The following is a 72,089-nucleotide window of genomic DNA, read 5'->3' as shown; positions in this document are numbered from 1 at the left end:
GACTTTAAAATTGGCAATCTAGTATACAGGGAATCCCACAGGGTGCAGTTTTTCAATAAAACTTGCAAACCATACTCGAATTTCTAAGACATATCAAAAAAAGATCGAAAAACATCAAATTCTAACGATGTCGCTAAGCATCACGTGACTTTCATTGATATTCGCAAAACGCTACAGGAACTACACCCTGTGGTATTCCCTGTATACAAGATTGCCAATTTTAAAGTCTTAGGTATACAGAAAATCCACCTGCAGGAACTCGACCTACAGTGAATCCCATTCTTTTGGTCGACATAGACCCCATCAGCTATAGTAGGTGGCTGTGGAAAGGTAGACATGCAGCGCAACGACAACGAACAACAAAAGACAAAGTGTGGACTGAGTACACTCATTTTTCTTAACATATACGCTAAGTTTCTTTGACAATGCTCCAAGTGAAAATCAGGGGTTCCTAGGCCTGATATCACAATTAAACAGCTTCTTCTCAGAATCAGGAGGGAAAAAACGAGATGTCGTGACAAGAACAGACAGCAGCAGCAGCAACAACAACATTGCTAAATCGTCGCTTTAACAAAATTTCATGTTTAGTATCGCAGACAAAGCACGGCTACTGATCCGACCAAAGCCACACTTCATGCACGATGGGCACATTGTTATGGCCAGCTTGTTAACGTGAGCATTGTGTATGTTTTACATAGAATTGAATGTGTTTGTCGTGTCTGTCATCTATCCTAGTCGTTTGATTTAGAATAAAGCAAACTTATTACAATGACGATTTTCTTCGGTTTTTGATGAAGGATTGGCATCAAGACTTTTCCTATTTTCCAACTCTGCCACCATACACTGGCCGTTCAGGTCTGCATGTCGACCACATGGTGTGTGATCAGATTTTTCGGACATGTTCACAATGCTTACATGACCACCAAATGGAAAATCAGTTGGTATTTGTTATGTTTTTGTGTAAGCACAATCTTCATACAAGTAAACAGAAACAGTTTTGTTGCAAACAGAGCCTTCATAAGAAAAAATGCTTCTAAGTCAAAATACATACCCCCTTTTTCGTATTGCGTAAAATATACCCATAAATTCTGGACATCATATTTTTATTTTTTTTCACAACAATGAAACCAAACTTTGGCATATATGTTTTAGCAATATATTCACAATAAAACCTATGAGTTTGAAGGCTGCATCTTGTTTTGTTTATTTTTGAGAATTTTTTGGCAAACCCATGCAAATGGCCAGTTTCTGGGGAGAGACTGGGGAGATAATGGCCAGTATAGAAAGAGTTAATAAGTAAACTAATGTCAGAAGTAGGTATTTACCTTGTTTGCCTTCGCGTTCTTGATAGCCCGCTGCAGCATTTGTATCACTTCCCTTGACATTCAAAACGCCAATGTATTTCTGAAAGGAAAATAAAGATATTGACCGAAACATCACACAAGTGGTATATCATGCTAGGTTTTGTTTACAGTGCCTGTTCTACGACCACATCTGATTGTAATTTAAATAAAGAAAAACTGTATCCATTTATTACTTCTCTATTTGTGTGTGTTTGTGTGTGTGCAGGGGCGGATCACATCATTTTTAAGGGGGAGTTTCCAAATTTCTTTTAGGGACAATTTGACGACGCGAAGCGTTTAGATGAAGACTCGAAGCGTTCAACCTCCTTGGGGGGGGGGGGGGGGGAGGGTCCGACAAATGTTGATAATAACAAGGAAAATGGATCAATCTGAGCCAAGAAGCATCCCCTAATACACCTTCCAAAAAAGTAAATATATTAAGAAGAAAAATTTGAATCACAAGGACAATTGATCGATCTGGCGCAACCTGAGCAAACTAATTAGCCAACTTCTTTCCAAAATCGTCACTTAGAATACAAAGGCCGGCTCCTAAGTGGTCCGGAAACCCCGGAACCCCCCTCCGGATCCGCCCAGTGTGTGTGTGTGTGTGTGTGTGTGTGTGTGTGTGTGTGTGTGTGTGTGTGTGTGTGTGTGTGTGTGTGTGTGACCGATGACCTTCTCTAAATTCTAATCGTTGCGTTTGCATGGTAATACAGTTTTAATACTGGATATGCCCATGAAAAAATATCATTTCTTGTTCATGTCATTGTGTGTGTGTGGCCAGGACCGTGACTTCTGCTTGCCTCGACGTCTTCAGAAAAGACACAAAATGTCAGCAGGCGTATGTTCTTGGAGCACTCAGTATGCCGTCATCTGCAAACAAATAAATACAAATTATTCAATTGTGTAAATAAAGAACAATTATTTTAGTTCTTGGAGGACTCAGTATGCCGTCATCTGCAAACAAATAAATACAAATTATTCAATTGTGTAAATAAAGAACAATTATTTTAATATTACAACAGCTAACTGTAGTCTTATAACTGTAGTCTTCACCAGAGACATCCACTACACTATCTTTGAATAAAACTGCCGTAAAAAATTGAAATACTATAAAACTTACCCCCACTCAGATCTATTTGGGATTATTCAAGTTTCAACCATGAAACGATGCCGGTTTGGACAGATCTGCTAGTTTGCCGCTGAAACTGAAATCAAAGGCGATCTTCAGAACTATTTCTAATCTTGTATTTGTGATTAATATAAAATACTGATCTTCCCAATAGAAGCTGATGTGTATACACATGACCAGGACAAGGTATTTTGTTACAGGGCATTTACGCAGACGTCGCAGTTCAAAATATCGTTTTAGATCTGATTTTGTACAGCAGCCTGTGTGATTCAGAATCGTCTGCCCTTTTTCGGTTTAACATTTTATGGACGATTCCTATGAGACTGCTCAATCATAACTGATGACAAATTCAGAAACAGATGATGGTTTCAAGTAGGCTACAGTAATGATTCGTTAAAAATGTCAAGCCACTCGTCGATCATTCACACTCAAAGAACCCAAGCCAAATCTGCTCTGGTTCCGAGCAGCTTTTTCCAACTGAGACCCTAATTGTTACGCATCTGCCGCGAAAAGATAGACCACAAACAAGCGGCACTGTACCATGCTTTCGTTTATGTTGCTAAACAGATTAAATGTGCATTGTAAATGTGCTTACAGCAAAGAAATGCATCCTTACTTACCACAAAAATACTGGTACCACATTCATCGCACTTGTGTCTTCTTACCAAAACCTATCGATATGTTTGTTTACGATATATTGGTAATTACTAACCGTTAACTATTTTTCAAAAATCTGAAATGACTTTTAAGAATCAAAGAAAGATTCGCTAAAACGGTTGACTTCAGAAAATAAGCAATATTTTTCTGAACCATGAAATAAAAATCGAAAACTCCGTTTGATCTTTTATTTTGGTAGATTGATGACAACAGCCGGAACTGAAAGTACCAGAACCAAAAATTAAGGGCATTAATCAGGTAAACTAAGAAGATTGTCGTTCCTGGCGCGCACTTCACATGTCCGTCAAACAGTGTCCGAGTGAGAGCAAAATTTTTTTCTCGCAGTTCGACAGTATATGAGGCCCTTCTTCATATCAAAGTGTAAAGGTTGCTGAACGATGTTTTTCCTTTTTGCTTGTTTAGTTACACTTTAACCCACCAGGCTGCCGCGGCCGGGATTCGAACTCACGACCTTCCGATTAAGAGGCTGACGTCTTACCACCCCGCCACAGCGCCCGTCTTCCAGAACACTGTCACATGTCATTCCTTAGAAAACTGATTATTTGGGGCCTTTTCGCTGTGTAGGCCAAACTAAAAGTCAAACTGACAAACCTGGAAAAGACGTCAGCCGACAGGACACAGCCGATGATGTTGCCGAGGTGAGGGACGTTGTTGACGTAGGGGAGGGCACTGGTGATCAAAATGTTGCGCTTGTCTTTCTTCGGTAAACTGCAAAAGAAACAGATATACTCAGCATTCCTAACTTGTACAATTTCTTATTTTCTTGGTCTTATTCATCTGAATGAAACAACTCAGTTCTGATGGATTGTCACAAAGCCATGCGCCCGATATGGCCGAATTTTTTGATACGATGGAATAACGGTAACGTCGCTTTGCTTCAGCATTTTCTTTTCTTCCAGCACACTATCTGCTAGTAGGCTTGACAATTTCCCTGGATTCAGGTAACAGGTGTATCAGAATGAATGCACACACCCTTCCCCAGCCCCCCCCTCTTTCTCTCACACACACACACGTACACATACACATAAAAGAACACACACACATCAATAAGGGTAGGAGCCCATGATTTCCTCCAATACTGAAATCAGAATTTAGGCCCAGGTCCAGATCATGTACAAAAAATAAAAATAAAGTGACGTAGAAATCTTGTTTTATGCAGAAGAAATCCCACCCATGCAGAAACACAGAATCACACACACACATCAACAAATACTCTCTCCCTCCTCCCTTTCTCTTAACCCAATCCTTACAACTGCTCACTCCTGTACAAGACACAGGCACACGAACTCCAAAATTCCTCCTTTCAATATCTCAGGGGTGGGACTCTCTTGTGATGAAAAAAGAGGAAATCCCTTTTTTCTAGGGGGGTTCGGGGGCATGCTCCCCCGAATTTTTGTTAAATGGTACATTAAAATCTGTGCAATCTGGTGCATTCTGAGACTAAAATTCAACTCGTTTGGATCGGGTAAAAAAGACATTCTCCACACTCCCCCCCACAAAAAACCACACCACCCAACCAAACAAAAAACACACATTCACACAACCATGGTAACATTGTAATGGTGCATACTTACGCAATGAACCATGTATCCATAACCCAATGCTGGCAATAGTATGATCCAAGTGACGCCCAAATGCATTGAAGCTCAAAATTACTATTAGTTATCAGGAGTTTTCAGTCAGCACAATTTAACTCTCAAGCCTCCAGTGTTCTGTTCCATCTTCACTTCTCTCCATATCATTCAGTCAACAAGTTATAGATACTGGGATGAAATGGGACGCGGAAAAACAGATTACTCCAGCGGAATTCGTAAGTTGTGTCCGCGGAAATCCGCGGATTTGCGGAAAAGTCCCACCCCTGAATATCTGTCTGTTGACACTTACATGGGGTGTGGCCTGGGTAAGGGAGCAGGGAAGCTCTGCTTGTTGGTGTTCCACGCTTTCACAGCCGCCTCCACTTCTTCTGCTGGTACTCTCTCCATAGGCGCCTGAAAAAAACCCCAATAAATCAAGTAAAAATATTATAAACAATCATTTCAGAAACTTATTCAGTGGTATATGTGGACTGGCCATGCATACATTGAAGTTAATGTACACCAAATATGAAGTAATTCGGTCAACAAATATAGAAGTTATTCACATTTTTGAGGACTGCATTTTTGTGTGGGTCACCCTGTACTTCTATTTTAAGATGTGAACAAAAAAGGCTTAATAGAGAAGAAGTTTACCTTCTAATAGGGAGAGTCTACCGACCCTGCATCACTGAAGTCAACAATGTAACTTAAACTTTAGGCGTCCGCCCCGTGATCGGGAGGTCGTGGGTTCGAACCCCAGCCGGGTCATACCTAAGACTTTAAAATTGGCAATCTAGTGGCTGCTCCGCCTGGCGTCTGGCATTATGGGGTTAGTGCTAGGACTGGTTGGTCCGGTGTCAGAATAATGTGACTGGGTGAGACATGAAGCCTGTGCTGCGACTTCTGTTTTGTGTGTGGCGCACGTTATATGTCAAAGCAGCACCGCCCTGATATGGCCCTTCGTGGTCGGCTGGGCGTTAAGCAAACAAACAAACAAACAAACAAACTTAAACTTTGAAACCTCTGCTGTACATACAATGCTGGAGTCACTGCACTGCAATATCTGCTGTACATACAATGCTGGAGTCACTGCACTGCAATATCTGCTCTGGTGTCTGTTTTCCGCCCGAATCGACACAATTAAACTGCGATCTTTCTACTTGCAAAACAACAAGTTACAAATTCTCCAAGACATTTCATTTCTCTTTGACAAAGTTTTCATTTTCAAATTCAGTGCACAACCTTATAGACAAACATGCACGTGCGTGCACGCGCATGTGTGTGTGCGTGCGTGTGTGTGTGTGTGTGTGGGAGGGATAAGAGATACAGACAGCTAGACAGAGAACGCCAGAGAAAGAAAGAAAGAACGCGCGAGAAATAATATGACGTCATTAGTCATCATGGAAATTGAATACACTGTAGGTCACATGCCGTCATTCCATACTTTCATACATTCCTGACGAAGGCAGTTTATCTGCCGAAATATTGATAATAAGAAATATAAAAGAAAGATAAAAAGAAAAACCTAACCTGGTTACTGGTGTGTCTTATTTTTATTTAGACAAACATGTAATCTACCTCTGGGTTTTCAGACGTGGAAGACTTAGGGGTGTTTGCGGCCTTTGCCCCCTGACCTTTACCCTCTTTCGCTGGGTGGGCGTCCTTGCCACCGGTTGCACCGACGCTTACTGATGGCACCGGCTGGCTGAGCAGAGAATCCTTTGGAAAAAAAAATAACAACAAGAAGAGCAAACGCTCGATCGAGTCACTTTCGCAGTTCTGAATATTATATGAGGCATCAGATGGACAGGAAGAAATTGCTATTCACAACACAATGAGTCACGTTCACATAAAATTTGAGCCCGGTCACTTTTATAGTTTCCGAGAAAAGCCCAACGTTAAGTTGTGTGTTGCCGAACAGAAAAGGCTAGTTATCTCCCTTGTTTTTCTGATAACGTTCGTAAAAGGCTACAGATGTAAATACTTTGATGTAAAGAATAATCCTACAAAGTTTCAATCACATCCGATGAACTTTGTCAAAGATATAAAATGTCTAATTTTTCCTTTGACGCTGACCTGTGACCTTGAAAAAGGTCAAAGGTCAACGAAACCATCGTTAAAGTGTAGAGGTCATTGGAGGTCACGACTAAACAAAATATGAGCCCGATCGCTTTGATAGTTTCCGAGAAAAGTCCAACGTTAAGGTGGTGTCTACGGCCGGCCGGCCGGACGGCCGGCCGGCCGGACAGACTAACACTGACCGATTACATAGAGTCACTTTTTCTCAAGTGACTCAAAAATAACATGAGAATATTAACTATTAATTTAGAAACTGTTCATCGGGCAAGAACCACACTAAAAATAATGTCACGACAATAAGATGACACAGGCAAATAGGGTGGAACCCCCCTGTTAAGGCCCTCCAAGTTAAGACTTTCTCCCTTTCTAAGACCTCGTTTTGAGGGAAAAAAAAGAAGTTTTATATATTGCTGTTCTAAACCCTGGTAAATTTACCTCAATTTTAACACTCCCTCCCTTTAAAGATCTAATTTTCTCAGAGTTTTGGGGGCCTTTAAAGGGGGTTCCACTGTAAACAGTCACACATACAACTGTCAAACCTTAAAAGCAGCAGGTCCTTTGCCAGCAGTGACATCAGCCACAGCGGCCTGAACCGCCGGGTTGGTTTCCATGGCAACAGCCCATGACTTGATGGCTGGATACTTGTCCATGATACCTGAACATAATTTTGGGTGCCTGTCACTTTCTTCGTTAAAAGCTAGCCAACAGTAACCAACAGACGATGCTCGAAAATAAGTTTGTCAAGTTTGTATGCATTGTGGAAGATATGCTTTGCCTTTGTTGCATAAAACACTGAAGCAAGCCTACAATATATCCCGTGTAGCTTGCCTCAGTGTTTTTGTGGAAAAGCAAGGAAAAAGAACCTCCCGCGGGTTAGGGGGAAGAATTTACCCGATGCTCCCCAGCATGTCGTAAGAGGCGACTAACGGATTCTGTTTCTCCTTTTACCCTTGTTAAAGCCATATGTACTCGATGACTATACACGCTAATTGCTTTACCAACAGCTGGAGACATGCTAAATGAAGTTCCCTGCAAAATATTGTGGTCTAGGACCCCTTCAATGTTGAGATATGTTAATTTTCATTTTGATCTGGATCGTCCTATTTATAGATTTGCCAACAGAGGTAGCGTTGACGCAAGGGAAATAACTCCGCGTCTTTGTTTACATCCAAAGTTTTTGAGACTCTAAAACAAGCTGTAATGCATGTATATGGTCCGCGCATGGCGACATACCGTCATTACATGGTCTTATGGTGCGTTTGACATCGATTATGGGCAAACTACACTTTGTAAACACGGGAGCGCGTACATATGCCTTTAAGTGTTTCTTGTATAGAATATAGTCAATTTTTGTAAAGATTTTAGTCAAGCAGTATGTAAGAAATGTTAAGTCCTTTGTACTGGAAACTTGCATTCTCCCAGTAAGGTAATATATTGTACTTCGTTGCAAGCCCCTGGAGCAAATTTTTGATTAGTGCTTTTGTGAACAAGAAACAATTGACAAGTGGCTCTATCGCATCTCCCCCCTTTCCCCGTCGCGATATAACCTTCGTTGTTGAAAACGACGTTAAACACCAAATAAAGAAAAGCAAGGAAAAAGAAGGGAAAGCCACTCTTCCACCACTGATATATAAACCTGACAGAGTTATTTACTTGATTGTCAAAGTGTCATGCCAAAAATAAATGTCAAAATATTACAAGTTTATCTAAACTGGAGTGCTTGCTTCATTTGGAATGTATCATCAGTTCATATATACTGAACGGCAAAAGTTAGGGACCGCCCTTGAAAAAACCAGGCCGTCCTGACCTGGGCCTCTCCAGAACGCTGTTGGTGGCCTGGAACTTCTGATGCAGCCTGACCACGACAGAATGGGACACTCCAAGTCGTCTGCCCACTTCTCGCTTGCTTACGCCGTCTTGCAGCCATGCGATGGCCCGGGCTTTGTTGAAGGTGGTCACCTTTCGTCTGGGAGGCATAGTGAGAAGATGGTGGCTAGCGGAAAATCGCGGGGCTACAAAGCCTAACTGGTGACAACAGTTCACTCTCAACACATCCCCACTGCACGTGTATAACACATTTTTCATCTTTCCCGCCCAGGCTTGCCCACGCGCCAGCGTAAAAATGGTCCACTTTTTGCAGTTTGGCAGTTTCTGTCTCGTGCCCTAGCCAGGCCTCCGTGGATCCCGAGCAAGTTTCCTGCTAACACAGCATTACTCACCCACTGGTGTGTACGACCTGACAGCCATTTGGTTTTTATAAACTTAGGAAAAAGGAGTTTGGCACAGATGAAGTCAGCTGATTTTTTCAAGTGCGGTCCCTAACTTTTGCCGTTCAGTATATTTATGTAGTTTGAAAAGTGTGAATTTGGGGTTGTTTCTCTCTCACAAATTTACCTCATTTAAAGTTACTCTATAGACAAACAAAAATGAACATCGACAAAAAACGGTCATGCTCCAGGGCAAAAATTCTTCAGAAGGATATAGATCTATGTTACTTACCCTGGAAAGCTTGTTCCTGCAGGAGAGGGTAGATAGCACCAAACACAATGGTGTCCGCCACACACAGCTCTTTCTGAAAAATAAAAACACAACGGAGCCAAGTCAACGTTGTTAAATCTTACTCTACTCTGTGTAGAATATTTTTTGAAAGGGTAAAATAAAGTTCTACAGTGGGGAAGACAAAATAAGGCTGTTCGAGGAATCAGAAACATTGAATTTTTCTTGGTCCTCTTATTTCCCCTCCCAACCCCAACAAGATGTCCAGTACCCTTCATTGTATGTCTGTAGCTACCCTAGCTCCTTCTATAACCACACAAAGCACTAAACTATATAGGACATCAAACCAACATTCTTACCCCCACAAGATGTCCGGTACCCTTCAGTTTTTTCTCCAGCTCTGCCAGCAGAGGTGTGAAAGCGTGAAGCAGCTCCTTGTCCGCTCGACCGTTACCCAGGGTTGTCACCAGGTAGGGTACTGCAATCGGCTGAAAAAGGGTGAGTATAATAATTAATATGACAAGCACAAGCTATTTATAGTAACTCGACCTATCTTCTATGTTGCTGACACCCGTAAGCTGCTGCTGTCTCCTTGTATGCTCTTGGGAATCCTTTGCGTACCCATGACAGTTTTTGTACGGCTATAAAGTTAGCTCTAAAATTCTCAACCCTGTTTGTTTGGCTTTGCCTCCAGAGGTTATTGATGTGCTTCTTGCACTCGGTTACATTTAATATATAGCATAAATAATGAATAGCATTACAAAAAAACCTTGAGAGTCAGGAAGTAATTTGTGACAGGTTAAAATAAAAATGAAAAGATGAATTATATCAACAGTATTTAAGGAGTTAAGGAGTTACTGGTAAGACCAAGGCCTGAAAAACTTACTGCCAAGTGAGTGCTCTCCCATTCTATCCACTGCTGATCCTCGTCTGTGACAGACTTCCCTCCCTTGGCCAGGAGGTAGCTGCAATCAAGATGGTTAATATATTTAGCAATGAACAATCATTTTTCCAACCACAAGTATCACATTATGCACTAAATAAAATCTATGCATTTAGCTCAATCTTGACACACTTTCAGTTTGAGGGAGATACAAAAAAGATAAAAACTAGGTTGGTATTATACACGTATGTTTTCCAAACCCTGAGACTTGGGATCTTTACCGTGTGCATGCATGCATGTGCACAGGGGGGGGTGTATGCTCAGACACCAAGGAGAGTGTGCACTAAGTTGACTTCCAGCAATAAATCTCAATAAACCGAATTTGGGATTCGAACCCACGTCAATAGCTATGCTATCTTAATATTTCTGTCCCAAGAACTTGCGTCTATTTGGGACATGACGTGGTTATATGTTAGGCATCAATAGCCGTGAACTGGTTATTTATAAAGCCAGCGACAGAGCTTACTTCCCCGCCCTGGGGGCCCGGGTAAATCAGGTAGTAGAGCACTGGACTTGTGATCCTAGGGTTGGGGTTCGAATCCGGGCCGGGACATACACGGGTCAACTATATATGTGCAGACCCATAGACAGTATCCATGTCCCACCCTTGTGTCACCACAGCGGCACGTAAAAGACCTCCGCCAATCTGCCATAAGTGCAGATCGATGGCTGATGCCACCTAAACAAGCTATATATTGTGTACCTCATCTAAAGTCGGGGTAAAACCTGGGAATATGCCCCTCATGGCTTTGCAGTGAGGGTGTAAAACTTGAATTTCTCTCTCTCACTTCCCACCCCTTAACAATGTGACAGAGCTAGACTGTTGACAAAGACCTACCTTGTGATAACATTTGCTGAGAAGAGAAACTTGCCAGGAAACGCTTCCAGGACAGGTAGGCGACTGTCTTTCAGGTATGGTACCACTTTCGCTGTGTAGCAAAAACAGAAAAGATGTACCAAAAAATAAATCAACAATCAAAACCATCATCAACAAGAAGGGCAAAGCCCATACGACTCACATGCTTGACCTCGACCTTTAGGGTAACTAAACCTAGCAATGACATCATACACTAAGAACTGCTTTACACATTTTTCCTACCAAAATACATGTGACCTTGACCCAAGGTCAAGGTCATCCAAGGTCATGCAACACAAAGCTGTTAATTCAAGACATAGGAAGTACAATGGTGCTTATTGGCTCTTTCTACCATGAGATATGGTCACTTTTAGTGGTTCACTACCTTATTTTGGTCACATTTCATAAGGGTCAAAGTGACCTTGACCTTGATCATATGTGACCAAATGTGTCTCATGATGAAAGCATAACATGTGCCCCACATAATTTTTAAGTTTGAAACAGTTATCTTCCATAGTTCAGGGTCAAGGTCACTTCAAAATATGTATACAATCCAACTTTGAAGAGCTCCTGTGACCTTGACCTTGAAGCAAGGTAAACCAAACTGGTATCAAAAGATGGGGCTTACTTTGCCCTATATATCATATGTAGGTGAGGTATTCAATCTCAAAAACTTCAGAGAAAATGGGAAAAATAGCTGTTTTTTAGGCAACATTTATGGCCCCTGCGACCTTGACCTTGAAGCAAGGTCAAGATGCTATGTATGTTTTTTGGGGCCTTGTCATCATACACCATCTTGCCAAATTTGGTACTGATAGACTGAATAGTGTCCAAGAAATATCCAACGTTAAAGTTTTCCGGACGTCCGGACGGACGGACGGACGGACGACTCGGGTGAGTACATAGACTCACTTTTGCTTCGCATGTGAGTAAAAAAAAACCAAAATGTGTGGTGCATCAATTAATCAATTAATGAATTATGACTGGAAAATGCATAGAAGTTAGAACTGACAGTTCTAAGCTCTTACATACACACTTTTGATCTATTGCTAAAAACCGTCTAGCAGGGACTTGATAATCAAGTCAAACTGAGGTGGTCAATTTCACACTGTTTATTACATTATAATTAATACATGCAATGATTCCTGAATTCATCTGATTTGTCTTGCTTGTTAATTTTCATAAACTTTTGCCTAGTCATACTACTTAGTATCAATTCAGTGACAGTGTCCACAACACTAGGACAACAATGAACATTAGGATTGGCTTGACAAGGATCTGCATCTTCCACAATAATTCTACGAAAAAGAGAGAAACCAACGATCTCACTTACTGCCATGTTTCACATCTGTTTTGTCCACTGACACACCGGCTAACTTTGCAGCCGACAAAACTTTGATCGTCTGGAAGTTTCCAGCATCGGTGTACAGCTTCATGGCGCTGGATTGCAATTGAAGCCTCAGTGACTTCTCAAAATTCGTGTTTGTTTACTTCTTGTGTATATTATTGTCTGGTTTCATCAGCATTTCTTCGAAAACGTGACAGGATCGGCATGGAAGACGAAGGGAGTTTACTGTCACGATGGAGAGTAGGAGTCGCTTCCCTTGCAACAGATTTGCTGTCGAGATAGCTCACTGACACTGTGCAGTACAGGCGCCTGAAGTTGGGTTTTTTTTATAAGGGAAAATATTGCGATTTGTTTGATTTTGTGACCCTCTCTCTACACAAATGAAAATTAAATACCTCATACCTGCATGTCTGCTTTTAAAAAAACTAGCTTGTGGTTCTAATATTGTGATTCATTCGCTCGGCTTCCTGACGAGTGGACGTAAACTGATAGAACTATCACTAGATAAGTTTTGTGTGAATATTTGTTTGTCTGTTCACTTAAAAGACCGTTGGGTTGAAATATCTGTGAATGTATTGTTTTGTCAATAACAAACGTTCCAACAACCTACCTTTCTTGGTTTTTTATTCTGAATTTTGGAACGTTGGCAGTCTCTTTGTCTTTGGATTTTGTGTGTGGTTCTAATGTTATTTTGGCAGAGGTATTTCTGAAATTTTTAGTCGAAGGCCAAAAACTGTAAATAAGGCCGGACAATTTTGTTTGCCCTTATTTGTTGGATTAATGACATCGAATGCCAAGGATACAATGCAGTCTCAGTGACTCATTCGGCAAACTGTCACATGGGTCTATCAGTTTATTTCAAGGCTAATTCGATGTGACAAGGTTAGATTGTTCAAGAAATACAGGAAACAGAGAAGCCGGAAGCAACTTATGTTAATACTGAAAAACAAGGAAACTGACAACGTATACAACCTGTCCCGGAAAGACTGAATAACAGATGATCAGCTCGTCAACAGCTAAATCATAGTGATGCGGTTGTTTATTGACATGTGTGTGTGTATGATGTGTGTGTGTGTGTGTGTATGTGTGTGTGTGTGTCAGTGTGTGTGTATGTGTGTACGTGTGTGTGTGTGTGTGTGTGTCTGTCTGTCTGTCTGTCTGTCTCAGTGCCGCCTCGGCTATTCTTATCCAGGCTGTCGGTCTGTCTGTCTGTCTGTCTGTCTGGCTATCTGTCTGGCTATCTGTCTTCCCTGTCTGGCTCGGTATCTGTCAGCGTCAACCGGGTGTGTTTGTGAGTATGTGTGTCTGTCACTTTTGTCTGTCTATGATGTTCGTCTGTATGTCTGTGCAGTCTGTGTTCTGCATGCATGTAAATGTATTATCATAGGGTGTGTCAGTTCTGCACTAGAGATGATGCATATCAGTTCCTGTCCTACAGCCGGGAACAACGTGACGCCTCCCAAGGACTAGCTAGTATAGAATATTAGCAGAATTAATAGACCGGTTCCTCTTATCCTGACTTGAAGTGATAAGAGCCCGACTGGGAAGACATCTCTCATCGTCTCATCCGCAAGCAATAAGCTTTTGGTCGAAACAGCCTCGTACTCGCTATTAGTCACTGCGTGGGTGGGACTGAGCAGTCAAAGACAACCTTCAAGACACGACACCGGCAGACTGTCAGGCAAGAACAAAGACAAACTCAGAAGCAAACATACTCACACACTTACATTGAAAGACAGACAGACAGACAGACATACAGACAAGAATACAGAGAGACAGACATAAAGACGGACGGACGGACACACACGGCAAACACTGAAAAACACGCAAGCACTGACTGACTGGCAAACGGACAGACAGACACATCAATCAATCAATCAATATGAGGCTTATATCGCGCGTATTCCGTGGGTACAGTTCTAAGCGCAGGGATTTATTTATTTTTAATTTTATTTTTATGCAATTTATATCGCGCACATATTCAAGGCGCAGGGATTTATTTATGCCGTGTGAGATGGAATTTTTTTTACACAATACATCACGCATTCACATCGGCCAGCAGATCGCAGCCATTTCGGCGCATATCCTACTTTTCACGGCCTATTATTCCAAGTCACACGGGTATTTTGGTGGACATTTTTATCTATGCCTATACAATTTTGCCAGGAAAGACCCTTTTGTCAATCGTGGGATCTTTAACGTGCACACCCCAATGTAGTGTACACGAAGGGACCTCGGTTTTTCGTCTTATCCGAAAGACTAGCACTTGAACCCACCACCTAGGTTAGGAAAGGGGGGAGAAAATTGCTAACGCCCTGACCCAGGGTCGAACTCGCAACCTCTCGCTTCCGAGCGCAAGTGCGTTACCACTCGGCCACCCAGTCCATACACCGCACACACACACTGACCGGCAAACTGACACACACACACACACACACACAAACCGGCACACACAAGCACATCCCGGGACAGAACAACCACCACCACCACCACCTCCACCACCGCCGCCACAGCAACAACAACAACAAGAACTTGACAAGTGTCCATTTTAAAACGCATTGACTAAGATGACCTTTCCCTCATCCCTTAGGCTTCCTAATGGACCTGAGGCTGGCACAAAATAGAATGACACTGACAAACGCCATCGTGTCGCTTCTGGCCCAAATGTCATGGTCAAACTCTGCCGCACTACGCAGTATTCTTCAAATGAGACCCAGTCCCGCAAACCAAAGATCAATCTGAACCACAGGCACTGGAGGCGATTCAACAACTAAACGCGTGTTATTTCTGTACTCAGTTCAGCATTTCAAAAGCACAGTCCATCCTTTGAAAACAGATGGCCCAATTAATTTTTTTTTCCCATGGGATGAGGCCATCTCTCCACTTAGACTTGCACATATTCCAACACTCAACAGCCTGACAACTTAATTTCTTTACAGAGTGAGAATATTCTGACGATTTTTTTTCCTTAACAAAAAAAGCCAGCAATCCTTGAAAAACAAGAAATTCCTCCGAGGTAGGAAAAACACCCCCGTCCTTACCATTCTCACTGCCACCAACTGAGAAGGTTATTTCCCTTTGACCATTAATATGTCCCTCTATAAGTCCTTGTAGAATCTTAATCCACCAATAACTCCCTAACCGTGTGTTTGACTGGTCCCAATTTTTGTAAGGACCGTCTCAGGAATGTATAGAACCTGTTCACCAAGTTTGGTGACGATCGGTCCGTTCATTCTTGAGATCTATATGCGAACACAAACACACAAACAAACAAACAAACAAACAAACAAACAAACACATCGACCGAATCCTATACACACCCCTATACCGAGGGTGTAAAAACCTCTCCGTAATCAGAAAGCAGGTTGTCGATTTTTGACAGATGTTTTGAATCACAGATGCCAGACAAAGATCAAAAACCGATTGCCGGGCTTGTAGTATTTTTTGCTCTGTTGGCAGTTTGGTTCACGGGCATTCGAAAGACAGCCCCAGGCGAATCATTCAATAAAGAGGACTCGGCTCTGAAAGTGGAAGATCGATTTATATTTGAACCACAATCGCCAAAGTAAGTTCAACTGTTTTAATACTTCAGCATTTATTAGTTGAAAGCATTACATTGCTATCACAAAAATTCGAAGAATAATTGAATACACGAGAACTCAAATTAATGTTCAGCTACTTGAACTGAGAGATTAATTCAGAGTGAGTGTAACATTATTCTGCTCAATTTTAAAGTCTCTTTTTTTCTGTAAGATAGGAAACCTGCATCTCCTCCCCCTCTCCCCCCCCCCCCCTTCCCTGATGATTCATACTCTTAAAACTGAAAAGAGCTTAGTCCAGCTAAATTAGGGATACGGTCGTGCGCATTGAAAGCGACGGGACCTACTTGAACTGTTTCGACGAGAATGTGTCGATATCTATTTATATCTAGTGCCTGTGGCTGGAAATGTCACGGCTTCTGATAGCTGAGGACCTGAATTGACAACAATAATGATTTACACGTATTTTGAAAGTCGCTCTGACAATGCAGAGCTGTGAAGGAAGATTAATGGATGCGAATTCACAATCCATATTTTACGAGAACAAAATAAATCGCTGTGTGTGTGTTGGTGTCTGTGCGTATCAGTGTGAGTGTGTGTGCGCGCGCCGGCGTGCATGTGTGTGTGTGTGTGTGCGCGCGCGCGTGCATATGTGTGTGTGTGTGTGTGAGTTTTCTCCCAGTCTGTCTGTCAGTGAAATGGATGTGATGATCGCTCTGTGGTCCAAACACCTATTCATTACACCCCCGGTATAGGGGTGTGTATAGGATTCGGTCGATGTGTTTGTTTGTTTGTGTGTTTGTGTTCGCATATAGATCTCAAGAATGAACGGACCGATCGTCACCAAACTTGGTGAACAGGTTCTATACATTCCTGAGACGGTCCTTACAAAAATTGGGACCAGTCAAACACACGGTTAGGGAGTTATTGGTGGATTAAGATTCTACAAGGACTTATAGAGGGACATATTAATGGTCAAAGGGAAATAACCTCTCAGTTGTGGCAGTGAGAATGGTAAGGACGGGGGTGTTTTTCCTACCTCGGAGGAATTTCCTGTTTTTAGTTTGTTTCTGTCTTTAGTGAACATTCGCTCAGTTAACACATTATATTTACTAATTTCCTTCACACTTTCAAGCGAGCAGAGTGGCCCCGGGGATAAGAGCGACAGTATTCAAAAACGGTCAAGTCTCAACTGAGGCGTGGGTTCGAATCCCACTGAGGTCAAAAAAATAGTGTGTGTGTGTGTGTGTGTGTGTATTTGTGTGTCTGTCTGTGATACCTGACCAGTGCCAGAAGGAGAACCTGACTTGCAGTATTATGTGCATGAGCCCTGTCAATCCAGACCAGATGCAGGGTGAGAATGGTGTTGCCAGACCGGTTCGAGAGCGAGAATGATGGTGCCAGATTGAGCATGATAGTGCCAGAGTGAGAATGGTGGTGTTAAGTGAGCATGATGGTGCCAGACCTGTGCCAGAGTGAGAATGGTGGTGTTAAGTGAGCATGATGGTGCCAGACCTGTGCCAGAGTGAGAATGGTGGTGTTAAGTGAGCATGATGGTGCCAGACCTGTGCCAGAGTGAGAATGGTGGTGTTAAGTGAGCATGATGGTGCCAGACCTGTGCCAGAGTGAGAATGGGTATGTGTGTGATTTGTGTCCGAGTGAAATGGTGGTGGTGTGTGTGTGTGTGTGTGTGTGTGTGTGTGTGAGAGGATGGTAGTGAGAATAGTAGTGTGTTTGCGGTGGTGCGTGCGTGCCTTGAGTGCGGCCTGCCGGAGGTAGAATGCTTATGCTATTAACTTAAATTTACAAATATTTTAGTGATTCGTTTGTTTGGTGCCTGGGTATGTGTAGGATTAGGTCTGGCGTTGGTAAGGAGTTAAAGTACCAGACTAAAAAGCAAAGACATACAATAAAGAAACAACAAACCAAAAGCAATTTTTTTCTATTAGTTTGCTTTCATCGACATTGCTATATATAGTAGTGAGAATAGTAGTGTAATATATATTATCTTTTCCATCCCCCCCTCCCCCCCCCCCCCCATCATCCCCCCTTTCACATCAGTCTTCTTTCCTTCTTCCCCTGCCGCGTGACTGACATATGACACGCATATAACCTAACTGAACAAACACTCCCACTCACCTCGTAAATAAAACCCACAGTATTATTCCGCATCGGTAACTGCAGATAAATGCAAATGAATATACTCATCATTTATCCAGCTGTGTCACGGCCCGCATTCTTCTGCGTGCTTTCTTTTCCGTACAGTGGAAGCCCCGTTTAAGACCCCCGCCCGCCCCCCCCCCCCCCCCCCCCCAATTTAAGACTCACTTCCTTTTAAATTTAAGGCCCTATTTTCTGTGATTTTCTGTTCAGAGGCTCGTCTTAAGACCTCTCCCGTTTTAAGTAAAGACCGGATTTTTTTTTAAAGATTTACAGAGGTCTTGCACTGTATTGTATTTTTTCTGTAGCTAAATGCGAATAAAACCGGACATACTCATCATTTTCCAGCTGTGTTACTGACAAGGTAACTGGGTTCGCGTCCTTAGAATGAACTGAAGTGAATCATTATTAAAAGGCTGTGTTAAGTCAAGCGGAACTGACGAGAGAGAGAGAGAGAGAGAGAGAGAGAGAGAGAGAGAGAGAGAGAGAGAGAGACGTGCTTCGCAGTTGCCGCGGCTTTGACCTGACTGAACAGGCTGGTCGTACACTGTATTTTTGGATGTCATATTTACTGATTCAGGCTTTGTTCTTCCTGATTACGTCAGATTGACAGCCTGATGACTGAGACAGAAAGACAGACAGACTCTGAGACAGACACTGAGAAGGAATAATTATTTCACTGGAATTATTCACAGAAATGTAGCTTGCTTGCTTTCTGCTCAGTGATGGCGGAGGTATAGTCTGAAATGTTTCAGGCAAGACAGATTTGAGCCTCGCTAGTGTTACACCGTTTCTCTCCCCCGCACACCCACGCAACAGTAATGTTGATGATGACACATGCCCGCCCAAACCTTCCCTCTCCGCCTCCCGCGCTCTCCCCCGCTAATGCACACACACTGTGGAACCCCCATTTATCACCTCTACAAATCTGAAAATAGAGTCAGGTTTGACTTAAAAGGCGGGGGTCTTAAAATGGGGGGAACTAAGGCTATGAACTAAATGGTTGTAGGGTTCAAGGAGGTTCCACTGTACATAATTATACGGTACATGCGGTAGACACACATCTCTCTCTCTCCTCTCTCTCTCTCCCTCTCGAGTCTCTCCCCCTGTCCCCTTCTCTCTCTCCCCCAGTCCCTCTCTCAGTCTCTCTCTCTCTCGATCCCCACCCTCTCTCTCTCTTTCTCTCTCTCCCCACCCTCTCTCTCTCTCTTTCTCTCACTCTCCCCCCAGTCCCTCTCTCTCTCCCTATCTCTCCCCACCTCTCTCTTTCTCTCTCTCTCTCTCTCTCTCTCTCCCCCCACCCTCTCTCTCTCTCCCCACCCTCTCTGACATTGTGAGTGATTGTGTGTGCCGGTGGGACAGAGAGGAATTCTGCTGAGCGGGGGCGAAATACCACTCATGAAAAATCGCAAGATAATTGGGGGCAAGATGGGAGGGGGTGAGATGGGAGGGGGCGAGATAGGAAGGGGCGTGATGGGAGGGGCGAGTCGGGACTTCATCGCCCCCCCCCCTTCCCCCCCTCTCTCTCTCTCTCTCTTTCCCGCCCTCTACAGGCATGAGACCAAGGGTATGGCGGATGGAGGCGAGAGAGGTGAAGGGACGGGGAATGTTTACAGTGCCGTGTGCCGGGCTGTGAGCAGTGCCCGCCAATGTTTAGCTCAGGCCGCACCGTCGCGGCAGTTTATTAGTTCTATGCAGGAAAATGCAGCGCGCTATTCTGGCCATCTTGCCAACTGTCGTCCTCATCTCTAAGGCAGACTGATACCAAGAAGTGTAAGTTACACCCGCCTTCAGGCTCAGGCATTTTCAAACGCTCGACTCAAGACTATCTACCCGCATTCTCTGTTTGTCTGAGTGGCGCCAATCTCACTAAAAATGCGCTTAGCAATGAATCCAGCCCTGTATGCTTTAATACTTACCTCGAACGTTGTTTATCTAAACCAGTGCATTCTTCGTTGACACTGAGTTACAGATGAATGCAAATGAGTATCTATCATTGCAGGCTAATGCTAATAAGCCAGTTTCTCGCTGTGCCGTAAATGACAATGAAAAAGGCAAAGGTTCTGGGCATGAAAGAATACAGGAGCAAGCAAGAACAAGTTAAAGGCACGCTCTTTCTCAGGGAAACAGTTTAACTCATCATCTGAGATCTGACCAGGCTTTTACACGAAATAAGATTATTCCTCCATTTGAACACATACCAACAATGAACGCCTTGGGTACTGTACGTCTGCGAGTAGTGGCATTTTAAGAATTAATTCGTCAAAAAACATCCTCACAGAGAGCAGACAGTGTGTTTCATTTTATTATGTGAAGAAATGTCGTGCAGACAGTGTGTTTCATTTTATTATGTGAAGAAATGTCGTGCAGACAGTGTGTTTCATTTTATTATGTGAAGAAATGTCGTAAAAACCACTGGTGTCTTTTAAGAAATTAATTCATAACAAATTAATTCCAACTCCTCACAGGTAGTAGTCAGGGAGTTGATTTTTAGTATATGTACAGGAGAAAGGGTGGTCTTATCACATGTAAAATCCTGGCCAGAGTTGATTTGATCGGCGGCACTGTTTTCTTGAGAAGGAGTGTACGTATACACCAGTGCATGCGTTCTTCGTTGTCAGCTGCAACTGAATGCAAATGACTATTTATCAATCCAGGCCGTGCGAATATGTCAGCTTCTCGCTGTGTGACCTAGCTGCAATAGAAAAGGCAAAGGTCCTATATATATATATATCTATGGCAAGAACGAACTACGAACTAAGGTTAAGCTGGTGCAAGTGAAATTAACTCATCCTGGGTGAAGTCGACGTTTTGAAGCTGGCTGCACGAAGCTTTCGCAATACATTTTCGGTAAAAAGTCTACGCGAAGATGACTTCATGCAAACACACACACACACACACACACACACACACACACACACACACACACACACACACACACACACACACACACACACACACCCACACACACACACACACACAAAACACACCTGTTTGAAACAAACAAGTTCAATTTGAAAACACCAATCGCTAGGCATACAAACAGATTGAAATTTCAATTTATTTCAAACCTTTCCTGGTGTTATCTTTTGTTTCACAATAAATCATCCAGCTCTAAAAATAAATTTGAAATCATTGTTATTGTATGATGATTCGCTGCGGGTTCAACCGGAACTGGAGCAGTGAAGCAGAGAAGACGGATACAAAATGTATGATGGCATATTTATTATTTTCCCGCTGTTGCCAATTTCTCTGCAGACAGTGATCGACAGGCAGAAAGGTCACGTCCTCAAAACGGCGGGTTCTTTACGGTTTCGTACCGAAAATGCTCGTACGCAAGAACACTAGGATCGTACACGCAAAAGTATTTACACATGCTGAAATTGACTGACTAGGTTTTGTAACAAAATGTTCCTACAAAGGCAGACTGGGCGCGTGTTCCCATACTTAATTTACATCATAAATTATGCTGAAAATGTCGGACCAAATTTAGTATTCCGGAAATACCTCTGTCGGCTTTCTATGGGTTGTGAAAGCCGGCGTGAATACTTTTGCTTTCAGTGAGGCAAGCATTCTACACGTGCTCCTTGTCCACGTGTTTCAGATACATCCCTTACTGCTAGTTTGTTGGTCAATAATGTCACGTGGGCAAGTTTGACACATTGAAAGCAAGAGTATTCACGAGAGTTATTTCTGAACATCGTCTATTGGCTGACAAGAGTTAGTATCAAAATGTTCGTACACAGAACAGCTATGCTAGTACACCCCAAATAATTCAGACAAGCTGGAATCCATGTCTGTCTTTCTGCCAACCTTTCCCAGTCACTAACTCAAACAGAGAGACAGGTGGGCAGCGAAACGCATGTGATAACTATGTTTCTGTAGTTCAGATATCTTGCAGGTCTGGGATTTGGCATTTCTTCCTTCAGTTTATAATAATCTCACTGAAAACTTCAATAATTACACTTATTTCTCGCAGACTTTCAAGCGAGCAAAGTGGCCGCGGGGATCAGAGCGACATGCAGTGATTCAAAAACGGTCGTCTCCCACTCTTCCTGTGTACGAGCAATTTCGGTACGAAACCGTAATTGACACTTTGTGGTGTGAATCATCATTCAACATCGAAGGAGGACGGTTCATGCAGTGTAACAGGTTATGTGTGCCTCCCAACCCGGAAAGACCCTTCAGGCCTCGGCTTTCTTGTCCCATTTCCTGGTGAAAAGGTCGCCTTGAAAGAATCACACCATCGCGACACGAATACGCCCAAGAAAGGGGAGAAACTCCGCGGCGCGAACATGCATGCAGCGAGCGAGCGCGAAGGCGTGCACACGCTGGTTGGTTGGTTACTTGAGTTATACGTCCTCACAGGAACCAGTAGAGCGGCCTATATTAGGGACATGAAGTGTTTATATGCACACGCACACCCACACAAGCTTTGTGTAGGTTTTTCTCTTGTGGTGTGTTATGTGTGGGACGCGTGTGTTCATAGTTATGCACAAGGACGCACCCATGAAATTATCATAAATTACCAGTTTACACAGAAAGATAGAGAAATATACAGACACAGACACGGACATGCACGCATACACGCACGCACGCAGACGAACTCACAGACACAAACGCACACACTGAACTTGTGACCAAAGCCATACATACACAAACAAAGAAACTCGGACGCAAGCATGTATGCATGCGCACAGACAGACAGACACGGACAGACTCACTCAAATACACACACACACACACACACACACACACACTCACACACACACACACACACACACACGCGAACACACACACGCGAACACACACACACACACACACCGGCACACGAACACACTCGAACGAACACACACACACACACACACGAACACACACATACACATCAACTGGTAAGCTTTCAATTTCATTGTCTTTATATGCACAATCATCCTACACTGTAAACTCACATTTGCTTCAACTGAACTGAGTGGCAATCTTACACAACACAATAGTGCACACAAGATTGTGTGTGTGTGTGTGTGTGTGTGTGTGTGTGTGTGTGTGTGTGTGTGTGTGTGTGTGTGTGTGTGTGTGTGTGTGCGTAGTGTGTGTGTGTGTGTGTGTGTGGTCTACGAACCTCTCACCAAGTGCAGTTATATACTTGTGTTTTGTGTTATTTTAAACGAGTTCTGAAAGTTCACGTTCCGTACAGCTCATTATGTATTAAATGGTTCGATGACACCTGTAGCCGTGCAACTATTTAGAGGTAGTTGGGGTGAGGATGTGTGTGTGTGTCAGTGTGTGTGTTTGTGTGTGTGTGCGTCAGTGCGTCTGTGCGTGCGTGCGTGCGTGCGTGTATAAAGTGAGTGTGTGTGTGTGTGAGTGTGCGTGCTTGAGTGTATGGAAAGCCGTTTGGCTCATAACCTATACCCGTGTAAGAAATAATTCATACACGATGTAAGAAATACTTTTATTTATGCACGTGTATGTATTATTTGTTACACGTGTTTGCATTATTTATTACACGAGTGTATGAATTATTTATTACACGTGTATAGGTTATGAGCCAAACGGCTTTCCATAGGTGTGTGCGCGCCCGCGCGCGCGTGTGTGGTCTGTGGTCTGATGCCGCGCGCTAGAGCTTCATTCATGTGCCTCAGTCCTTCCATGCGCGCACGTAAAAACACTCATACCATGCTAAGCTTTAATTTGAATAAGTCTTTATCAGCAGAATCATATGATCCACTGTATTTTGATGACATTTTAACATCTGAAGTGGTGGCCGTACCTAACACGAATAGTGCACAGAACTTGTGATTGTGTATGTGTGTGTGTCAGCAGGGCCGGACTAGGCTAAGACTGGGGGGGTTGCCAGTGGGGGTCAGGGGGCGAAGCCCCCTGAAGCTGATGGGTAGGTCATATTCTGAGATAGCAAAATGGTCGCTCCTTGCATGAAACGGCATAAAATAAACAATAATAAAAAATGTTTTAAATAAGTGAGGTACATGTTTAGGCTGGGGGGGGGGGGGGGGGGGGGGTTGCGCAACCAACATAAGCCCCCCGATAGTCCGGCCCTGTCACGTGTGTGTGTGTGTGTGTGTGTGTGTGTGTGTTTATGTGTGTGTGTGTGTGCGCGCACGCGTGTGTGTGTGTGTGTTTGTGTGTGTGTAGTGTGAGACGAGTGTGTGTGTGTGCGTGTGTCAGTGCCGGCGTGTGCGTGTGCGGGCCGTGTGTGCCGGTCAGTGAGTGCGAGTGTGTGTGTGGGTGGGGGGGTATGTGTGTGTGTGTGTATGTGTGTGTGTGTGTGTGTGTGTGTGTGTGTGCGTGTGTGTGTGTGTGCGTGCGTCACTCTGTGTGCGCGTCAGTCAGTCAGTTGTCAGTGTGTTTTTGCCGTCTGCGCTTGGCGTGCTCGGGCACGTGTGTATGCAGCGTGTGTGCGTGCGATTTAGCGCGCTCGCTCGCGCGCGCGTGTGTGTGTGTGGTCTCATGAGTGCTCGAACTATCATTCAAGTGTCCCTCTCGCAGTGTCTTTGAACAGTGACTGTAGTCGAGTGCATACCGCTTACGTCACACATGGGCGAGCCCGCGTGCGAGTGTATGCCGGCGCACTCGATCGGTCTTTCAAGTCATCCCATTTCTATTTTTTCAGTGAATTTAAAAGTGTTTGTGAATGTGTACACAGCTTCAGTGCATTCGCCAACTAGGGAAGCATTTTAGTCTCGTCGTAGTTTGAGACCGGGTAGCAGGTGTTTGAACTTGAGTTGTATCAACGTTGCAATGGATGACAGTCTGTCTTCCTGAGTTGATTATCAGTTGTCGTCGCCAGTGAAAAAGTTATTGTTTATACAAACAAAACCGATCGTCACTGTGTTTGCACACAAAAAAATAAAAAAAAAATAAAAAAAATAAAAACACCAATCAACAATTCTCAGAGGATGATAGTGTGAACATTATACAGCTTGAATGAAACTCTATATTGCTGAGTTGGTTATATAGTCGTGGCAAGCTGTGAAACAGTTATTGTTTTCATCAAAATCGATCGCCACAGTGTGTGGTTGCCCAAACATAACACAAGAAAATCACCCACCAACTATTTTCAGTGGAAATATAATGGTGTGTTGTGTGAGAACATACAGCTTTTCAAAGTGGGTGCCTTTCACGTCGTTCATGGAAGTACGATTGGAGAAAAACTACGATGGAAATAAGCCTCGAAGATGACGAACTGTGAGCATAACCAACATTGCAGTCTCTTTCTTGTTCAGGGGCGGAAGAGGGGGGGGGGGGGGAGGGGGGGGGGGTGGGGTTCTGGGGTTTCCGGAAACCCCGTCCCCCCTCCCCCAGTCAAAAAATAAAACATTGTTGTGTGTTTTTTTGGGTTGAGTTTCAATTTTTGGGGTATTAATCAGTGACAAAATCTGCTGCCTGAAACTGGTAATGATCATCCTCAGAATGCACCAGATTGCACCATTTTGCAGCCTTTTTTTCAAAATTTTTCGGGGGAGGATGCCCCCGGACCCCCCTAGCAAGCTCGGCGCTTCGCTCCGTCGGCTCGGCGCTTCGCTCCGTCGGCTCGGCGCTTCGCTCCGTCGGCTCGGCGCTTCGCGCCTTCACACCCATATCTTCACAATATACTTTTGGACCCCCCCCCCCCCCTAAAATGAACTGATCCGCCCCTGTTATTGTTGTTGTTGTTGTTGTTGTTGTTGTTGTTGTTGTTGTTGTTGTTCTTCTTCTTCTTCTTCTTCTTTTTCTTTTCTTCTTCTTCTTCTTCTTCTTCTTCTTCTTCTTCTTCTGCGTTCATGGGCTGAAACTCCCGCGTACACTCGTGTATTTTGCACGAGTGGGTTTGTACGTGTATGACTGTTTTCACCCCGTCATTTAGACAGCCATACGCCGATTTGGGAGGATGCATGATTATTATTTTCGTGTTTCTATAACCCACCGAACTCTGACATGGATTACAAGATCTTTTCCGTGTGCATTTGGTATTGTGCTTGCGCGAACACACAAAGGGGGATAAGGCACTAGCAGGTCAGCACAAAAGTTGACCTGGGAGATCGGAACTTGAAAATCTCCACCCTTAACTCACCAGGCGCGGCCGGGATTCGAACACTCAACCTGCCCGGTGTAGGATCCGGTCCGGTCCCCCCTCTGAAGTAGTCCCCCGGGGGACCAATTCGTGGCAAAAACTGCTCTATAATGGTCCCCCCTTAGACATCCAGCCTCGTTTTTCTTAGGCATTCAAGCCATTTTCAATCTATATCTTCGTCCGGTATTATGTAGTGCACAGACAGCAATCTCTTTGTTTGACTATATTTTGCAGAAAATAAAATAGATCTGATTTATAATGCCGTTCAAAAGAAAAATCACATGAAATAAAATGAATAATAAATAAATACTGATAAGAAGAAATGAAAGCAGTCTCTGATTCTTTCCTTTCTTTTCTCTGAAATTGCTGGTAACATTACTAACATTGTAACAAGAAAAACGAGGCTGGATGTCTAAGGGGGGACCATTATAGAGCAGTTTTTGCCACGAATTGGTCCCCCGGGGGACTACTTCAGAGGGGGGACCGGACCGGATCATACACCGGTATAGGAGCCCAGCGTCTTATCTCCTAGGTCATTACGCCCGTAAGTTCTTCTCAAAACTTATGGAAACCAGTGAGCACCTTAGCATGTATAGGGCCGAAGCCGACGAAGGCTCTTGAGTTTCAAAGCTGAACCTCCCGAAAGGTAAACTCGATTATTTAATTATTCTTGGTTCTCTGTAGTCCTGTTGAAGACCCTCCCGGCCTCTCTTTGTAAACAATTCGACTCACCATAATTATGATAACAGATTTGGCCAGGACTTTCAAAGGAATAAGACCATCCCTCCACTTTGACACATACCAACAATCAACAGCCTTAGTGCTCTCTGTGCAGAGTTGGACATTTTTTTGAATGAATTAATAATAATAAATAATAAATAAATTTTCTATAGCGCGAGTCCCATCAATTGGCTCCAGGCGCTTTACAAATTCATTATAGAATAAACTAGCACAAATCAACAAGCATACAAAGCATACATTTAACTGAGACATAACACCAAGAACCAAGCACTAAGCAAAACTTAGCGTACAATGTTAAAAGTACACACACACACACACACACACGCACACACACACACACACACACACACGCACGCACGCGCACACACAAAGATACCATTGACAAAGAGACCATAAAGCACATACAGGGTAGAGAGTTCCAAAACAGAATAGAGTTGTGGAGAGTCTACTCAGGCTAAGCAAAGGCTTTACGAAACAGGTATGTTTTGAGTTGGGTTTTGAAGGAGGAAAGGCTGGAATTCATCTCGCAAAAGCCATTAGAAATTAGTTCATACAGTCAGAGTGGTTTTTTTTTAATTGTTTTTTTTAATGTTTTTATTTTTGGTATGTGTCCAAGTGGATGTATGTTCTTATCCTGTGTAATAACCTGGGCAGATCTGACATGGTGAGCTGACCTGTTTTCACGGGAAGGGGTGTGCCTTTAACATCAAACGAGGAAGAGACTTTGAAGATGTAGTTAATGATTGAAGCTGAATTTGCCATGGGATGTAGGCTAGGGTTCATTGTAAGTACTCGACTGGCGATAACACTACTTCCGAAATGACTCACTGTACTTTTTCTGTTCATTTCTCTCCTTCTTTTTACATTTAGTCAAGTTTTTTGGGGGGAACGAGATTTCTTAGCATTTCATGAAATTATACGATAACGGATTAAAAATTTTTTCAGAATTTTTATAATTTTGTAACAGCCAGTGAGGCCTTTTCCAAACATACCCTTTTGTGCCTATGTCAACATGAACAATTCCTTTGCTTGTATATTTTTTGTTGGAGATTAACTGTGCGTAAGCGTGCTGTGATTTTGTCGTGGGGAATACGCATGTCACGTTTTCGAGTATTTATACAAAGAAATGCTTGTTATGCATGTCGTGTCTTGTTTTCCTGGTCGCCAGTAGTCTAATTAAACAATGTCGTTTTAATGTACGTAAAAAACACATGTTATGTGCACGATGGTGAGATTTTTTTTTATAGCGAAAACGGTGTCGTCTTTGCTGTCATGGTGTAACGTGACGGTGTGTTTGGAGGTCATGTACTCAATTAACCCTTTCGTCTTGAGACTTTAAAAAAATGGTGCGCGTGGGAGGCAGAGAGAGAGAGAGAGAGAGAGAGAGAGAGAGAGAGAGAGAGAGAGAGAGAGAGAGAGTGTGTGTATGTGTGTGTGTGTGTGTGTGTTTGTGTGTGTGTGTGCGCGCGCGCGCGTGAATGTGTGTTTGTGTGTGTATTTGTGTGTGTGTGTGTGTGTGTGTGTGTATGTATGTGGGTGTGTGTGTGTGTGTGAGTGTGTTTGTTTGCGCGCGTGTATATGTGTGTGTATGCACGTGCGCGCGCGCGCGTGTGTGTGTGTGTGTGTGTGTGTGTAGTTGTGCGCGTGCCTGTGCGTACGCGCGCGTGCGAGGTGTGCGACACAACAAAACCCCAGTTGTAATTATATGATGAACTCTACAATGCCAGTGACATGAGTGAAAACATTGATCACCCTGCAAACGTTTCGACCTCATCAGTTCTCTCCCTTTACCTTCGTCGTCTCTCATGCATGTGTTTCACCCCGTGTATTCAAGGCTATACCGAGCGCACGCCGCTGTACCGCCTAATGATCATTTGTTGGCTTGGGTGTGTTGATGTTGTGTGGATTCCAACGTGCAGAGGCAATTTTCCCCGAGTACGCAGTAGGAGGGTCCAGCAGACTTTAATTGTGTGTCTGTGTATCTGTCTGTCTGTCTGTCTGTCTGTCTCGACTTAACAGCTTATTGCTGGGAAACTACTGGGCGCAGTTCGTTCAAAAGTTGATACACTAACTTGATAATAGGTCCGATTGATCGTATTAAAACTTCATAATGTTACCTGGGACCTAAATGCCCCAAAAAACACAAAAGTTCTTGACGGTTGGACGAATTCAATCGGAGCGACAGCCAGCCATTGGGCTGATAGAACAGCCGAACGCGTGCGTCATGAAAAGCATGCGTATCGCATGCGAGACGATTTGCAAGCCAGCCAGCGGGTGGGGATTAATTTGGTCTCGGCAAAGAAACTACAGTGCAGGTTTGGTCTCGGTGAGACTGAAAGAGAGACAGAGAGCACGAGAGAGAGCGACAGGGACACTGTGTCAGTGATTCAAGGTGGTGGCTTGGTGGCCAAAGGGATCCGGGTTCGATTCCCGGCATGGGCGGTCTATTTTTTTTTTTAATTCTTGTTTACTATTGTTTATTATGAACGTTTTAATGTTTTATTTTACTCTAATAATTTTTTTAATTGTGTTAATAAATATATATATATTTTTTTTTAAATCCACGTGCACAAGACAAAAACTTTCATACTGGGGGAGCGAGCCAGTCTGAAGAGTACTCGGGTCCAGCGCCAGCGTTTTTTATATTCCGATCCAGACGTTGCGGCGGTGCGCTACCACACAGTTTTGACGGCTTCATTTCTTTTTGAATTTTTGCAACACAGAGATTGTTTTGAATGGTGATATTTCACATATCAACGCAGGACACATCAATGAACATAATAGTTTGGCTTGTCAGTCCATTCATCGACAAAGAGGCGTGTAAGATGGGATGACAGTGGGCGAATATGCTTGGGCGAGGACAAATCTACAGCAAATCGGTTCGTATGTTCGTTCACGTGTATTTATCTCGTTAAAAATCACACATGTCCTAGATACAAACTTACTCATTCCCACAACCATAAATGTAAACTGTACGTGGTTTCAAAGAGACACGTTTTGTTTTGAATGGGGGACACTTGCCGTGAAGTTTGCGACAACGCTTTGTTTACACCTGACGTCAGCGCGCTCTCGGTATAGCCGAATAAACGGCGTGGTTCGATCAGTTCCACCATTGACAGTTGAAGTGGTACATGGTGCAAAACTATTGATCTCAGCCGCACACCGTGAACGACAAACATTAGTGTGCGTTGACAGTCTCTCTCCAGTCAAAATACAAAGCAAAAAAACAAACAAACCCAACAATAAAAAATAAAATAAAAAGCTGTCCAATTATATTCTCCTTCTCGTGTGCTACTCGATCATGATCACTATCTCAGAGTTGACCAGGATTTTACATGGGATAAGACCATTCATCCATTTCGACAACAACAACAACGAATGTTCGGCTTTGATTTCTTTCCGATTAAGGTCAGTACTTAATGATTGTGAGTAATTGGAACCTGGCAGTGAGGAGGGTATCACCGCAACAGTTGGTCTGCGTCCTTATGTACCCAAGTACGTATGTTTGGTTTTAATTATCTGCTAGAGGAAGTAGGTATTTTGGAACATTTGAAATACAAATGGCGGCCATGATTAATATTTTGCTGATATCTTTTTCCTCTATCAGACAATCAAAACCAAGCATACTAACACGGGTATACAAGGACGTAGACCAACTGTTGCGGTGATACCCTCCTCACTGCCAGGTTATCATTATGCACCTTAACTGGATTTATTTATTTATTGATTCATTAATTAACGACTATCCTCCGAAAGCGGCGTATGGCTGCCTAAATGGCGGGGTAAAAACCAGGGCCGGACCAAATGAGTTGTAAGGGGGGGGGGGGGGTTCCTCCTTTTTGGGGGGGGCAAATCAGCGAAGTGGCAAAGCCACAAGCGCGCGCCTGCAAAGCAGGCGCGCAAACTAGGGGGGTCCGGGGGCATGCTCCCCCGGAAAATTGTTGAAAAACGGTTAAAATCTGTGCAATCTGCTGCATTCTGGGCCTTGTTTTGAGGGTTAAGAGCAGCATTGTTTTGGTGCTAAAACTAGTAAAAGTCAAAGCAAGGTACATGCTTTTTCCAGGGGTGAGGTTCCGGAACCCCTGGAACCCCCCCCTGGGTCCGGCCCTGAAAACGGTCATACACGTAAAAATCCACCCGTGCAAAAACACGAGTGTACGTGGGAGTTTCAGCCCACGAACGCAGAAGAAGAAGATTAACGACTATCACGTGTTTTGATCCAGTTATAGACAGTGGGCCTTGTTTTAAAAGAAAGTCCAGAGTCTTAGTAACACAACGGTACCAACATCAAGAGTAATGGTCAAGAAACAAAAACGCACGAAGCACTTCATTGCAAACGTTGACTGTCGCACGTAACAATTTAGTTCACAGCTTTTTCTACGACCGTTGGATCTGATTATACATGATGATGGTTCCTGTCCCACAGAATCTTAAACAAATGAGGCAGGATGAAAGTCGCTTGTTCATTTCAATGCTTGTTATTCTCTCAGGTGCCAGGAGATTGGTTCCGTATAACTCTCGCTTACTCCATTACACATGTCGTATGCATTTAGAGGGCTTACTTCCCTTTGGTTTTTTAATCCTGTCCCACAGGTTCTTTGCCTATTAGGGACTGCAATGGTTATTCGATAACATGACCTAATTCCCAAATGCTAATCCGCTAAATAGAAGAGGATTATATCCCTTGGTACGGTGTACTTGGTGGAACCAATAAAAATATGAGTGTACTTTCGTTCCTGTGTCAGTGTATGAGCATGCGCACGCATACTAAGGCCCCCCCCAAAAAAAGAGGTCTGTTTACGGTAACATAGGCCCAAAAAATAGGGTCGGTAGGTCGGGATTTTTTTTTTCTTCCAAAAAACCATATTTTTACGTTATTTATTTTTTTTTCCCAAATGCCAAACAAAAGTCTAGGGTCGCGCGAAAAAAATAGGGTCGGTCGGGTTACCGTAAACAGACTATTTTTTGTGTGTACCTAATCATGCCGTGCTAATCCCCTCAGTCAACAGTAGAGATCTGAGAACCAAAGGGAAGTAAGCGCTCTAAATGCATACGACATGTGCAACAAGAGTAAGTGAGAGTTATGTGGATTAAGTCTCCTGGGGCTGAGGGGCACGAAGCAAAACTGGGTACAACCCAACTGGGTCTTTCTTTACTAGGTGTTTAACGTCGTTTTCAACCACGAAGGCTATATCGCGACGAGGAAAAGGGGGAGATGGGATAGAGCCACTTGTCAATTGTTTCTTGTTCACAAAAGCACTAATCAAAAATTTGCTCCAGGGGCTTGCAACGTAGTACAATGTAATACCTTACTGGGAGAATGCAAGTTTCCAGTACAAAGGACTTAACATTTCTTACATACTGCTTGACTAAAATCTTTACAAAAATTGACTATATTCTATACAAGAAACACTTAACAAGGGTAAAAGGAGAAACAGAATCCGTTAGTCGCCTCTTACGACATGCTGGGGAGCATTGGGTAAATTCTTCCCCCTAACCCGCGGGGGGGCCCAACTGGATGGGAACAAGCTGCGGGGACTGATTGGTTTAAATCACTACAAATCTCAACTTCAACCAATCCGACCCCGCGGCTGCGTACCACCCAAATGGGTGGCACCCAGTTTCGCTTCGTGTACCTCACCCCTGGCCGATGCTCTGAGGCTGAGAAAGCATGGAAACTAAAAAGCGACTTTCATTTCATGAAGACTGAGACTGACTTTCCTAGATAGATACTCGTAGATGGGACCGGAATAGTAGGCCGGTAGTAATAATGCACTCGTGCGTACGCATACTTAAACTCATGAATTGACATAACTTATGCTCCACAAGCCGGACAACAAATTTAATTTCTGTTCATCTCTTACCCATCCCTCTTCTTTTTATTCCTCTTCTTCCCCTCCTTCCTTCCTTTTACTGTCTTTCTTTATAATGATTATTCAACGTTTATTATGTTATTAATAGATTTGGTTTATTTAGACGAATTGTTCAGCCGTTACCGCCTTACGTTGTACTGTCCATGCAGGAACACCACTATATTATAGCCTATAAGCTTCTAGCTTGTTGCTGGTCCTGTGTATTTTGTCTACATGTCATGATTGTAACTTTTGTTAAAATAAACTTATGTTTAAACCAATTGACATAACTTAAAGGTGGATCGAATTACCATGAATGTTAATTAATTGAAGGTAATGCGTGCAATTAAGTAGTTGACTACGTACAGAAGTGAGACGGAATTTAATATGGTTAAACCTGACTCTTTTTGAATTCTCAATCGGGTTGTTCGACGGTCGAAATGACCTTTTGTGGATAGGACGCCGGCCTCCCATGCGGAAGGTTAATTGTTCGAATCCCGGCCGCACGGAAAAAGATCCTGTAATCCATGTCAGAGTTCGGGGGGTTACAGTAGAAAAATGAAAATACCAAACATGCATCCCCGGAAATGGGCGTATGGCTGCCTGAATGGCGGAGTAAAAACAGCCATACTCGTAAAAACCCATTCTTGCAAGTAACAGAAGAGTACGAGGGAGTTTTAGCCCACGAACGAAGAGGAAGAAGAAGGAAAAGAAGAAGAACAAAGAATAATAATAATAAGAAGAAGATTAACAAGAAAAACAAGAAAAAGAACAAGAACAACAAGAAGAAATCGGGTTGAACATTTTTGTTTACCTGCCAAACACTACAAATTCCTGACAGAGTGTACACGTGATGGTTATCAAGATACATCAATGGATTTTGAAGCCTGTCCTTGTTGCTCATCCTCCTTAATGTCAAACTGCAGAGTCGGCGTATTATTCATTGTGACCAGAAGTACATTATAATCAGAAGTAGTCAACGAACATTACGTGCGATTTCAATGGGACAGACATTATGTTGTATAGTCCGGATCCGAAATGGATTGACCAATCGCCGAAAGGAGCTGACGTCATTGCATGAAAGGATCTTTCCCCTACCCAGCATTCCAAACGATTTTGGAGATTTTGAAGATTAAGTTCGGGACGACGACGCTCTATGCGGGTCGGTGTATCACATAAAGGGTAGCAAGCGGTTAAAACGGGCGTCGATGATGATAAAATTGTTTATTTAACGTCACTCTGTCGACAGAGCCAATGCAGGAGGATTGGAACTTGCAGATCATATACCTGTGGTGTGACTCGATCAATATTGCATGCACCACCGCGGTGCTAAACTATCGAACAGTAGGACAGCATTGTTGTTTTGTTTTTTACAAACACAAACACGTTGGTTTTTACTTGTGCGCAGTACACAAGGAATCAATGTCGACAGCCGTCATCAATCTATTCCAATACCTCCCAGAGAGCCCAATAATTATCGCCCAAAACGCCCGCTGTACCTACGACGCATATCTGTTTCCGTTTTTACCGGCTTCCTGCAAGGTTGGAGCGTTAATAGTTCAAACAACTGTTGTTGCCTTGCTACGATTTTTTTAAAGGTATGAACTTGACAGAGTTACTTCCCATGTCACGGGAAAAAAATGTAAAAAGGCACATCCCTTCTTGTGAAAACTATTCGGCTCACCATCTGAGTTAAAGCTAGGTTATAATTCATGGGAACAGACCACCCCTCTACTTGCACAGATACCAAAATGCAGCACCCTGAATGCTTGCTCTAGTCGGTTGGGATTTGTTTTATGCATTAATATATTAAAATGCCACTTGAGAGAAACGGCGTGTGTCCCTTTAACCTAGCCAACAATATAAGAGCATTTCTACACTCGGACAGAACTGTTCATTTAATGGAACACTCCTTCCCGTCAATACAGTTGGGCTCGCCGTCTCAGAGTCAGGCCAGGCATGGGATTTTTGTTTGTTTGTTCGTTCATGGGCTGAAACCCCCACGGCTTTTACGTGTATGACCGTTTTTACCCCGCCATTTAGGCAGCCATACGCCGCTTTCGGAGGAAGCATGCTGGGTATTTTCGTGTTTCTATAACCCACCGAACTCTGACATGGATTACAGGATCTTTTTCGTGCGTACTTGGTCTTGTGCTTGCGTGTACACACGGGGGTGTTCGGACACCGAGGAGAGTCTGCACACAAAGTTGACTCTGAGAAATAAATCTCTCGCCGAACGTGGGGACGAACTCACGCTGACAGCGGCCAACTGCTCCCATGGGGTCGCCTTCACGCGGCGGGAGTGTTTCCACAGAGCTACCCCACCCCTTTACTTCTCTTCTTTTGTCTTATTTCTGCCTTACCAGTCCTTTCACCTATATTTCCTTCCAAGAAAACTCTCCCTACTATTCCCTGCAGTTTTCCAATTCTTTTTTTGTTGTCTTATTTCTACCTGACTGGATCCATCACCTTTATTTCACTTACCAAAAGTCTTCTTTTCCACATCCTTATTTCTCTGCCCCCCGCATGTCGTAAGAGGCGACTAACGGATTCTGTTTCTCCTTTTACCCTTGTTGAGTGGTTCTTGTATAGAATATAGTCAATGTTTGTAAAGATTTTAGTCAAGCAGTATGTAAGAAATGTTTAGTCCTTTGTACTGGAAACTTGCATTCTCCCAGTAAGGTCATATATTGTACTACGTTGCACGCCCCTGGAGCAATTGTTTGATTGGTGCTTTTGTGAACAAGACACACTTAACAAGTCTCCCCCCCCTTTCCCCTATCCCATCTCCCCCCTTTCCCTCGTCGCGATATAACCTTCGTGGTTGAAAACGACGTTAAACACCAAATAAAGAAAGAAAGAAAAGCGGCCAACTAACTGGATACAAATCCAGCGCGCTACCGACTGAGCAACATCCCCGCCCTCTGCATGGGATATTAAAGACCAAGTTATCAATCCTCTTAAACGCACACCAAAAATCCACAGTCTGTGTGGTCTCTGTGCACAGAGGGAGTTTATTTGGTGAATTTAATTTTGTAACATTAAAGTCACTGGTGTCTTGAAAATAATTCATAATTCATAACAAATTCAAACTCACCACAACAAGCAGTCAGAGTCCGAGTGTCAGCAGTCAGAGTGTTGAATTTTGATATGTCGTCCAAGCGGTCGGATGGTCTCATAACACTGACCAGATCTGAGACGGTGAGACACGTTGGATTGTTGTTATCAGAAGGAATGTGCCTTTAATTTAATTTGACACCTGTGAGACTAATCTTTCCGTAAAAGATCAGCGCAGGCATTTCGTCCAGAGCGGGTTATTGAATAATGCATACCACAATGCACGCGCACGCGCACACACACACATACACACACACACACACTATGGCACACGTACGTACACACACAAACCGTGACACGCACACACACACATACCGTGAAACACACACACACACGCGCGCACACACACACACGCACACACACACACACGCGCGCGCGCGCACTCGCCCGCACTCACGTACACACACACGTACACACACACACTCACACACACTCACATACACACACAAACTCAAAGACACATACTCACACTGAAACGCGTTCGCGCGCACATACACACACACACACACACACACACACACACGCGCGCACACACGCAGTACAAACAACACACCCACAAACACTCTCTCTCCCACCCCACTGACCATCTCTCTCCAGCACCCACACAAACAACTTGTTCGTTTAATCAAGTTGTGCGCAGTATGCAACTTAGAGATAATTTAGACGACTCATTTTAGGTACTGTCCAGTAAATAGAGCGTAAACACTGTTTACGCATGGTCACGGCTGAGAGGGGGCGGTAACTGAGTCACGGTTGCCGGAAAGATCGGTTGCAGCTGTGAAGATTGATTGAAAACAGCTTATTTTTGGTGAGTGTGCTTAGCTATAAATAGTACAAAGGTCAAACTATCATCAATTATTTCATCAAAGTTCAAGAAAGTCAGAAAAAAGTGCGTGAGTGTGTGTGCGCGCGTGTGTGTGTGTGTGTGTGTGTGTTTGTGTGTGTGTGTGTGTGTGTGAGAGAGAGAGAGAGAGAGAGAGAGAGAGAGAGAGAGAGAGAGAGAACTCAGAACTCAGAACTTTATTACATAAGGATAAAGGTTTTAGGCTTAGCCTAATCTTCCAACCTGTCCTTGGAACATATACAGAGAATAATTGTAAACGATTGTTTAGAGAGAGAGAGAGAGAGAGAGAGAGAGAGAGAGAGAGAGAGAGAGAGAGAGAGAGAGAGAGAGAGAGAGAGAGAGAGAGAGAGAGAGAGATGTACACTTCAATGTCTTACAGATCCTGTTTTTGTTGTTCACTGTTTGAGGTGCGCAAGGATCGATGAACAGGCCTAAGGCCTTAAACATCGCAAGTTCAAGTTCAAGTTCAAGAGTAACCTACATGTAGAACGCTCGAGTTGTTTACCACAATCCATTGCGACTGTCTCACTTCAGTGTGTAACGGTAAACCGGAGGAAGAAACACGCCATGCGCCACACTCTCGCACACTACACCGTGATTCGTTCATCGGTTTCAAATTGTTGTAAAATACGAACCAGAAAGGGTACTTCAAATAGCAAAAGGAAACAGATTCGTGCAGAACATTTTACTGGCTGTGAGTGTTTTATGTCGTCATATCTGAGTTGTGTCATAACTGAGTTGCGTCATGACTGAAGTGGTGTAGTGAGTCGTGATTGCAGGACAAGGTGGACGTTTGAACTGAAAAAAAAAAGAAAAAAAGAAAAAAGAAAGAAAAAAAAAGCATATATATTTTTCAACCAGATGAAGAAGATAGGCGAGCATAAATAGTATTCAGTTTTACCTGTTGATATTTATTTCATGAGCGTTATGATCACAATTCAACACAAATATGTTGCTCGGTGTTAAAACAAAGGATTTTTGATAAAAACAAATTTTTTATTGAAAATAAAAACTTACTGCACACACAATTTAAAAACCGTCACAACAACAAGTCAAGTGGTTTTGGTGCAGAAAGTCTTCAGCACCTAAAAAAAAAAAAAAAAAAAAAAAAAAAAATAGAAACAGACATTTTTTCGACGAACGTTTTTGACTTGTACATTTGCAAAACTACGGACCCAAGCCACGAATTCTGGGAGGAACAGGACCTGAAGGAGAAACTATACGAGGTCCTGAAGAGTCCCTGTGGTGAACTGCAGAAGGCTTAGCCTCATCAACCACATCGACAGTTTAGCATGGCGACAGGGACGCAGAAGACGGAGAAGAAGAAAAGGCAAGACCACTGAGACGAGTTGCCCAGAGCGGTTCGCCACGGGTAGCCCGCAGTGCGAATGACAGAAAGCCGTTTCTTAGGGCAGTGCAGGAAAGCGCTCGCGAAGCACTCCGTAAATTTACCAATTTACTGAAAAATTCAGGAAATTTACAAATTTACTGAGTTTGACACCCAGGAAATTTACAAATTTACTGAAAATTTCAGTAAATTTACAAATTTACTGGTTTGATGAATTTACTGTAACATATATATGCTCGCCCACCGCGCGCTGCGTAATCCAAGATGGCGGCTGTGTTTACACTGCGATGCACATAGCGTGTTGCCGATATTCTCGGCGTGGTTTTCGACGTAACCCGAGGGATCCACCGCTTTTCAAGGTTCAGGGACTACCCCAGCTAATTTCCCATCATAACGACGTTCTCTCTGACGATTTCACTGACCGAATCGTCTACTAGTTTAAGAAGTACAATTTTTTTCATATCTCGCAGCAAGTCGTGCTTTCTTCGTCGCCTTCGTGAAGCGATTTGCTTCAATCCAAATCAAATCAAAACACCAATCCAGAGCGACTTTTCTCTGAGCGGGCTATTGTGATTCTGAGCAACGCACGGCTGCTTTCTGTACCGACAATTCATACGCGTGAATCAGTTTAACCTTCGCCCGTCCGGGTTATCGACCACACACGGAAGTCATCGCGGGGCCGTGCGGACCCATGCTTCTCATTTCCTTCTTTGAGAAACATGGGTCAGCACTGCCCCACGATGTTTGTAGTCTAAATTATGACCTTTAAAAAAAAAAAATTATTTCTCGCTGAAATTTTAGGACATAAGAGCTTTTTAGGTGCCTGAGGCATTCTTAAAAGCTCATTAAAAAATTCCAACTAGTTTAAGAGATATTTGCAATTAAACACCCTTCTGGGGCCACACGGACACACGACCACCGGCGAAGGTTAAATAAAACATTTCTGCATGCCAACACACCGAATGTTCGGAAATAACTCTGTCGGGTTTGTATGAGTTGTGAAAGAGTGAAATATCAGTCCTTCAGTCGCGTTTAGTGAGACACGGGCCAATCACTAGCGAGGGGTGTGTTTGAAGCACGTGAACAAGGAGCACGTGTCGATTATTTGTCTCATTAAAAGCAAGGGTGTTCACTCTTTCACAGCCTATACAAACCCGACAGAGTTATTTCAAACAAGTCTAATAAAAAGACACTCGGACAGACAGACAGACAAACAGACAGACAGAGCGAAACTTAAACACCTCGTATTTTACCGGGGTGTACAAATTGTCTATTTGGCTCAAAGCCGCCATGTGTCCATAGTTGTGATCCGACATAACACACTAAGAGTGCTTGGCTGTGACAGGTCAACCAGGTTTCGAGCTCGAAAGGCGTGTAACTTCCAAACAAATAATTACTGCGTCGTAATTATCGAAGCCCGCGAAGTTTTTTTGGGCTCAGCGGATTCATGATTGCATGAAGATTAACATGTTATTGGTTTGATTTTCGAGGCATCTGTTTTCGATTTGTGACAGCATCGTATTCATTTTGTCAATATTGTTCGAATTTGGGACTTTTTTCAAAAATAATGGAGATTAATGATTACAAGAGACTTGAAGCAACAAAGGTCATTTGATCAGGTAGTGTGATTTATTATAACAGAAATACATCAATAACACAGGGCCGTAGCAGCCCTACCGGCCACTCCGGCCATGGCCGGACCAGTTTTTTGTTAAAAAAAAAAAATCGTCTTCATAAGCTTCAGCGCTGTGTTAGGAGGAAGGAGGGGTCGTGACTTAGATCGCACAATGACAGCGTTAAGCGAGAAATTGTCACTAATAGTTGAGGAGAACATAATGGCCAGGGACCGTACCTTTTTATTTTTTTTATGGCCGGACCACTTTTAGGAGCTGTGCTACGGCCCTGTATAAACAGCATGTCCCAATATGCAAGTGTGTTTGTGTCGCCGGCAGAAGTATTTTTCAGGTGCGCGTCGCTGTGCTAGCGCTGTACGGCCGCCAACAGTAAGTATCAGTGCACTGATAATTATTTGTTTGGAAGATACATGCCTTTCGAGCTCGAAACCTGGTTGACTACCGGACTGCAGAATGCTGCCGTACCACACCGCGGTTTTTCTGGCGTACCACTTCCCCCGGCGTGGAGTTTGCGCTCCCAACAAGCTACAGTATGTTCTTTGGGCCGGCATATTCTTCGCACTTTTTGTGATACGGAAATACTGTATAATTATAGATACGTTCCGGTGCTTTGTTAAAAGCACACTCCTTCCAGTGAAAATAGTTCGGCTTACCATCAGAGATATGGCTAGGTTTTAAAGTGAGATGATAATGGCTACGGTTTTCTGAAAGTGAGATGAACCCCCCGCGGCCGGTTAGGGGGAAGAATATACCCGATGCTCCCCAGCATGTCGTAAGAGGCGACTAACGGATTCTGTTTCTCCTCTTACCCTTGTTAAGTGTTTCTTGTATAGAATATAGTCAATGTTTGTAAAGATTTTAGTCAAGCAGTATGTAAGAAATGTTAAGTCCTTTGTACTGGAAACTTGCATTCTCCCAGTAAGGTAATATACTGTTCAAAAAAAGAAACGCATAGTTGCTACTTGCCAAATTTGTTTTATTTTTCGAAAAAATTAACAGAAAATCCAATATTTAGATTATTTGTTTGAAATTTGGTATGGACACAGTTGAATGCACACACAGTTCATTTGCATCTTCAAATCAATCAGTCAATCAATACGATTGGGTGCCGAGGCTGTCAAGTCAGTAGGGGGTGTGACTGCCTTGAGCAGCAACAACTGCCCGGCACCTTCTGGGCATGGACTGGATCAGATGCCGGATATCTTGCTGTGGGATGGTGTCCCACTCCTCCTGAAGTGCCTGCAATAGATCGCGGTGATTTGCCGGCGCTTCTTCTCGCCTGCGCACACGTCTGTCCAATTCATCCCAGAGGTGTTCTATCGGGTTCATGTCTGGCGACATGGATGGCCAGGGAAGCACCTGGACATGGTGGTCGGTGAGGAACTGGGTGGTGAGTCGTGCTGTGTGCGGGCGAGCGTTGTCCTGCTGGAATATGGCATCCTGGTCAGCCAGAAGAGGAAGGGCGTGTGGGCGCAGAATTTCCTCCACGTATCGCTGGGCAGTTCTGCGCCCTTGGACGTGCACCAGGGTGCACCTTCCAGCGGTATTGATCGCCCCCCACACCATGACGCCTCCACCACCATGAACGGGTGCCTCATCCACACAGTTGGGCGCGTAACGTTCGTTTACTCTCCGGTAGACCCTCCTCCGACCATCATGTCGCTGGAGCAGGAAGTAGGACTCGTCGCTGAACCACACGTGTCTCCAGTGATTCCGGACGGTCCAGCGAAGGTGCTGGTTGCCCCACTGCACTCGGTTCTGGCGATGGCGGCGGGTGAGGACAGCTCCTCTGTGAGGTCAGAGACTATAGAGTATACAGAGACGCTTCATCCTTCTTTGCGCTGCGGTGCGAAAGTGAGACCGGCCAGCCCAGCGCGGGAAAAGAGCCACTCCCTGCCGCACAAGGAAGTTCGCGTATAGCGGCTGCTATCGGCTGTGTTTATATCACGTTTATATTAACATAGTGTCTGTTCTGTCCGGCTGACAGTGCTGCAAAAAGTAACTGAACGAAAAAATATGTTTGTTTGTGAACATCCTTTTTAAATGACCATAAAAACACCGCAGAAAATGGTGTAGATTAAAATTAAATCAAATTTACTTAGGCGGCAATACCCGCTGCATCGCTGTAGTTATGTAAACATGATTCAAGTCAGTGTCTTTTCACGAACTAACCGTCGTTATTTTTGTGTGTTTTAGTCAAATACAAATACATACTGTATACATGGTCTGTCAGGAATAAATCGTTAACGAAATAGTTCCCGGTCAAATCGGTAACTAAGGTATTTAGTCAACTTGAATTGGCGTCGTCCCAGCACCTCTAAAGTGAAATGGGTAGTCAATTGCACGGTGCTAAGAAATTATCATGTAAGGAAAACTGTAAAATACAGCAACTTAAACAACATTATTGTGACATAGCTGACTTTAATTAAAGAATCTTGATCGATCGATGATTGTCTTATTTCTTATCGGTTGCTTCTTTCTTGTTCACTGAAAGCTCTCTCTCTCTCTCTCTCTCTCTCTCTCTCTCTCTCTCTCTCTCTCTCTCTCTCTCGTTTTTTTTTCCTAGTCATAGTTATAGTAAAATAGTTTAGTCCCTCTTTAGGGCGAGGGCCAGATGCAAAAAAGCATATCTATGCTTATTCTTGTCACCCTCGAAAAATAAAGATTTGTCATTGTCATTGTCTCTCTCTCTCTCTCTCTCTCTCTCTCTCTCTCTCTGAGTCAGTTACACACACACACACACACACACACACACACACACACACACACACACACGCACGCACGCACACACACACTCACACACACACACACACATGAATTGAGATGAATTAACGAGGTACGGACCGACTGGATGACACTTTGAACAGCATCGTCACAAGTATTCGAGTCAGTTTGAGAAGTTTTCGACTTTTGCGCTTGGACGAAGAATAGAATCAATTGTTCAGTTGTCCTTCAAAACAAAATTAAGCCTGATGTTAATTAAACAACTGCGCAATCACATTGTTGAGCTTGTGTTCAGTGTGTGTTTTCGCTGTTCTGGTAGAATACACGCAGTTCGACGCTACACTTTTCACTGATTTTCCGACATTTAACGAGAGAGAAAAAACAAAAAAACAATCTTCACTTGCTCTCTTCCTCAGGAAATTTGAACATCCTGAAGCCTTTGGCATGTGAGTTTGAGCAATTGATGGCCAAAGACCATGCCCCGCTGTGTTTTCTTTTTGGTGCGGCCATGGTTGTGCTGCACGATATCGCTACTGCTGTGGAAAGGGAAAGTAGGTTTTTACATGTTTCCGCGTGGTGGCGCCACAGGGCTTCCTGTTTCAATTTTCAGCGCCGAATGAAGCGTCTCTGTGTACTCTACAGTCTCTGGTGAGGTCTGCGAGCTCTCAAACCAGCTTCATGCAGGCGGTTCCGCACGGTCTGGTCCGATAATCGGTGTGGCCCGGGGAGAGCCTGGACAGAAGATGAGGCCGACAGGAAACGATTCCGGAGGTGGCGGAGCCGTATGAAGCGGTCGTGAGCAGCAGTTGTCGCCCTTGGTCTTCCCGCTCGTGGCAAGTCAGCAACGGAGCCAGTGGCTTGAAACCTGACCCACAGTCTACTGATGGTGCTCTGGGACACGTGGAAGTGCCTGGCGATTGCACTTTGACTTTGGCCTGCTTGTAAACGACCCAATGCAATTTGGCGGTCTTCTCTGCTCAATCGGGCCATCTTTCGTCGCTGCCGGAATTGTCGTCTGATTTCTTTGTGGCGAACAATCCGCTTTTATGGGTTTTTGAAGACATGGTGAGAGCTCAATATAATTTTTATTCCCCGAGTTTCACGAGATTACACTGAAGCATGACGAGTGGTCATGCCAAATGAGCAATTTTGACATTGTAGCCACTGATAACGCATGCGTCACGTGCAGAGCTCACTTGTGGCAATGGACGAAAGGTCAACGACCAGATAAACATTTTCTGCAGTTTGGTGGATATCCTTGTAGCCATATAACTAAATTATCCAAATATTACAAGCTATGGGTTTCTTTTTTTGAACAGTATATATTGTACTACGTTGCAAGCCCCTGGAGCACTTTTTTGATTAGTGCTTTTGTGAACAAGAAACAATTAACAAGTGGCTCTATCCCATTCCCCCCCCCTCCCCCCTTTACCCGTCGCGATATAACCTTCGTGGTTGAAAACGACGTTAAACACCAAATAAAGAAAGAAAGAAAGTGAGATGAGACCGTCCCTTTATTTGGACATCTTTAACAGGGTGCAGAGTGATGATTTTTGTCTTCTTAAAATTTATATCATTGATGAATTCACAGAATGCCACAAGTGTCCATGACAAGATTATTTCATTCACACACACACACACACACACACACACACACACACACACACACACACTGACTCGCACACAGACACTGACACACACACTCAACACCCTGACACAACACACACACTAACACAACACATACAAACACTGACACACATATGTGATTCAGAGAGAGACTCAGTGACAGGAAAGAGAGAGACTGAGAGAGAGAGAGAGAGAGAGAGAGAGAGAGAGAGAGAGAGAGAGAGAGAGAGAGAGAGAACCACTCCACCCACACCCGTTGAAAATACGAATTCATGTGCCTATGATTGAAACCAGTCAGTCTTGTATACATGTCCAATGTACAAAAGCACGCATGGAGCATGCGTATCATGTGTGCACTTTAATTGTGTGCCGCCGACTTGCTAATCCTTCTGTCAGTCTAATCATAACACTGAGCCTCAGTCGGCGATTCGCGGCGGCCCACCGCCGCGGCAATAGGCCCGTTGGCCCCGCTCGTGGTCTAAACCGGCTGACAGTGTTATAAGCCGTCTTTAGCTTGAAAGACCAAGAAGAAAAATATATATTTCTCGAGTCCAATGATTGCCTAGATTCACCTGTAGGGATAAAGCCTCGCACCTGTGTTTGCATAATGAAGTGCTTCTCCCTCTTCTCGAACAGTGGTCCAATGATTACTCCCCTTTCCATGACGTTATCATGTGGTTTGAACGAGGCTGCCGCAGTGCGATCAAACCGGCTGGCCCGCTAGGACACAGACACACATTGCCTGGCAGTGCCACTGGCGCATCACATCATCTCCTGTTTATTTTCATCGTCTTCTTCGCAGTAGGTTTCAGGAGGCTGATCGAAGTATAGTCAGGCGAGCGATCGCAGATCGGATCTGAACAGACTTGAGTCACGCCGTCATTTTGTGGAAACCATGCATTCGAACGCAGACGATCAGCTAGGAAGACACAAAAACTGTTTATACCAAGTGCCTGTAAACAGACGTATGCGCACCCGGGAAATCCCTGAGTTCAAGGGAGATTGACACAGCAACCAGAAGCGTCCGGATCAATCTAGTTTGCGGCCACAGTCTGTGAAAGAAGCAGACGACAGTTACGCTTACTCCACGTGGAAAATGTAGGAATCGCTTCGAAGTGCCTGGAATGGAAGAACCGAGGTAAGGCTGTGACCATTTCCATTCAAATTATGTATGACAAGCTGCCTCAGGTCAGTGGGGCAGCTAAATATAACTACGAGTTCCTGAGGAATGTCCCCCGACGCTTTGGCGGCGAAACGGTAACGGCTTAGAAAACAATGAGAAATATAGTACATGTAATAGCCTATCAGTATCACAATAAACTAATGACGATGAAATAATCCAACGTTGAATCCTTTGATCTTCATATATATATGTATATCACGATCGACACATTTCTTCTGCTTCCTAATCCGACGCCGTGTATGTCACAGATTTCTGCAATTCAAGCGGGAAGATACATTTGTCGTTGATCTAAAAATAAAATAACCGTTTCAACTACCGAGTTTTCCCCCTTGGATCGCAAGTTTGTGAACTGTCCATGCCTGGGAGCGAAACCAAAAATAATTTCTGTATAAAAAAACCCACACAAACACACACCATTTAATTTTATTGACATAAAACACCATCGAGTTCTGGAGGCAAATAAGCAGGCTGTTCTATTTTGACAGAAACGTCCTTAAATCTGTTTCCTGTGAATTTGTAGTGAAAAAAAGGACACTGCTGAGTTTTCGTTATGCCTAAAGAAAGGAAGAGAAACCGGTTTTAACCAGATTAGCCAAACATAGGAGGTCAAACTGACTCACTGACCAGTAATAGATATATATTTTTCTCTCAGCTAGAAACAATTCAGTGAAAAATAATCCACAGGCGACGACATCTGAAACTCGCCGTTAGGAAGGCCTTGGAGGAATGATGAACATTCTCTCTCTCTCTCTCTCTCTCTCTCTCTCTCTCCCCTCTCTCTCCTCTCTCTCTGTCTCTCTCTGTCGATCTCTCTCTCTCTCTTTCTCTCCCCCTCTCTCTCTCTCTCTCTCTCTCTCTCTCTCTCTTTGTCTGTCTCTGTCTCTCTCTCAGTCTCTCTCTCTCTCACTCTCTCTCTCTCTCTCCGAGAGTGCGCATGGTGTACGCGCGCCGGACGGTGACAAGTCTCTCTCTGAGTCTCTCTCTCTCTCAGTGTACACACATACACACACACACACACACGCACACATACACACACACACAAACACACACACACACACTACACACTGTCAAACATACATACACTGTAAGTGTAACACACCTTTACACACTAACACATAGTGACACACACACACTACACACATGCACACTACACACTGTCAAACACACATGCACTACGGTAAGTGTAACACACCTTTACACACTAACACATAGTGACACACACACCCACACACCCACACGCTACACACATGCACACTACACACTGTCAAACACACTTGCTCTGTAAGTGTAACACACCTTTACACACAGTTCACTAACACATACAGACACACTGCGCGCAAACATATCCACCAATCAAATTCTTTGTGCCCAACAGATTGTTAGGGATCAACTAGAAATCAGTCTAAAAGTAACCAAAACAAGAAGAAATTCGTGTCCAATACATTTATCTCTCTGGCAACACTCGTTAGGATAATGGCCTCTGGCTAGTGCCCTTTCGCGGATTTTTTTTAAAATCAGTTTGGCACCTAAAATAGTAAAAAAGAGTGTGTGTGTGTGTGTGTGTGGGGGGGGGGGGTTTGTCTGCGTGGTGTCTGTAAATTGTAATGAATGGGGAAGATTGTGTGTCTGTGCGTGAACCGATTTTTGACTCACATGCGTAGCAAAAGTGAGTCTATGTACTCACCCGAGTCGTCCGTCCGTCCGTCCGGACGTCCGGACGTCCGTCCGTCCGTCCGTCCGTCCGTCCGGAAAACTTTAACGTTGGATATTTCTTGGACACTATTCAGTCTATCAGTACCAAATTTGGCAAGATGGTGTATGATGACAAGGCCCCAAAAAACATACATAGCATCTTGACCTTGCTTCAAGGTCAAGGTCGCAGGGGCCATAAATGTTGCCTAAAAAACAGCTATTTTTCAAATTTTTCCCATTTTCTCTGAAGTTTTTGAGATTGAATACCTCACCTATATATGATATATAGGGCAAAGTAAGCCCCATCTTTTGATACCAGTTTGGTTTACCTTGCTTCAAGGTCAAGGTCACAGGAGCTCTTCAAAGTTGGATTGTATACATATTTTGAAGTGACCTTGACCCTGAACTATGGAAGATAACTGTTTCAAACTTAAAAATTATGTGGGGCACATGTTATGCTTTCATCATGAGACACATTTGGTCACATATGATCAAGGTCAAGGTCACTTTGACCCTTATGAAATGTGACCAAAATAAGGTAGTGAACCACTAAAAGTGACCATATCTCATGGTAGAAAGAGCCAATAAGCACCATTGTACTTCCTATGTCTTGAATTAACAGCTTTGTGTTGCATGACCTTGGATGACCTTGACCTTGGGTCAAGGTCACATGTATTTTGGTAGGAAAAATGTGTAAAGCATGTGAGTCGTATGGGCTTTGCCCTTCTTGTTGTTGTTGTTGTTGTCGGGATCCACTACCAGTAACTCTTCCTTATCTTCTCCAGTGTTTTCAGCCGCGATTATCTCCCTTCCTCCGTGTGGCGTCAATCCATATTCCCGTTACTACGTTACTATTTTTAGAAGGTCACTGCACGTTACTATTTTTAGAAGGTTTCCAGTGTTTTGCGCGTTTATCTCCTTTCCTTCGTGCGCCGGCAAAGCCGGCGTACACCCGGCAAAGCCGGGTCCCAGGCGCAGCCTGGTATTCGGCTCTACTTCTTCCCGGCGAAGCGGGTAATCATCTAGTAATATATATATACAGGATAAGACCATCCCTCCACTTACAAAAAAATCAACATCCTGATTGCAATCTGTGAAGAGTGGGAACTTTTGTTATGAATTAAATTTTGCAGATTACCACTTGTGTCCACCAAGAATTACCCCCCCCCCAAAAAAAATATAAAAATAAAATAAAAAATAAAACAATAACCACTGCACAGCGATCATCCGTGCTGTTGTTGTGTCCAATATGGTCAGCTCTTCTCTGTTGTAACCCCCCCCCCCCCCCCCAGCAATAATAAAAGGGGGGACAAAAGAAGAAAAGTTATGATCTGATATGATGAGTCAAATTGTCTACTAACATAAACTAAAGGCATCTGAATTCTGACGGGCCGAAACAAATATCGACAATCACTCCATGCTGCTGCATGTGCTGTAACATACCAAGATTCAATTATATATTATCATATACATGAACAGGGTTTAACCTGAATGAAAACGACAATGGGACATTTGTCCCCCTCAACCAAATTATAATGGGACATTGCTTTTTTACGTGGGTCTGTGTTTCGATCGATATCGCTTGTGTTGACAAATTTTCACAGAGGTAAACGCAAGCACAGATCGGTCCCATACAAATAGTTAGTAGGATTGGTTGAATACTAAGGAATCACATTTTAAAAGCCAATCACAGCGCGTTTCACAAACTCGCAAGTTGCTCGGCTTGGTGCCCGTTTTTGCTTAGGCCAAAAAAAAAAAATTGTCTGTTTAGGGTAACATGACCAAAAAAGTAGGGTCGGTAGGTAGGTAGGTTTTTTGTTTTTTTTTTGTTTTTTGTGTGTGTGTGTGTAAATGAAACGCCAAATGTCTCTTTTTAGCATTTTTACCTCTTTTTTTTTTTCTTTTTTTTTTTGAAATCAAAAAAAAGTTTTTGGGTCGGCGCCAAATCGATAGGGTCGGTCGGGTTACCCTAAACAGACAATTTTTTTTTTTTGGCCTTAGGTCTTTCCGAACACTGTACTCCCGTGAAAAGGGGTGCATGGAAACCCTGCATGAATATCATATATATATATATATGAGCCTGTGCCAAAAGGTGATCCTTGAAATGGGACATTCACATGCAAAATTCAGAATGCAAACAGAGCTTTGCAAATTTGATATAGTCATTTTGACTGTTTTAGGATTCTGTTTTTGACAGTTAAACTTAAAAGATAACTGGTAGCATACCTTTTTGATAGTGCCAGGAAAAAGCTTGATATTTATGTGTGTCAACTGTAACTCAGGATACAGTACCATGCTTAATATTTTGTTCATAAAAAGTGTTAAATGGCTCAAAATCACATTTTTATACATACATGCATTGTAAGCTAAGGATATATTGCTATTGCTCACATAGCTAAGACTGCTGGACTAAAAAAATGACGTAACCACTATGTCTTCCGTTACGATTGACACATAACAAGTCAAAATGTTCTCCTCATAAACGCAAAAATAGTTTCAGAGCAAAAGTTTAAGAAGCTATGTTGTATTTATGGCATTGTAAATGTTTTGGTATCCAAACTTAGTTGGATTTCTATTCTGAATACTAAGATACTCATATTTGTGTGTCACTCGTAACCGGCGAGACATGACATTTTGCTTCAATGCATATTGTTCACTTATTTTTTTAAAAAGATGTAATTTTGGACAAAATTAGTAATAAGTAACTCATACTTATTGTTTGAATACAAAATGAGCCAAGAGGAACCAACACAGGAGGAGTTTTCAATTTGTGTGTGTCAACTGTAACATGTCCCGGAAGACATTGAAAATGTCCCGAACAATGAATAACTGCTGTGACAAGACATCAAGACACCACATTGAAATCTTTCTCAATTATCATTAAGAATACCAACCACAGGAACTGTGCAAAAGTAGAAGCAAGACACATGCTGCTTTGGGTGATTTTTAGACTTTAGTGTGTCAATCGTACTGCTGAAGACACAGTATGTCAATCGTAACAGCCTGCTGAAGACACAGTATGTCAATAGTAACGGTTCTGTAAAGAGAACACAGTACAAATATTTTATTTTGTAGCCTAAAATAACTACATATGCCCTTCAACTAAGTTTTGTTCAGGCAGGTGTGAATAAAAGCTATCATTTTAAACTGTAATTCAAAAGAGAGGAAACAAATTGTGAATTTTATAAGGAAATGGTCAATCGTAACAAAAAGACACAGTAATTATAAAATATTTGAAATTTCAAAAATAAGAGTGTAGAAATGACATCTGAGTTTTTCTTTTGTCATGAGGCTTCAATGTAAAGGCTCTTTTCTTGATGTTAATGTACTGAAAGCTATCAAATATATAATTAAATAAGAAAATTGCAGTCTTAAATTTGAGAAATTTAGGACATGAACCGTTACAGTTGACACGCCACTTTTAAAACTCAAATTTTTCATAAATATTCAAACATGTTTTGGGTGCAAACTCATTTGAGCAAATCCTCATTATACACTCATAGAAATAGACTGAGAACAGGCCATTGCAGACTCAAACATCACCTGTATACCAAATTCCACATTGGTGATTCTGCATCGTGCCCCTGTGGCACATCTCCAATGACAGTGCAACACTTCCTGCAGGACTGTCCAACACACCAAAACTTGCGAGCAGAGACCTGGCCTGCTGACACACCGATGAGGGACAAACTCTATGGACCCATGGAGAGCCTCCGGCGTACAGCAGCCTTCATCAGGGCCTCCGGAGTTGCTGTCTGAGCGAACGACGAAGAAGAAGAAGAACTCATAGAAATACAATCAAGAAATTTAATTTCCATGAGCATACATGCTCTTACAAAACAATGAAGTAGCTATGTGTCAAATGTCCCACTTTGAAAGTGTCGGATTTTGTCATTTTGGGGCATTCTAATAACCTTTTCAAGACCTTCCAATTGATAAAAACTGATAAAATTATATGTACTGTCTCTCTGAAGGGTTTACTTAAAGAAGGAGTGGTGCTATAAAGTAACTTGCTGCTTTCATAAAGAGAAATTATTCTTGAAAGGTAGGTATCTTCTTGCTGACCACGTTTTGGCACAGGCTCATATATTATATATCTCAGTGCTAGGACTCAGGCGGCAGGAGAAGTTTTGAAAAGAATGCCGAATGACGAGTGCCTGTTGTTTCCTTCCTGCACTGAATAGCAGGCCAAGGCTATAGCCATTGTGTTTGCCTGCACTGCAGGTCATTCTCAGGTCATTCCCCCTTGCCCCGATGTAGAAAGAGACTCATGTATAGAGATCGAGACTCATTGCGTATGGTCGCAATGTAGGAGGTAAACCGAGCTAGCTAAGGCCAAAAAAAATAATAGGTGTGGTTACGGTAACATAGCCACAAAAACAAGAGGCGAAGCCTTCAAGGCTCACGTAAGAAATCGACAAACAATAACACAAACTCAATCACTCCGTCACACACACACACACACAGTTATTGTACACACACACACACACACACACACACACACACACACACACACACACACACGACTGCCAAATAGTCTCGGCCTGCTCAAAATAACGATCACCAAGACTTTCAGTAATTCCATCGCGTGACGTCTAACCCTCGTACGTCATAATGTGACGTCAATGTAATATGACGTCTTCAAATGTTAAAGTTTCTACCACAGACATACATACATACATGTATACAATATACATACGCACGCACGCACAGACAGACAAAAGTTAGCATCGCATAGGCTACACTTCTTGAGCCAAAAATAGGGTAGGAAGGTAGGCAATCACTTTTTTTTTTTAAACTTTTTTTTCTAGTGTGTACAAATTAAACCTACTTGACAATGAAATAAGTGTGCGACTCGGGCGCTTTCGCTTTCATTGCGTTTTCTGCACTCGTTTACTTGTTTTTTGTTGTTTTTGTTTTGACAAATGTAATAAAAAGTTATAGGGTCGGCCCCCAAAAATAGGGTAGGTCGGGTTACCGTAACCACACCTATTTTTTTTTAGGCCTAATGTGAAACCAAAAAACAAAAAACAAAACACCAGAAAACGGCACCACCCAAATCCCTCTATTACTCTGCCTCTGGATACATTCAGTTCTTACCCCGTGCAGTAATCAGTTTTGCGTTATACGCGAGTGCCGTTTTCTGTGTGGTATTGTTACCAGTTTCTTTTCTGCTGTTCTTCACTTTCGGTTCAATGAATGTTAATAATATGTTTATATGAATGTGCAACTTGCAATGCCGAAGGATACAGCGTGCGTATATTTTGGCAGGTAAGGCCGGATTGTGATATTCAGTTGAACTCAGAACTCAGAACTCATTTAATTGTCATAAAAACACAGTAAAGGGTTTATCAGACACGACGTGGATATTTGTAAAGACAAGAAGAAATATCGTCCATGGAGTGTGTGTGTGTTTGCGAGTGGTCTGCAGGGCCGGACTACCGGGGGGGTTATGGGGGTTGCGCAACCCCCCCCCCCCCCTAGCCTAAACATGTACCTTATTTAATTTTTTTTTTTATTATTGCTTATTTTATGCCGTTTCATGCAAGGAGCGACCATTTTCCTATCTCAGAATATGACCTACCCGTCAGCTTCAGGGGGCTTCACCCCCTGACCCCCACAACGAGGGGGGGGGGGGGGGTGGGTGGGTTCTAGGGTTTCCGGACCCCCCCCAGCCAAAAAATAAAAATATTGAATAAGGTATGCATTTCTTTATTTTTCATTGAGTTTCAATTTTTGGGGTATTAATCAGTGACAAAATCTGCTGCCTGAAACTGGTAATGATCATCCTCAGAATGCACCAGATTGCACCATTTTGCATCCTTTTTTTCAAAATTTTCCGGGGGGTTATGCCCCCGGACCCCTCCAGCAAGCTAGGCGCTTTGCGCCGTCGGGTCGGCGCTTCGCGCCTTCACACCCATATTTTCACAATATACTTTTGAAAAGAAACAGTCATAAAATGAACTGATCCGCCCCTGCCGCCAGGGGGGACATCCCCCTGGGCCACCACTGGCAACCCCCCCCCTCCTCTTCGCCTAGTCCGGCCCTGGTCCGTGTGTGTTTGCTTCCGGGCGTGTTGTGCAGCGTGTGTGTACGGGGTAGAATGGAGTTTTCAATGACTGTATCCTTGAATCGATGTTTTTGTCTTTCAAAGCTTAAATGAGGACTGCATGGTTAAAGCGGATCTTTGAGCAAATTACTGATGTGGTTAACACTATGATTGCACGGTTAACAGACAGACGGACACAGACTGAAGACACCAAATGTTGCAAGTGTGACAGGGAGACTACTGCGTCACCCTTCACAGCAGACTGCAGAGTTGTCTATCCAACTATCGGGCTTTTTATAGCTCGAACAGCTAGACACCTGTGAATTGTAGAGTTCTGTGTGTGATGGGGTCTGGCTGCTACTTTCTCTTTGTGTGTGAAAAGCGGACAAACACTCAAGTCCTTAATGGCTAAAAACCGTAGGACTTTTAATATTAATTTTACTAACTACTCTTTGTGTGTTCTTGGTGTCCTTTGTGACGGTTACCATAACAGTTTTTATAGGGCTAAGAAATTAGCTCTATAATTCTCAATCCTGTTTGATTGGACTTCGCTTCCAGGTGAATGTTGTGCTTCTTGCACTCGGTTACACAAGCATACTCGCGCACAAGCACAGAGACAGAAAGACTGCCGCATGCACACACGCACACACGCACAAACATACACACACACACACACTCAGACAAACACACAGTTTCTGGCCTCTCACAAACGCGTGCGCACATTGACAAACGTGCACACACACTCACACACACGTCTCTCTCTTTCTGTATAGATATCTATTTCAGTCTGTCTGTCTCTCTCGCTCACTCTCCCTCCCTCCCTCTGTTGATTTTTTTCAACCGTCGAATTTACCTCTTGGTTCACTGTTTTGTCGCAGGAGGGTGGAGTATGCAAACGACAACCACGTGATCTCTCTCTCGCTGAGCAGAGACAACGACGTCTGCCAAATCCAAGAAGGTCATCCTGACGAAGATGATATCGTGTCCTTCTACGCTTACAGAGAGAGACCGAAAACCTGCAGGGAGAGGGTGGGGGAGTGCCTGGTCAGCGTTACCTGTACAGGTAAGGCGTTGATGAAAATAATGTGGTATACAGTTGAACCCCCCTTTAAAGACCTCCAAAAATCTAAGAAAATCGGCAGGACTTGAAAAGGAGGGAGTCTTAAAATGGGGGTAAATTTATAGAAGTTATGATGAACAAAAAGTTTGACAAACTAGGGTCTTAAAAGGGACGAAGTCTTTGAATTGGGGGGTCTTAAAAAAGTTGTTCAACTGTATATTTATTGACCTTTTTCTGAGTGAGTGAGTGAGTGAGTGAGTGAGTGAGTGAGTGAGTGAGTGAGTGAGAGAGAGAGAGAGAGAGAGAGAGAGAGAGAGAGAGAGAGAGAGAGAGAGAGAGAGAGAGAGAGAGAGAGAGAGAGAGAGAGAGAGAGAGAGAGAGAGCTACCCTACACACAGAGATACCCACAACCTGCCGAAAGAAAGTGGGAGAGTGTCTGGTTAGGGTTATCTGCACAGGTAAGGCTTTGATTGATAGTAAAAGGATTTATGTAGCTATTTCTGTCTGTATTTCGTGAGAGAGAGAGAGGAGTGGGAGGGGGGGTGGGGAGCACTATGGCGTGTCACTGCATGTGTGTGGGGGTGTGTACTATGTGGGGGTGTGTTTGTTTTATAAAAATGCTTCGTCTTCAAAGAGAGAGACAGAAAGAGAGAGAGACGAGAGTAACACAATCTAATTCGGATTAGTCGTAGTGAAAACCCAAAATAAAACTCAGCGGCATGTGTGTGTGTGTGTGTGTGTACGCGCTGCCGCACCATTACCCCACGTCACTTCATATGCGTATTCCCGAGTATTCTCAGTCTTCATGCGCAGTTTTGCACATTTGGTCTCTCATTCATGTGCCTGTGAGTGTTTATGTGAATGCGTCCGCGAGTTCTGTCTGGCACTCATCCAGTCTATTGATTTGCTTGTCTGTGTGCGCTGTTCGTCTGTCTGTTCCTATTTGTGAATCTGGGTTTCTCCGTGTCAGTTAATAGCCCCAGACTGTTGTGTACGTTTCCGTGGTCAAATCACAAAAGTGATTCTCTCTCTCTTGATGTGTTGATTTAGGATCTCTCTCTCTGTCTCTCTCTGTCTCTCTCTCTCTCTCTGTCTCTCTCTCTCTCTCTCTCTCTCTCTCTCTCTCTCTCTTTGTCTCAAAGCAAACTCTTTGTCTCTGATTCTCTCTCTTTGTCTGTCTCTCTCTGTCTGTTTATTTCTCTCCCTCTGTCTCTCTGTCTGCCTGTGAGTCTCTCTCTCTCTCTCTCTCTCTCTCTCTCTCTCTCTCTCTCTCTCTCTCTCTCTCTCTCTCTCTTTTTTCTGTTTTTGATCTTTTGAAATCCAATGGGTAAGTTTTCATGAAAGACTTGTAAGACAAAGAGCAAAAACCATCCATCCATCTGTGCGTATGTGTGTGTGACATTCAAAAACTACAAGCACTGATGCACAACAATTTGTTTTTCTGAAAATGCTAACACGCATTTTCCCAGTAAAACATTACGTAATTATCCAATTTCACTTTTGGTCTACTACACGTTGTGCCTTAATACCCAAATATAATGTCCTGCCTTTTGAGCTTAACCTGCAACGCAATTTTTCCTCCTTCCCAATCTTCTATTGTCGTCCAAAATTACTTCACAGGCAAACATTCATAATTTTTTTTGTAACAAAGGGTGTCAGTTTCCCTCACAGACAGAGGGAAATTGACACCCCCCCCCCCCCCCCCAACCACCACAACGCACACTCGTTAAATTATTTGTGCATCTTTTACTGTTTCAGGCATTGTTGGGTTGGTGCTATCGCTCTGTGTGGTCATTGCTGCTATTGGGCTGGCCAAAATCATTGCTGGTGAGTATTTCTTGCATTCTTGTCATTTTTAGATTTCTCGACTTCCCTTCGACCTCCCACTCCCCCCAAGCCCTCTCTCTCTCTCTTTTTTCCCTTTTGTGTTGGTGTGTGTGTCTCTCAGGAGAGAGAATACGAATAGGAAGGGTTAATTCAGGAGAGAGAGAGAGAGAGAGAGAGCATCCCTCCAACCCCCCCCCCCCCACCCCCCTCCCCTACAATATTACATTTTTTTTTAACATGACTAAGCGCGCAAAATAATGAAAAATGCACGGAATATGGAGCTTGTTCGAATCCTGATCTTCTAGAACAGCGGGCCATAGAAACTGCATTAGGATCGATTTTTGAGTCACTTGAGAAAAAGTGACTATGTAATCGGTCAGTGTTAGTCTGTCCGGCCGGCCGTCCGTAGACACCACCTTAACGTTGGACTTTTCTCGGAAACTATCAAAGCGATCGGGCTCATATTTTGTTTAGTCGTGACCTCCAATGACCTCTACACTTTAACGATGGTTTCGTTGACCTTTGACCTTTTTCAAGGTCACAGGTCAGCGTCAAAGGAAAAATTAGACATTTTATATCTTTGACAAAGTTCATCGGATGTGATTGAAACTTTGTAGGATTATTCTTTACATCAAAGTATTTACATCTGTAGCCTTTTACGAACGTTATCAGAAAAACAAGGGAGATAACTAGCCTTTTCTGTTCGGCAACACACAACTTAACGTTGGGCTTTTCTCGGAAACTATAAAAGTGACCGGGCTCAAATTTTATGTGAACGTGACTCATTGTGTTGTGAATAGCAATTTCTTCCTGTCCATCTGATGCCTCATATAATATTCAGAACTGCGAAAGTGACTCGATCGAGCGTTTGCTCTTCTTGTTATAACGATATGATCATTAAGGGAACAACATCCACGCACGCACGCACACACACACAGCCACACACACACAGCCACACACACAAACGCAAACAAACACGCACGCACACACAGCGCGCACCACTTTTCACTCTCTTTCTTAGACCACCCTTCTGTCGATTTGTTGGTATGCGTCCAAAGAACGCTCTCACCCCTAGTAAATTTAAAGCTTGGATAGAACTGTGGCGATATATGAGAGGTTTAACATCTGAAGGGAGGTACCTTGAAACAGAAAGGATAAAACAAAAAACATTCTCGTGTAACGTGTTTGCTCGGCTGGCTTTCATTTGTTTGTATTGCCCTTCTTCACCAGTTCCAAACCTTGAGTGCATACAATTAAGTGCCTGTTGAAAAAATGCTAGGAATGCCTTAGCCACTTGCTAGAGGTGTTGGAACTTGTAATCATCGCCGAGGTATGACGTGCGAGAAACAACCTTGGCCGTGTGCTAGTATGGGTAGAACAGTAAATTAAAGCAGGAAATGACACGGACAGACAAACGCAGGCAGGCAAGGATTCACACGCACAGTAAATTAAAGCAGGACTGACACTGACAAACGCAGGCAGGCAAGGATTCACACACACACACGCACGCACACACACACACACACACACACACACACACACATACACATACACACACACACACACACTCTCACTATATGTATATTTCCCTATCTCTCTCATTCTCAACCAACATATTGACCCGCCGACCAGCCTGAGCTAGCTAGTCATCAATCCAGCCGAATATTCAATATTAATTAAAGTCGACTCTGGTAATTCAACATGCCATGCAGTATTCTATTTAACACACCCTGGTTGGTAATCTTCACTATTGGAATATGATACAAGATCATTCAGGGATAATTATAGAATGAATTTTGTTGTTGAATTCAAAATAAAAGTTTATATATTATACATGTATATAATATTATTATATACGTGTAGTTCATGGCGGTTCTTGGGGTCAACTCAAGTTTCCAGAGTCGTGAAAAAAGTTGGGCAGATCTGTCAAAATGACATCACCAATTTTGGCAATTTAACAGTTTTGGAATCTTGTCTACTGGTGACACCAAAACGACAGCCCTGTTCGCTACCTGGCCGAATGAACTCAACGAATTTGTTGACGTCACTTCATTTGGTTACAGTGGAACCCCCCTTTTAAGACCTCCAACAATCTGAGAAAATCAGGTTTTAAAAAGGAGGGAGTCTTAAAATGGGGGTAAATTTAGAGAGGTTATGAACAAAACATGTGAGAAAACAGGGTATTGCAAGGGAGGGGGTCTTAAAAGGGGGTTCCCCTGTATTTCTTTGGTAAGATTTCAAGGATTGTCACTATTTATTTTATTTTTGTGTGTTTTTTCCCCTCAGCTGGAATGTTCTGGCGACTGTGTCCCGTCAGCCCCAGCCTTCCCACCTACCTGCTCGTTTCCGGTCTCATGCCCACGCTCTTCTACGTCACGTGTCGCACGCGCCGGAAGTACAAGGGAGCAGTCCCGGGCAAACAGCGCATCGTTGCACGCTGGGAATTTTCCGTCCTCCATTACACGTTTGACACGGAGAAATCGTGGCAGGCCGGCCTCGCCGCGGTGTTGAGCGTTTTCTTGATGATCTGGCTGTGCTATGGTAAGTTTGGTTCTATTTAGACATCTCATTTATTATGTCTGCGGTAAAGGCTTGATCATGTGTATACCCCCGTTTTAAGACCCCCTCCTTTTTAAGACCTGATTTTCTCAGATTTTTGGAGGTCTTAAAAGGGGGGTCCCATTGTACAAGGGAGGTACTTCCAAAATGTGGCAAGGGTACTGGGCGGGCCAAGTGGGGGTCTGCTACTGTTGAAATCTAGCATTTGAAAGTGGCCCGTATGTACATGTAACAACTATCGTGCAGAGACAGAAGCACTCGTGCAACTGCAAGCCGCATCCATGATTCAGGACTCCACAGACCCTCGCCAACAAGTTGTCTTCCTCTCTGATGCTCTCAGTCTTACAAGCCTATGAGAACGACAAGCTCCCCTCCTTGACCAACGCTGTGCAACAGGTTGGAAGGTCCAGAAGAGCTGTCCTCCAGTGGATTCCGGCCCACTGTGGAATACCGGGGAATGAGCAGCTGAGCTGGCAAAAGGAGGATCAAACCAACAACAGTGTCAGCTTCAGTGAGAAGAAGAGCATCATAAGGGCAATCATAAGGCCAAGGACAGAAAGAGACGACTACCATCTACTGTCCAGACTGGAGCAAGTTGTCCTGATGAGGCTCCGCACAGGTCACAACAGAGCTGGCGCCATCACCAACCTGTACCTGTGGTCTTGAGGACCAAACAGCGGGTCACATCCTGCAGAGATGTCCCCTTCTACAGAAGGAGCGACAAGAAGTGTGGCCGTCCCCCACTCCACTGCAAACCAAGCTCCATGGCAGTCGACTGGAGCTGGAGAAGACTACGACCTTTATCTCCCGAGTCGAACTGAATGTGTAGCGCCAACAAACGCCAAGGAGAAGAAGGAGAAGAAGAAAACGGTGTTTTGGGTCTCTTCTTGATGAAATGAGGTACATTTGCCTGGTAGAGAGGGGGGCTTCAGTATAGTTCAGGTAAAATAATCCACAACTATTACTTTCTTGACTGCAAAGCATAGTGAAGAACCAGGAAGAATATTGTTTTGTTGGTATAGGTAGTGCGTATGATAAGCATAGCTGATGCGAGTAACCTGCGATGAAGGCGAGTCGTGTGAGAATTAGTTCTTTTCGTTCCTAGATGATTTGGAGGAGTACTATGGCAATTTGTTTTGCTTTCAACAGATGCATCGTGGATAGGTACAGAGAGGAAAGTAACTAATTAACTGTGAGACTACACTTGAGCACTCCTTGAATTGTGAAGTAGAGTCTGCAACTGATCTATGATTTTCTAAATAGTCTGGCTGTTGTGGGTTGCAATTGTTTGTGCAAAATAAGTCATTGCCATCACAAGATTCTCTTTTTTGCATTACGCATGGTCCTTCTCAGCGAGAGTTTTGGATGAGTCTCACAGGCGGTTGATTACTAAGGTCAACTGCGAAAATGTTTCCTGATGTACTTGTGCACTGGAGGATTTTTGCGCAAGTATCGTGCGTGCGTGTGTGTGTGTCTGTAAGTGTTTATGTGTGTGTTTGTGTCTGTAACAGTGTAAGTAAGTAAGTGAGACAGACAGACAGAGAAAGAGAGATTGAGTGCGTATATGTGTGTGTGGGTTAGTTAGTTTGCCAGTATATATGTGTGTGTGGGTTAGTTAGTTTGCCAGTATATATGTGTGCTTGCGTGTTTGTTTACATACTTGGTCCTATACACATTTATATTGTTTATTGTCTGTGAGTGTGAATGCTGACCAAGTTTTGTGGAGCGTAAGAGGCGGTCTAGCGTCGGCCGGTATTGTTAATGACTTACGATACCGACACATGCACAGCTCAGCGGTGACTTTACAATTAGTTTTCTCCCGCTGATATAACGAAGTCATTGAGACGAAAATCTTATTTAATTCATGAGAGACACGCATAAGAAGCAAGAGAAGGTTTACGCGACGTCATTATTCGCTGTAAGACGTCATCTCGAACTTTGTTTCGCATTTGACGTCGGACGTTCGCTTTGGAAGACAGGGTCAAGAAGTGACGTCTTTGCTTGTTTCATTGGTGTCGTTTGTCATTAACAGACTGGTTTTGTTCCCAGCTCTTTTAGGTAATCCTGAGTGTAGCTCGAATGTGACACTGGTTCCCTCTAGTGAAACGAGTCCTTTTCCAAACCGCAATCTGTTTTCAGGAACCATCTCCACTGTCTTAACCATGAAACGGATGGAGGACAAGCCAGCCAACTGCGTCATCACCACGTCACAGAATCATCCTCATAGCAACGCTTCCATCACCAACGCCACCTCCCACTCCTCTTCCTCCGCTGCCGAGGCTCTCATGTCCCTGTCGCTGTCCAAAGCCAACGAGAGGAGTTCACCATTTCTGTCTGCGATGATGTCTTCAAGAGAGCAGATCTCGACGGACGAACGTCCCCCTACCAGGACGCCTATAACTCTCCAGCCACCACTGAAACTGAGCGAACCTTTAGGTGCTGGTACTGCTAACGCAAAACGCGGCGAGATAGACACTGGAGGACAAAACGACTCTTCCCCCCACGTCCGCCTGTCACTGGTCAATGGGACAATCAACGGTCATCATATACCACGGACCAACGGGGAGACGTCAGCCAACGACTCTCGGACTATCCCCCACTCGGACCAAATCAAATACTTAGGCGCGAAACCTCTGGAAGTCATAACTATCCCCCATGTGACGTCATCTACTGACGCTTCCACCGGTGACGTCACCGAGACTCTGGAAGTGACGTCGTCAGGGAAGAATTCGGCGTGCTTGGACTGTGATAAAACGTTTTTGACTTTGTGTTTTTCGTTTGTGCTGTTTGACTGGGCCTACGGTGCTGCCTTGTTGCTGAACCTGATCATCGTTGGAACTGTTCCATGTTGCTGTTTTAAGAGAATAGCGCATGTATGAAAAAAAATTAGGGGTATTAACGCTGAGTTTTGAATGATTTGCGTCCGTTGACGCACAACTGGATCTATTTTGTGTCAGTGGTACGAGAGAAAAAAAAGAAAAATTCAAAGAATACACTGTACCTCCGAAAAATGCAATATTTACCCAAAAGCTTGCAAGAAGCGCGACCCCTTACATTTATTATGTCTTATTGTTCTTCGTTATGAACAGTGAAATATATGTATGTGTTAATAACTGTTATCTTAATGTGTTCGCTCTTACTGTCCTTCCTTATATGTCCTGGTAGAGCAACCAAAAATGTCATTGGGTTGTCTGGGTTGTTTATTTTGTTTCCTTTCATTCTAATCTGCGTTTCGTTTGACTACAATGTACAATGTATTTATATGTTTATTTATTTATTCAAAGGAGGGTCTTGGCAGCTTATTTGGTAGAACATGAACCCCCCTTGTCAACACACGTAAAACTAAAAGACCCCAATTCTGACAAAAGTGCAGATGGCTGGTTACACCTAAGCACACAGAAACCTCGTTTATTGGGTGGCGCGACTCTTGTTGCTGCTAGCTTTCCATTTCTAGGAAGCTACCCGGATTTGTCAGTACTGCGACGATAATGTATGGATTGATTTATTTGTTTGTTGAAGAAGACTTTTGACATGAATTTGTTTTTTGTTTTGATGAAAAGTGTGTGGTATGAACACAATGATGAACGTTGATACAGGTACTGGTGCTGTGAAATTGTTTGCTTTCACGTCAATTTTATTTGAATCTGTATTTGTTGAACTCTTTATGTTTGGGACGAATTCGGCTGTGTTTGTGTTTACTTCTGTATTGTTTTCTGAAATGGTATTTGTTTTCTTCACCAGAATCTCCATTCTGTTTAATCCATGTCAGTTGTTGTTTGGATTTTACATAATGCTTGTATGTTGTGTGGCTTGGTGATACATATCTGTTGTGCATTCAGGTGCTTGTTATGTACATTCTTGCAACAGTTCATGTATTTTGTATGTCAATGGTAGGGGAAACGGTTACTTGTGTGCTTACTTCTTGCTCACTTTGATCAGAAAAGAAAATCCCACACCTTTTGTGGTCTTTATTTATTGCTAACCTTACTTTTTGTTTCCTCCAGCTTTCGTTATTCAATACATCATTAACTGTTCTTTTAACCAAGCCTGTTGACGTTTCTGTCTCTTTGAAAACTGTTGTAAAGAAAGAGAGATACACAGTGCGATTAAAATAATGTCAATATTGTATCTGTGTTAGGTCTACTGCCCTAAATCCAATTGTAAACCTGTAACACCATGTCATCGCTGTGGCACGTTAAAGGCCGCGGTAATTCTGCTAGAACAGCAGGTGGATGACTACACTTGAAACACGGGCACACATGGTTAGCGTGACTTTTGTTGCTGCTAGTTTTCCACTGGGCGGAAGTGAGCCGAATTTCCCAGTTATGGGATGATATGCAATGAAGTGACACAACTTTTAAATGATGCCAGTTTGTGTACCTGGACATAAGTTCTCAAAATGGTTGCATCAGTCTCGGATAGCAATATCAGCTGAAAAGAAGATGAAAAATAATAACCAACCAACCAACCTATCTCAAAATGGTTTATTTGTGAGGTCATATCTCCCTCTTTGGAGGTCACATACTCAACTCATTCAGTTGATGTCGTATCATTTTAACACTTGCCATTTAGTTGGTGTCATATCACTTTAACACATTTGCCATTTGATTCAGTCGATGACCTATCACTTTAACACATGCCATTTAGTTGGTGCCATATCACTTTAACACATTTGCTATTTGATTTAGTCGATGTCCTATCACTTTAACACATGTGCCCTTTGGACAGTGTCCTTCCTATATGCCCCTAGCACTTCTTGTCAAAACAAAGCAACGCTATTGCTAGCATACACTTGCCAAGAAAACTAACCCCATTGCTTAAATATGCCCTGCTTGTGGAAGACCCATTCTTTTCTGTAACAAGAAGAGCAAACGCTCGATCGAGTCACTTTCGCAGTTCTGAATATTATATGAGGCATCAGATGGACAGGAAGAAATTGCTATTCACAACACAATACAGATGTAAATAATTTGATGTAAAGAATAATCCTATAAAGTTTGAATCAAATCCGATGAATAGTTTCAGAGATATGATATTTCAATTTTTTTCCTTCAAGACATACCTGTGACCTTGAAAAAGGTCAAAGGTCACCAAAGCAGACGTCAAAGTGTAGAGGTCACTGGGAGTCACGTTCACATAAAATTTGAGCCCGGTCACTTTTATAGTTTCCGAGAAAAGCCCAACGTTAAGTTGTGTGTTGCCGAACAGAAAAGGCTAGTTATCTCCCTTGTTTTTCTGATAACGTTCGTAAAAGGCTACAGATGTAAATACTTTGATGTAAAGAATAATCCTACAAAGTTTCAATCACATCCGATGAACTTTGTCAAAGATATAAAATGTCTAATTTTTCCTTTGACGCTGACCTGTGACCTTGAAAAAGGTCAAAGGTCAACGAAACCATCGTTAAAGTGTAGAGGTCATTGGAGGTCACGACTAAACAAAATATGAGCCGGATCGCTTTGATAGTTTCCGAGAAAAGTCCAACGTTAAGGTGGTGTCTACGGACGGCCGGCCGGACAGACTAACACTGACCGATTACATAGAGTCACTTTTTCTCAAGTGACTCAAAAATGATTCGGCTCGATCACCATCTGAGATGTGGCCAGAATTGCCCGTGTGAAAAGACCATCCCTCCGGTTGGACACATACCCACAATCAACACCCTGACTGCTGTGCGGAGTGGGATTTAGTTTAACGTGAATTTATTTGTTGGAATCCTCATACAGTGTAACCCCCTTTTTAAGACCCCCCAATTTTAGACTTCCTCCTTTTTAAGACCCTCCTTTCTCAGATGTTCTGTTCATAGCCTCTGTAAATCTACCTCCATTTTAAGACTCCCTCCTTTTTAAGACCCTCCTTTCTCAGATGTTCTGTTCATAGCCTCTGTAAATCTACCTCCATTTTAAGACTCCCTCCATTTTAAGACCTGATTTTCTCAGATTTGTGAAGGTCTTAAAAGGGGGGTTCCACTGTACTGATCTTTGGTATGTTTCCAAGTGGAGGCATGGTCTTATCCCATGTAAAAGTCTAGACAGACCTTCGGTGGTGTTCGAGCTGAATTGTTTACACGGGAAGAACTGCGATTTTAAATTGTTGTCAATAATGCTGCGTCGCTCACAAGAAATAACGGTTTTAGGTGTGACGAAAAAGAGAACAGGGCCTGCGTACGGTGATAAATACAAGACTTATTTTACAACCATTTGAAAAATACATACATCCCCCGTGGCTGCCCGCATAACGAAATCGTTTTTCTCGTGTTTTGAACTTGCCAGTGTTACAGCACTGAGCAGAGTCCGTCCCGCACTCATCTTGAACACACGGCCAGTACCGTGTAACTGGCCTTGACACGGAACGATCCAAGGGGGGCAATCTCAGTCATCTGAAAGAGGGAAATCCAAACGCAATCCGCCTTGTTCGATTTTATGGGCTTGAACGATAGAGAAAAATAAGAAAAGCAAAAGCTGGAGTCCAGTCTGGACGAAACTGCTATCAAGAACGCAGAATTGATTTTTTCTGATTTTTTTTTTTTTTAGCCGTAAGCGCCATTTCTCATTTCGAATTTCTCATAACTGCTGTTCACAATGCGGGCGCAGTGAAACCAACAAAGGGGCCTCACTCTGGAAGAGTTTCCTGCTCCGATAAACATGGCGCTTACGGCTAAAAAATCAATTCTGCATTCTTGATAGCAGTTTCGTCCAGACTGGACTCCAGCTTTTGCTTTTCTTATTTTTCTCTATCGTCCAAGCCCATAAAATCGAACAAGGCGGATTGCGTTTGGATTTCCCTCTTTCAGATGACTGAGATTGCCCCCCTTGGATCGTTCCGTGTCAAGGCCAGTTACACGGTACTGGCCGTGTGTTCAAGATGGTCCCGCACTTTGCTTTGTGTACATCACGTGGCCACCCAAACACCCGCACAACGCAACATTTTCATGAGAAAAACACGTTTATTTGTTTGCTTTGTCTGTATTACACATTTCTATTTACATTTACCACTGACGCACCAAATTGTATACTTTAGTTTGCAAGTGAATCGTTATCATACAAAATAACGTTATCACGAGACGAACAGAGATCTCAGAGATCGTCTGCTTCTCAACTGTTTCGCGCAAATCGTGTAATATCTATTTTTGCGGAAACCTCCCGAAAAAATGCAATCTCAGCAGCTTCCACCTGCAACACAGTCGTGCTTATTTGGAATGTGACGTCCTGTTCTTCGTCAGTCACACCTATCTCGAAAAAACTAAGCGTCGCACAGAACCAGCGCCCTTCCATTACAATTCCCGAAGCCTTTCTTTGTTTGTCCATGCTGCTCTATACATGTACTACGTACTGTCAAAACTGTTGCAAGTCTTTCACCCTGGTTGATGTGTTTACGTGTGCGAAATGATACTCTGCACTGAATTAACTGCTGACAATTAAACACATAGTGCCTTCATGGTCATGAGCTAGAAGCTTTCAGTAAGACTAACCATTTCTTTTGAGCTTTGAATCATGATCTGTTACACTTACACTTTGAATTTTTTTTGGGGGGAGGCAAGAAATTATGTCTGAATTTGAGGCTTTGACTGAGCACTTGCGTTTGTTTGTTCTATGCTGTGTTTGGTCATAACATGTTGTTTTTTCTCTGTTGTCGATTTTGTATTAAGAGCTGGATCAAGGGTAAGTAGTCTTTTAAGATGTTGTGTGTTCGTGTTTTTGTATGTCGGCTTATTGAACTAAATTTGTGTGTGTCTTTTTGTATTTTGTTTAATTTTTTTTCAAATGGTTGTTGGCCAAGAGGGGAAATAACCGAGAAAACGATGAGTACCTCTGGAGGCCGAGTTATGTCTAGGTTAGCTCCCTTCAATGCATGGGAGAGTTTGCTGATATGGACTGAAATATTTGACGATACCCGAAACACTGAAATCTCTTTAGAACTGCTCAGTGACCTTTGTCAAACAATGCCCTGAGAATGTCATGTTACCATGCATGTGCAAGATTGTTTTTTTTATCGAATTCTTGTTTTTAATTTATCCATCTGGCAAAATCAGTGATAACTTTTGTCAGAAATCAAAAAAGGATGAATAATTGATTGTAGCTTTTCTTGTGTGTGTGTGGGTTTTTTATGCTGATTGTGCCTGTTCACTGGTACAGAGATTTTGGTGTTTTTGGTGTTGTCCGTTTTGTACACTGCATATCTTAAAACTGATTGATGATTTAGTCTGTCTGAGATTGGAGTTAGACTAGTCCTTATATTGCTTCGTTTAAGCTTATTTCGTGTCCATTTCTTCCATTTGCCTGTTTATTTACTTATCAATCTTAACCCCCACACCCATTTTTCTTAAGACATTTAGTATAATCAACGTGATTGAAAACAATATGTACGTTTATCAAGAGGATGTTGTCATTTAATTTATTTGCTGTTGTCACTGAGTGTAAATGACATTAATTTATTTTATATGTACAAGAACATGTATGTTTTACTACTGATGGTTTGAGCCATTCGTGTTTGGTTGCAATGAAACATTTTACCCCGTCTCCACACAAAAGACATTCAACATGTATGTATTGTATACATTACAAGGACCAAAAGATGTTAACTTATTCGACAGAGAAACTATCACAGGTACTCAATTATGGTTTCGCTAATGTTGCTTTTACACCTCAGTGAATGAGACCAAATAATGGGTTTAAACAATGTTTTATGAATTGATTAATTTATTCTTTTTACATATTCATCGCATTAACCTTCATGTGTTTCAAATTAACAACAAGACTACGGCTTACATTGATGTCTCCAAACATTTACTTGAAGTAACTTCCTATGATAATTTTGTGTGGTTAGTGGTACCTGTACTTTATTTTTAAATTTGGGTTGCGCATTACTTTAATCATTTGCATTCAACAGCCCTAACCTTTGTGTTTTATTTTTAAACTTCCGCTCCTTGAATATAATGTTCACTTGCTGACGCGCGCACTTCAATGCTGCTGCTGCTTTGCCGCTAATGCAAGAGCGTGTATTCTCTGGCACTCACTTGCCAGAACGTTTGGCGCCAAAACCTCCACTACAACACCCTCCCTCCTTACTTCTAGGTCCCGCCCACATCCGCTATCTCCATTCCTTCCCCCTTCCTCTCCATCCTTGTCCAGTCCTAAATACCATCGCCTCACCTTCAGTTTAAAAACAATTTATTGTTCCTCTAAACTGACACTTAAATTTGGTTTGCCCATTACAAAAATCGTTTGCATTCAACAGCCGTAACCTTTGTGTTCTATTCTTTAAATGTGTATAGATTGACAATCTTTTTCTAACACTTAAATCACAGTTTTGCTATGTATTAGATTGTGATTGTCATATCCAACATTCACAATAACCTAACGAGATTTTACTATGACTGTATCATTTTATTGGTATCTTTTGTTTCATGTTGTGGGTGAGTGTAAATTTGAGTCATGATTATTTATGAAAATCAGTAACTTGATATTGGAAGCCCATAGAAAGCACAAGGTATAGAGTATTTTTACTTTCTATCACTACCAAAACATCTTGCTTGAAATATGACACTCCTGAATCCCTGTCTCAGTCTCGGAAAAGGGAAGGTAGCAATTTGCTTAAATTTTAAGTTAATGTGTTAAAGTGCTTAAAGCCATATGTACTCGATGACTATACACGCTAATTGCTTTACCAACAGCTGGAGACAGACTAAATTAAGTTCCCTGCAAAATATTGTGGTCTAGGACCCCTTAAATGTTGAGATATTTGAATTTTCATTTTGATCTGGATCGTCCTATTTATAGATTTGGCAACACATGTAACGTTGATGCAAGGGAGAGAACACCGCGGCTTTGTTGACATCCTCACTTTTTCAGAGGCTAGAACAAGCTGTAATGCATGTATTATGGTCCGCGCATGGTGACGTATCGTCATTATATGGTCTTATGGTGCGTTTGACATCGATTGTGGGCAAACTACACTTTGTAAACACGGGAGTGCGTTAGTATGCCTTTAAGATGATTGTTATCACGCTTTCGTGTTTATTTACGGCATTTTAATTATGAGCCAACGGTTAACTTTGTGTAGGTCTTTGTGAAAGTGAGATGTTCGCGTATTAATCAGGACTTGGAAAAGACTTGTCCGAGGCGAGATCCAGAATGAAGTAAATTTGGAAATGCACAAAGATTCGCCTCGTCTGTTGAGAAAATACATTCTGAAAAGTGCAGTACCAGTCTACTCATATGATGCACAAACTTATGTAACAAGCGACTCTAATCCTGAAGAACTTCATGTATTGTAAACTAGATGAATACCCGCTTCGCCAGGAAGAAGTAGAGCCGAATACCCGGCTTCGCCGGGGACCCGGCTTTGCCAGGTGTAAGCCGGCGCACCGTACGAAGGAAGGGAGATAAACGCGCAAAACACTGGAGAAGATAAGGAAGAGTTACTGGGAATGGATGTACAGAAAAACCAAAATCGGTTCAGCGCTGCGCGCTGAGAGCACGTCTTGAACATTTTCATCGACCAGATTGTGTTTTGGGTCTACCTGAATATGCCCACCAAATTTGAAGCAGGTCCATCGAGAACTTTGGCCGTGCATCGCGAAGTGACCGACAGACAGACAGACAGACAGAGACAAGCCGTATATATAGATATAGATAACCGATTTTTTTTTTTACAGTAGGTCTGTGTAAATGCATTGTCGAAAGACTTACCTAATTAATTTTGTTTCCGCTGTCACTGGTGAGAACCAAATGTTTGTGGATATAACCTTGTCCTTAGGGGCGAATTGTTTGAAAATTGTAATAAGTTGGATACAGGTAAAATACATTTTAGAGACACCTTACTGTCTGTATAAACGGTTCTGTAAACCATCATACAACTGAATCAATAAACAAGAATGGTAGGTTATTATAACGTTTAATTTATGACAAAACAAAAAGTTATAGTCTACTAGAACTTCCACCCAATGGTCTTTAGACAGACAGATAAACGCTCATGATTTACAAATAATGAACTCAGCTTGGACAATCTTCCATGTCGCTCAAACTTAACTATTTGTATCATACGTTTTTACCTGTTTGTCCACTTTTAAAGACCATTGGGTCGAAGTTTAAGTGACTATAACGTTTAGTTTTGTCATAATGTATAATGTTAGAATTAAGCGTTACAATAAACTTCCATTCTTGTTTTTTAATTCTGAATTGTGGAAAGTTAGCAGTCTATCTTTTTTTGGATTTCTGCTCACCATACAACTGTCCAGGCTTTTATTTGGGTAAAGAGCATCTTTCACTTTGGACACACACCAAAAAGCAACAATCTTGCTGCTTCTGGGGCAGATAGATCTATCTGCACTGTGTGTGTGTGTACATGTTCGTCTACCCCCCGCGGGTTAGGGTGAAGAATTTACCCGATGCTCCCCAGCATGTCGTAAGAGGCGACTAACGGATTCTGTTTCTCCTTTTACCCTTGTTAAGTGTTTCTTGTATAGAATATAGTCAATGTTTGTAAAGATTTTAGTCAAGCAGTATGTAAGAAATGTTATGTCCTTTGTACTGGAAACTTGCATTCTCCCAGTAAGGTCATATATTGTACTACGTTGCAAGCCCCTGGAGCAATTTTTTGATTAGTGCTTTTGTGAACAAGAAACAATTAACAAGTGGCTCTATCCCATCTCCCCCCCCTTTCCCCGTCGCGATATAACCTTCGTGGTTGAAAACGACATTAAACACCAAATAAAGTAAAACAAGATGAACAGTTTCGTTGTGTGTAATGCTCGTATTCCTTGTTTTAGCATGGGCGGATTCATGGTGATTTACAATGTGCCCACGTGGAAGGTAGCTCTTATCCTAAGTAAAAGCTTTGGCGGATTAATGATGATTTACAAGATGATTTGCAGTGGAAATTAAGTTGTCTTTAAAAACTGAGTATCATCCGCAGAAAAAGACCTAGTACCTAGTTATAGTCTGTCACTATTTAGGCAGTGCTATAGTAAGCGGGTAATGGTAACAGTAGTCGTATGTGACAGTTGGTTATTTGGCTTACAACGTACGGTTAAATTAAGAGTATACTTCTTATGTTTATTTCTCTGATGATGTTACTTACACCAAATGTGTTTCTTTATGGAATTCTGCATGTGCATTTATTTCCATGTTCACAAAATCACCATTGTGTTCATTAAAAAGTTGTTTTACAGTAAAATCTGTCTTGTATTTAATTCCTTATCAAGTTTTTACTGGCTTGTTTCACATTGTGCGTGTGCGCGTGTTTGTGTGCGTGTGTTTATGCGTGTGTTTGTGTTTGTTTGTGTGTGTGCGTGTGTTCCCCGTAATGTTGATGGATGTTGTGTTATACATATCTAAAGTAAGTCTTTGCATGTGTTGTCAATGTAAACCCAAGAGGGTTAAAGGCACAGTGCACAGTAAGCCTCCCGTAAACCATCACAGATACTGTTAGGCTTTTACACACAGTACAAACACCCTTTCATTTAAACACGCACCGCTTGAGAACATCCTAGGTGCCCTCCGTAAAGAGCGAGCAATTTTCAAAGAATTTATTTTTGTGTGGTTTATCTTACCCCTGAGCCATCGTGAACCCGTGTGATCCAGTTTCCCTTTTTTTGACTCACATGCGAAGCAAAAGTGAGTCTATGTACTCACCCGAGTCGTCCGTCCGTCCGTCCGTCCCGGCGTCCGTCCGGAAAACTTTAACGTTGGATATTTCTTGGACACTATTAAGTCTATCAACACCTGATGTGGCCTGATGGTGTATGGTTACAAGATCTCAAAAAACATGTGCGGCAACTTGACCTCACTTCAAGTTCAAGGTCCCAGGGGCCGTAATTGTTGTCTTAAAAACGACCATTTTTCACATTTTCTTCTGAAGTTATCGAGAATGGCAACCTTAGCTATGTATGTTATACAGGGCAATGTAAGCCCTATCTGTGGACACCAGTTTGGTTGACCTTGCTTCAAGGTCAAGGTCGCAAGGGTCCTTTAAAGTTGGATTGTATACATATTTTGAAGTGACCTTGACCCTGAACTATGGAAGATAACTGTTTCAAACTTAAAAATTATGTGGGGCACATGTTATGCTTTCATCATGAGACACATTTGGTCACATATGATCAAGGTCAAGGTCACTTTGACCCTTATGAAATGTGACCAAAATAAGGTAGTGAACCACTAAAAGTGACCATATCTCATGGTAGAAAGAGCCAATAAGCACCATTGTACTTCCTATGTCTTGAATTAACAGCTATGTGTTGCATGACCTTGACCTTGGGTCAAGGTCATATGTATTTTGGTAGGAAAAATGTGTAAAGCAGTTCTTAGTGTATGATGTCATTGCTAGGTTTAGTTATTTGACCTTGACCCTGAAGGTCAAGGTCATGTCAAGGTCAAGCATGTGAGTCGTATGGGCTTTGCCCTTCTTGTTCACAATGTTGTCAATCAATCAATCAATGGGAAGCTTATATAGCGCGTATTCCGTGGGTACAGTTCTAAGCGCTTGTCGAAGAGTTGTCAACACAGGACTAACAAAGAAACTAACATCTACAGACAGACACGAACCCTATCACACACTCGCAAACCCTGATACAACAAACAACTGTTTAACAACAATTTACACATCAATAGC

General features: G+C 42.9%; 2 protein-coding genes across 4 annotated transcripts in view; one reads left to right on the top strand and one right to left on the bottom strand.

The window, feature by feature from the left end:
* The window catches only part of LOC138947509 (methionine--tRNA ligase, cytoplasmic-like), a 96,594-nt gene extending 83,819 nt beyond the window's left edge, over window positions 1–12,775 (bottom strand). Inside the window, exons 1-9 of the mRNA XM_070318995.1 lie at window positions 12,435–12,775; window positions 11,084–11,174; window positions 10,189–10,267; window positions 9,662–9,790; window positions 9,306–9,378; window positions 7,346–7,461; window positions 6,306–6,446; window positions 5,038–5,141; window positions 3,745–3,861 (exon numbers count right to left, since the gene is read on the bottom strand). Coding sequence (XP_070175096.1) covers window positions 3,745–3,861; window positions 5,038–5,141; window positions 6,306–6,446; window positions 7,346–7,461; window positions 9,306–9,378; window positions 9,662–9,790; window positions 10,189–10,267; window positions 11,084–11,174; window positions 12,435–12,537 — 953 coding nt within the window. The 5' untranslated portion in view covers window positions 12,538–12,775. The remainder of the gene's footprint in view (window positions 1–3,744; window positions 3,862–5,037; window positions 5,142–6,305; window positions 6,447–7,345; window positions 7,462–9,305; window positions 9,379–9,661; window positions 9,791–10,188; window positions 10,268–11,083; window positions 11,175–12,434) is intronic.
* An 11,885-nt stretch (window positions 12,776–24,660) lies between these two features.
* On the top strand, window positions 24,661–62,074 carry LOC138947508 (uncharacterized). Of its 3 annotated transcripts, none has more exons than XM_070318993.1 (5): window positions 24,661–25,354; window positions 53,908–54,092; window positions 55,848–55,916; window positions 58,203–58,457; window positions 60,615–62,074. In XM_070318993.1, exons 1-5 carry the CDS (start codon window positions 25,326–25,328, stop codon window positions 61,352–61,354), a joined length of 1,278 nt encoding a protein of 425 aa, XP_070175094.1. In that variant the 5' UTR covers window positions 24,661–25,325; the 3' UTR covers window positions 61,355–62,074. The 3 variants fall into 3 exon arrangements, with proteins under 3 accessions (XP_070175094.1, XP_070175093.1, XP_070175095.1); XM_070318992.1 differs by lacking the exon at window positions 24,661–25,354 and adding an exon at window positions 37,110–38,103; XM_070318994.1 differs by lacking the exon at window positions 24,661–25,354 and adding an exon at window positions 44,598–45,243.
* The last annotated feature ends 10,015 nt before the right edge of the window (window positions 62,075–72,089 follow it).

Source organism: Littorina saxatilis, linkage group LG14, assembly GCF_037325665.1.
Source record: "Littorina saxatilis isolate snail1 linkage group LG14, US_GU_Lsax_2.0, whole genome shotgun sequence".
Lineage (NCBI taxonomy): Eukaryota > Metazoa > Mollusca > Gastropoda > Littorinimorpha > Littorinidae > Littorina > Littorina saxatilis.
Note: the sequence above shows the minus strand (reverse complement) of the source record. Positions and strands in the feature narration are given on the sequence as shown.

Bases quoted from the DNA above. Each gene is read 5' to 3' on its own strand.
- LOC138947508 (XM_070318992.1), top strand. From the start codon at position 38,066: ATGGCGACAGGGACGCAGAAGACGGAGAAGAAGAAAAG. The intron at 55,917-58,202 runs GTGAGTATTTCT...TTTTCCCCTCAG, and splicing joins GCTGGCCAAAATCATTGCTG to CTGGAATGTTCTGGCGACTG. The intron at 58,458-60,614 runs GTAAGTTTGGTT...ATCTGTTTTCAG, and splicing joins GATGATCTGGCTGTGCTATG to GAACCATCTCCACTGTCTTA.